This window comes from Mytilus edulis, chromosome 6 (assembly GCF_963676685.1).
Source record: "Mytilus edulis chromosome 6, xbMytEdul2.2, whole genome shotgun sequence".
Taxonomy (NCBI): domain Eukaryota; kingdom Metazoa; phylum Mollusca; class Bivalvia; order Mytilida; family Mytilidae; genus Mytilus; species Mytilus edulis.
In genome coordinates, this window is record NC_092349.1 from 4971795 (window position 1) to 5043883 (window position 72089).

Genomic DNA, 72089 nt, shown 5'->3' on the forward strand with positions numbered 1-72089 from the left:
TGAATATTCTATATAAGTTTTGTCAAAAATTGTTCGATTATGTTTATCAAATCTTGTTGTAAAAAGAAACAAAATATTGTTCTATTACATGAAAACTTCAGACAGTGATTTGGCAAAAAGTATTATTAACGTACGAAATTTCTCATCAGAAAAATATGTATACGTAAATTCTATGGTTTATGTATTGTAATTCAATTTAAACCATTATTATTATTAAACAATGACAAATTCTTATAATTTTCCTAGATTCCTCAAGTTTTCCGTGAAATTTTGGTAAAATATTTGCGTAAATCGTTTTTAAACAATCATGTGCACTTTAAAATGTTAAAAACTTTACAAAAAGTAAAGTAAATCTATTATTCTTACTTTCAAAGAGAATATCTCCTTATTATTTTAGTAACGTCTTAGCCAGAATGATGTCAGACTCGCGTTTTGGGGTTTTATACTTGTACTTAAAATAGTGCAAGTTTTGTGCAGTTTTCGTGCAGTTTCTGTGCGATTTTCTACCGCGCAACTGCAAGATTAACAGTAAACCAATGGAAATCATTGGCGGCATTTCTCACTTCGGCCGTTGTGAAATGTTTAAATTTATTAAATAGATATACAAAAATCATTCTCAAGCGACTTTATATTTGCTAAAAATGTTTGTTCCGTAAATAAAATATAATAATAAAATTTCTTTCGATAAGCTAAAAATACTCGTGACCTTCCGTAATCGTTCGACCAATGAAAACGCTTCATTACCGTTAACTGAAGATGGCGCTGAAAGGAAGCCAGGTGCTTGTCTGTCAACGAATTTTGACAAGTTATATAGTTAAACAAAATGTTCTGACATAAAACTTTTAATTCCCTATACCGAAATGACTTGAGGAAACTGTACAGATAAGTAAGTTCACATGACACAATCAAAAAATGTACATACGAGTTAAAACAACACTCGGTTCAATGAAAGTAAATAAATACGGGGATCGTCTCATAACAGTAAATAACAGATTCAATAGTAAACAGTAGATACAATATTCTATAATAAAATGACTGCATTATAACCTATTCTGCCAGTTATTAGTTATTTGAATCTGAATAAAAATTATAGAAATAATCCTGAAAAGGGAATGCACTGATTCTATCTTTGTCTCTGAATAAGTAGAGTGAAATTTAGAATTGAACAGCATACAATTATACACATTTGAAGTTTTAAGAAAAGTAGTTATTATAAGTACAATTGATAAATGGTACCCGTCACATTACCCCCCTTTTAGAATTTGTGTCCCTACAAATTGGTTATGATAATCAATAAATAAAAGAATTTGAAAACCACAAGAACAATATGATATAATGGTACTAAATGAACAAGTAAAGTTTTCTCCAATTGAATTTCATAAATTTCCAACAAAAAAATCAATTACTACCAGACTTTTTGAGTTTAAAAAAAAAACAATTTTTCTATTTTTACTCTATCCTAAATATATTCAATTAAATACATAATTATATCAATAATCATTATTCATGTACAAACAAAATCACAAGAAAGAAAAATATATAACACAAATACAGTTCAGGTTCTTCTGGTATATCTTGGCATGGGTGTAATACTCCTTCTTTGGGCTGGTCGGTAAGGAGAATATCTGTTCCTGTTGTAGTGACGGGCTGGAGAGGCATTCCTTCGTCCGTTCTCTGTGTTTTGACCTCGAACTACAGACCGTAGTCCGGTCACCTGACTAGTCAGTCGTACAATTTCCTTCTGCATGTTTTCCATGTTAGTTGTCATAGTACTGGTAAAGTTTGTGAATTTTTTTGATAGTTCCTCCAACAAAACCTTATGGGAGCATGTGCTTGAAGATGATGATGAGGATGAAGAGGATGAAGATTTTATTTCGGAATTATTTGTTGGAACCATGTTCCATTCTTCAGCTGGATGTGTGTTTGTAGAGATGGCAGTAGTTGTCTGGTCGAAAACAAACTCGTCTGGTTGTGGCTGTTGCTCTTCTTCCAGCTCTTCCAGTTCTCTTTCACGGGCTATAATTCTCCTTATAGGGGAGGAGAGTGGTGTACCCACTAGTTCGGGTATTTCCTCCACCACTTCTGCTTCCTGCACTACATCTACCACTATTTCCTCCACCACTTCTGCTTCCTGCACTACATCTACCACCTCTGCTTGCTGAACAACGTCTACCGCTTCTGCTTCCTGCACTACTTCAACCCGACATACTGCCTCAGCTGGCTGTACCACAGGAGTTGGACCAAATGTTGGAGTATATCATCTGGTCCTTATCAACGATTCACCACGGGTCATCTTCTGGAGATCCAAACCTATTACGGATCTGTACGGTAAGGGACTTCTTTTGATATATGCTCGGTCTCCCTGGTACTGACCCCTATTGATCATCTCTTCCTTCTGTATCTGGTGGGGTCGGAAGTGCTGGCCATGCTTTATCATCTCGCTTTCCTTGCCACATCGGAAAAGGCATAATGTGCAATAATATGGCACTACTTCTAATGGCACATGCAACTTCCAGATGTGGCCTTCAACACGGTGTTTTTGACCAATGTAACCATCTTGGTCAATACATTTGAGGCAGCGATATAACCTTCTGATTTGCTTGTTGTATAAATTGTCTGACATTCTGCAATAAAAATAAAAATATAAAGCATGTTGCCAGTGGCATTGCACTTTATAAAAAGCTAGACCAAAACATATAAGGTTCCAACTTTGGTTCCTTCTGTTAAGGTTGAAGTTTTGCCTACATTGATAATTTATTTATTTTATAAATGTAATTTTTTTTTTTATATTGTATGTTAAAATTCAGCATAGCACAGCATTATTTTTATTTGGTACCACACGACTTTACAAAATAAAACAAATTGTACTAAATCTTGCCACTTATTGTCATTTTTACTTAAATTCTTAATACACCCTATTTATGTTGAGGCCTGAGAGATAACGCATTTTCCGTTTTGTGACGGCAACTTAAAGACAGAAAACAAATTATTAAATGACAATTGATGGAGTATCCTAGCGTTTATTTTATTTGTTTACAAAGGCTAGTATTAACACACTAATTCAAACAGTGTGAACATAACTATATTCAAAGAAAAACTAAGTACCTAATGTTCCCAAATTATATTATTGGGAGACTATCCTTAACAAAAAAAAAACATCATTTAATCCTACATTCATTTAAAACTAAAAGATTAACTTGAGTACAATCTTGAGCTTGACTATTCCTTATCACATTTAAATTTTATGTACAACTTTATCAGTTTATTTACATTTGGAAAGAAACATTTTGAATACATACAAAATGTACACACATAAAAAGAAACAATCATGTAAAATACTTGATCAATACAAGTATAAACATATAACTTATGTCGTACATGTACATGTATAGCATTTAATATCATTTATTCTGAGTTTCAACTTGTTTAATCCATTTTTGGGTGCTATTCCCTTTATATGGCTTTAGTTTGTTATGGTTGACCACTTTTTTGGTTCCTTTTGCATCTATCTGTATTTGATAATTTAGGTCATTGTACCTGTTTACTATCAGACATGGACCCAAAAATAAAGGTTGTAACTTGAAACAACTTCCTTCTCTCCTTGTTTCGTTTAGGTACCACACTTTGTCAAACTTTTGGTATTGGACAAGGTTGGCTTTGACATCATAGGGATCTTTTCTTTTTCTAAGGTTAACTTCCAAATGTTTTCTGGCTACATGATGAGCTTTCTGTAATCTCTCTCGTACTTTAAGCGCATGGTTTCCCCATGTTCCCTGTTCAGTTTCTGAAACAAATTCTGTTCCTTCTCTAGTTAGCTCATAGGGAAAACGAATTTCTCTGCCTAACATCATTACATTGGGAGTTAAACTAGTATCATGTGGACAAGCTCTATATGCACTCGCAAGGTATCCAAGATTAAGATCCCAGTTCGTCTGCTCTCCTCTCAAATAAGATTTTATCATAGAAACCAAAGTTCTGTTAAAACGTTCAACTTGACCATTGCACTTTGGATTACGGGGGCTTGTCCTTGTCTTGCGTATATCTAATATACTACACAATTCTTGGAAAATGTCGCTTTCGTAATTCCGACCTTGATCAGAATGTATGGCCAAAGGAAAACCAAAACGACAAATTACATCATTCAAGATAATATTAGCGCATGTTGTAGCTGTTTGGTCAGGAACTGGAAATACTTCAACCCATTTAGTAAAGTAATCCGTAACTGTTAAGATGTACCGATTATTCCTGGGAGTAAGCGGCAATGGCCCAAGGAGATCAGTTGCAAGTCTGTCGAGGGGCCCTCCAACTGGCATTTTTCCCAACGGAGCCCTCAATAATTTTTGAGGAGGTTTGTTGGCCCCACAGATGTCACATTGGCTTATCCAAATTTGTATGTCTTCTTTCATCTCGTACCAGTAATACCGTTGAGCTAATTTTTCCTTTGTTTTGTTTTTGCCTAGATGTCCTGACAAAATTGAGTTGTGCATGTTATTTAGTACTTCCTTTTTCATCTTGTCTGGAACTAAAAATTGTCTGTAATCTCCTGAATCATCTCTTCGGCTGTACTGCTTAAACAGCAGACCATCTTTCTTAACAACTGATTCCCATAGGTGCCAGTAGTGTCTGGTAGCAGCACTGTATTTTTCTAATTCTTTTGAATTAGGTCGAGTGTCACCTTCCTTCCACTGTAAGAGAGGTCCGATATCTGAGTCATCTTCCTGTAGTTATAATAATTCTTCTTTTGAGTGTCCATTACTCCATGTTGTCCATATATTATCATCTGAAGTCTGTTGTCTTGTTTTTACTGCACAAATCTGTATAGGTTCTCCACCATCTTTGTTTTTAGTTGGATCTTCAATATTTTCCTCATGGATTTCTGGCGATAGCAATCTTGTACTCTGCATTTCTATGGCACGATTTCGACACTTCTTTTTTATTTTTAGCCATGGCGTTGTCAGTTTGTTTTAGATTTATGAGTTTGACTGTCCCTTTGGTATCTTTCGTCCCTCTTTTCTTACAGGGACCACATTTTAGGTACTCCATATTGTCTACATCCGCACACTCACAATCTTTTGGATTATAACATCTAGACAAAGCATCAGCATTCCCATGTTTACTACCGGGGCGATATTCAATGGAGAAATCGAAATTGGATAGAATTTCTAACCATCTAGCTATTCGACCTTTAGGCTCTTTCATGCTAAAAAGCCATATCAATGCCTGGTGATCAGTACGTACACAGAATTTACGTCCTAGCAGATACTGCATGTAGTATTCAATAAAGTAGCGTACTGCTAAAAGCTCTTTGTCCGTTATACAGTAGTTGCGCTCTGCCTTATTAAGGGTACGACTACCATAGGCTATAACTTTCAATGTACCATCCTGTATCTGACTTAACACTGCTCCAATAGCTGTGTCACAGGCATCTGTGTCCAAATAGTATTCACCTTCATCTCTGGGAAAAGCCATAATATCTGTACTAGTGAAAGCTTGTTTTAGTTTCTCAAAAGCAATTTGGCATTCCTTTGTCCACTCAAATGACTTAGATTTCTTGGTCAGGTCAGTTAAGGGTTTTACCATGGCTGACAAGTCCTTAATAAAACGTCTGTAGTAGCTACCCATGCCTAAAAATTGTCGTACTTCAGTGACGGTTTTTGGTACAGGCCAAGATACAATTTTTGCTGTATTGTCCGGATCTGGACGAATTCCTTCATCCGAAACCACATGACCTAGAAAAGTGACCTCTGACTTCAGGAGTTCACATTTCTCTGGTTTTAATTTCAACCCAGATTCCAAAATTCTGTTTAAAACTGTATCTAGCCTTGACATGTGTTCTTCGAAACCGTTACTAAATACAATGATATCGTCTAGATAAATTAGACAAATTTGCCATTGAAGCCCATGGAGTACAAGTTCCATCAATCGTTGACAGGTAGCTGGACCATTGCAGACTCCAAATGGCATCGTCTTGAACTCATACAGACCATATTTGGTTACGAATGCTGTCTTGGAAATATCATCTTTCTTCATGGGAATTTGGTGATATCCACTGGTCAAATCGAAGGTCGACATCAAGGTGGCGCCACCTACGGCATCCAGACAGTCTTGTATTCTCGGAATAGGAAATGAGTCCAGCCGAGTAAGGGCGTTCAAAAATCTGTAGTCACAGCACGGGCGAATCTTCCCGTTTTTCTTGACCACTAGCTGTAATGGACTTCCCCAAGGTGAATTTGACTTTTGTATGATCCCTTGATCTAACATTTGTGTTATGGCTTTCCTCTCGTCATTGGCAAAAGCAAGTGGAACACTTCGTGGTGGTTGTTTAACTGGCTTGGCTTCACCGGTGTCAATTGTATGTTCCACTAGGTGTGTCAGCCCTAGGTCTGTATCATTTACTGAAAATGCTGCCGAATATTTTTGCAAAAGACTAACTATAGCCTCCTGTTCATCTTCTCGACGGTTGTTCGCTGCATCATCATATAAAGAACGTAAATGTGTTGGTACGACGCCACTTTTCCCTCCGTCAGTTGTTCCTTTATTTGCTAGACTTCTTATTATTCCCTCATTTGTCTGCCATGTGACAGGTTTGGAACCTGTTAATTTTATTCGTCGGACAGAGTTAAAGTTCTGTGACTCCTCACTGTCTTCCTGTGAAAATAGCGTAATTGGATCAGTATCTAATTTTTCTGCAATTCCAATAACTGCATCTTGATTCAGCTTTACCTCTTGATCAAAAGGATTCATGAGTCTGACCTTATTAGTCACTTCTTCTCCAATTTCAACAAGACTGGCGGCCATTACTAATGGATAGGTATCTTCAAATTGTGGGCAAGGTTCTATTAAGTAGTCTTGTGGACAGTTGTGTAAATCTTTGTCGAAACGGTCAACAAAAACATCAATAAGTATCTCACTTCTTGGCTGTATGACATAATGATCAGCTGATCTAACTTTTCTTATTGGTTCCGTCTGTCCAACTTGGATACATGGGATAGTGGTACTATTAAGCAAGATAACTCCTTCTGTTAATTTTATATCAGCTGGGCCTTGATCTCCTTTCATTAGGATATCTAAACCTAAAAGGGCTTCATCTTCTATTTCAGCAACTATGAGTTCCTTCTCTAAGGCCAACTCACCCAGTGTCAAGTTAAAAACAGCTTTTCCCAACTCTTTCAATGGTTGTCCATCAGCACTAGCCAAAGAACTAGATTTTTGAAGTTTTGGTCTTTTTGATGAAAGTATTTTTCTGAATGTTTTAGTCGAAATAACAGTTCGTGTAGCTCCAGTATCAGCAGTAAATGTAACATCAATTCCTTCAATACTTCCTTGGATATATACTCCTTCACATCTCAAAACTTGTCTTCCAATAATATGAGTTTCAACTGGTGGAAATCTTTGAACATCATCTAGGCCTTCAGACGATTTCATCGATACTTCCGCAGTACAAGTGCCAGCAGGACTATCACCTCTATGCAAGGGTGAATACTCAACCTCCTGTTCACTCTTGTGACTCAGTGGAGGACTATCACTTCTAATCAAGGGTGAATACTCAACCTCCTGTTCACTCTTGTGACTCAGTGGAGGACTATCACCTCTAATCAAGGGTGAATGCTCAACCTCCTCATTTATTCTTACTGGTTTCAAAACATGACAACTATCAGTATCAATTTTATCTAGACCCCCCTTTTTTGTACTTAAACTTTTATTCTCAGAAATTAAACTACTATTTTGACCTTTAACATCATTCAAATTTTGACCTTTAACATCTAAAACTGTATGGGTCACCTCCCGGTCATCAGAGATGCCCACCCTTAGTTTAATGGAAAGCCTGGTGGTGGTACCCCCATATTAGGGTTGGGACCAAGGTTACCGTTATTTTGTCCCCATTGTGGTTTAAAGTTATTGTTTTTTGAAGGAAATCTGTCTGCAACTCTATCTGGATTTGCGAAACAATTTCTCGCAAAATGTCCCGGTTGTCCACAGTAATAGCATAATCCATTCTGTCTTGGACCCTTATGTTGGCCATCATTGGATTGAAATGGTGTCTGACTGGTTCCTGGTCTACCATATGTCTTATGCTGTAATTCTTGCTTTTTGTCTTCAAACATCTTGTTAATTAAAGATTGCAAATCCCCTTCTTTAATAGTTAGACTTTTATTTTTGTCTTCAATCTGGCTTTCAACAGACGTTTTCTCCCCTCCCTAGTAATTGTCGGACTTTTTGTCATTATCCTTTCTAGTAATGTTTTCATTCTTTTGTCCTCCTTTCACTTGTCGTACTGCCTTCTTATTATTTTCTTCTCCTTGATTCGGATTTTTCATGGTCTCTACGTATGTAATGACTTCTTGCACTGCTTCTTCTATTGTTTCAGGATCTTTGTTTAATTCTATATGAATACGGGTCTTATAATCTATGAGTCCCAAGAGAAATCTCTGTAGTAGATCTTCTTGGCGTGTACTTGCATATCTGTTTTTGTAGGCTTTGTCATATAACCTTTTTAACTCTGCTGCAAATTTTTCTGGTGTCTCTCCGTTTAACTGTTTCCTTCTACTAAATTGAAGCCGGTATGTTCTGGTGGTCTCTATGACTCCAAATCTATTTTTCAGTTCTTGTACCAACTTTTTGTAGTTCCTGATAGTCTTCTTTGGCAATTGATCAAACGTGAAGTCTCCAGCGTCTCCTTGTAACCTGGGTAACAACTCTTGAAGTCTATCTTCCTCATTCCAAGATTTGAGTTTTGCAACTGCTTCGATTCGATTGAACCAAACCTCCCACTTCTCTTGACCAGTAAAAGATGGAAGCTTGACGTTATGTGAACTTGACTTCTGTTTTGACTGTGTTATTTTATCGGTAGATACACTGCAATCAGAATCTACAGGTTCATGGCAATCTTCCTCTGAGCTGGAATCACTGGAGTAACTACTCTGTATACTTGACTTTCTAGTTGCCTTACATGTTGAGGGACTTTTTACATGTCTTGGTTTTCTCCTATGTTGTGGTTCTTCATTTGATTTGATAGTATTTGTACTGGATGGTTGAGCAATAACATTGCTACTAAAAGCAGCTTGTATCGCAAAAATAACCTGGGTAGTCATATCTTGTATGGCATTCTTAAGTGTACCATAAATGCCGGTATGTTCATTAGGTGACAAAGGACGTGTCTCCTCCACCAAATTTTCTTTCTGTAATTTATTACTCTTTTGTCTCTTGTTGTATAACCTCGAACTTCGTCGTAAATCTAAAGTCTGAAAATTCTTTTGTATCCCACTAGTACTTGGTGTACTCTGTGGTAAATTCCTGGTGTAACCATAGTCTGTTCAGCTTGCTCGATTTCTGAGTCGGACAGATCTGTATAGCCAGTAGCCTCTGTCTCTGTAGTATCATTCTGTCCGGTCTGATAATCATCAGTGTCGTCTGTAATGATTTCTCTTCCACTTTCATCTCCACTACCTACTGGTGGTATATGTGTTCTTTTTTTCACCATTACTGCTACTGCTCGTATTACCACTTAAAGGGTACGTATCACTAGATCCACTCAATAAATGAATGAATCCCACCGAGGATGCCAGAAAATATGTAGCGGGTCAATGGCGAAAAGGGTAGAAACACATACACCAAAAACTTTGTATATAAAATCCCGACGTATTAAACCAAAAACCTCTGACAAAACCCTTAAAACGAACTGAAAGAAGGGGTTCTCGATACTGACAGCAAACAATTCATATTTATAGTTGCAAATACTTTATTTCTGACAAAAGTATATATATATAGCATAACAATAACATAACAGTGGCATATATTTGAGATCACAATTTTAGTCAAGCTCAAGACCAATAACAAAAACAACTTGCAAATTTATTAATAATAAGTACACCTTTAAGTGAATTTCTAGACAACTATTGCCTAGGGTATCTTTTAAAAGGTTGATCAAAATACTAAAACTACTCATAAAGAGTATATCTACTGTAACACTAACTGCTATAATGTTCTCTCGTTTGATGAGAATAAGAGCAGATATGGACAAAAATGTTATATGTACTCATGTATCAAAGTACATCTGACCTCTTAGAAAATAATGGGTATTTATGTATTAAAAGTACATTTGACCTTACACTAATTATAGTGGGACGTAATTTAAGAAAATAAGTATTATAATAAGAACTAGAATTTTGCTTAAACAGTGTAATTGCTTCCACAGGCTAGTTACTTTAGTCTAGATTTCCAAACTTGGTTTTTACAAAGTTTACTTATAGGCAATTATGTGACTTATTGAAAGTTTTTTAATGATAGAGTTTAGTAGAGACTTTGTATTAGCTTCCTTTCACTAAAAACGTAAGTCTCATGTTTTTCTGACCTTTATTCTTAACAGTGAATTTTAGTGAAGTTAAAATCAAGAACTATAATTTTATTACCATAATGTTTGTTGAGACATTGTTTTAGTATCCTTTGGCTAAAAACGATTGTCTCAAAAGTGACCAGAAGAAAATGACAAAATTTGGCAAGAAGTACAATTATCTATTATACTAACAATGTTCCTGTAAAGTTTTGACTGACTATACATGTATAGATATTTGATTACAAAAATGATGTCTTGTATTATTACACAAAATGATTGACTAAATGTTTTGGTCTTTTAACCAAAAATATGGAAGATTTGTACTAGTTTCCTTCACTAGTAATGTGCATTTTTATGTTTATCTCATTGTCTGAAAACCCTATTAGAACCCTTAACTAGTGCAAAAGACTTTGCGTTAGATTTACTGAATCCCTGTTACCAGAGACATGAATTTTCTACATAAGTTTTGTCAAAAATTGTTCGATTATGTTTATCAAATCTTGTTGTAAAAAGAAACAAAATATTGTTCTATTACATGAAAACTTCAGACAGTGATTTGGCAAAAAGTATTATTAACGTACGAAATTTCTCATCAGAAAAATATGTATACGTAAATTCTATGGTTTATGTATTGTAATTCAATTTAAACCATTATTATTAAACAATGACAAATTCTTATAATTTTCCTAGATTCCTCAAGTTTTCCGTGAAATTTTGGTAAAATATTTGCGTAAATCGTTTTTAAACAATTATGTGCACTTTAAAATGTTAAAAACTTTACAAAAAGTAAAGTAAATCTATTATTCTTACTTTCAAAAAGAATATCTCCATATTATTTTAGTAACGTCTTAGCCAGAATGACGTCAGACTCGCGTTTTGGGGTTTTATACTTGTACTTAAAATAGTGCAAGTTTTCGTGCAGTTTCTGTGCGATTTTCTACCGCGCAACTGCAAGATTAACAGTAAACCAATGGAAATCATTTGCGGCATTTCTCACTTCGGCCGTTGTGAAATGTTTAAATTTATTAAATAGATATACAAAAATCATTCTCAAGCGACTTTATATTTGCTAAAATGTTTGTTCCGTAAATAGAATATAATAATAAAATTTCTTTCGATAAGCTAAAAATACTCGTGACCTTCCGTAATCGTTCGACCAATGAAAACGCTTCATTACCGTTAACTGAAGATGGCGCTGAAAGGAAGCCAGGTGCTTGTCTGTCAACGAATTTTGACAAGTTATGTAGTTAAACAAAATGTTCTGACATAAAACTTGTAATTCCCTATACCGAAATGACTTGAGGAAACTGTACAGATAAGTAAGTTCACATGACACCATCAAAAAATGTACAAACGAGTAAAAACAACACTCGGTTCAATGAAAGTAAATAAATACGGGGATCGTCTCATAACAGTAAATAACAGATTCCATAGTAAACAGTAGATACAATATTCTATAATAAAATGACTGCATTATAACCTATTCTGCCAGTTATTAGTTATTTGAATCTGAATAAAAATTATAGAAATATATCTTTGTCTCTGAATAAGTAGAGTGAAATTTAGAATTGAACAGCATACAATTATACACATTTGAAGTTTTAAGAAAAGTAGTTATTATAAGTACAATTGATAAATGGTACCCGTCACAATAGTGTTACAGTACAACATAAGAACAGAATATAAAATCAATTGAAAAAGTCTAAACTTGTCAGATGGGTACAAATAAAAATACATCTAACAAGAACACAAAGTGGACGAGGGAGGGTACTTGTACATCCCAACAAAATGAAAACTAAGAACAGATATAAAAACTATCACAGTTAAAGACAGCTTGTTCAAAGACAGGCACACACATAATATGGCGAGGTTAAACATGTTAGCGGAATCCCAGTATTCCCTGTAAGCTAGGACAATGGTTTAACTGTACAACATAAGAACGAACTATGAAAATAAGTTGAAAAGGGCTAGAAAAAGGCTTAACTCATCAGATGGATACACATATTGTTGTTTATGTTGCGCCAAAAAAGAGTGTATCGACAAAGAAAGCTCGTTGTCAGCTGATGTGGCATTCGTACCTATACTTTTTGGATTACCTGTTTGGCTCATGCGCAGCAAAGGCTCGAATGGCCAAGAATGATGAACAAAATGTTTATTATTATTACGACTTTAACCACTTCTTCCTTTTTAAACATTTTATATTTATTTAGTCGATATAAGATTGATGAAACAAAATTGTCAATAATATGAAAACATTTAAAAGGAAAAATTATATGCAGGCGTTATGCTTTTGCTAGAAATTAAAAAGGGCAACCTCTCAATTGTATGACAGTCGCGTATAATTAAGGATTGATTGATTTATGGTTAGTTAAAGTCATATGGTCCAGTGGGGAATATTTCATGTATGATCAGGGCGAATGAATTCATAATGTAAAGTGATTGAGGCATTTAACAAAATTCAGGATGCATTTTTTACTATAGGACCTCAACAATGAGCAAAGTCCATACCGCAGGGTCAGCTATATATAAAAGGACAACGTAAAACAATTCACACGAGAAAACTAACAATCAAATTTATAAAGATAAAAAATGAACAAAACATATCAACAAACGACAACCACTGAATTACAGGCTCCTGACTTTAAACAAGCACAAACAGAATGTTGCGGGATTAAAGGTATTAACGGGTGGCAAACCCCTTCCCTTAACATGGGACAATGGTGTTACAGTACAACATAAGAACAGCATATCAAATCAATTGAACAAGGCTAAACTCGTCAGATGTGTACAAATAAAAATACATCTTACAAAAACACAAAGTGGACGTGGGAGGGTACTTGTACATCCCAACAACAAAATGAAAACTAAGAACAGATGTAAGAATAATCGCAGTTACCGACAACTTGTTCAAAGACAGGCACAAACATAATGTGGTGGGGTTAAACATGTTAGCGGAATCACAGCCTTCCTCGTAAGCTAGGACAGTGGTGTAACAGTACAACATAAGAACGAACTATAAAAATCAGTTGAAAAAGGCTAGAAAAAGGCTTAACTCATCAGATGGATACAAATATTGTTGTTTTTGTTCGTACGTGTAAATTTATATATTGTTATTTATTTTTCAGAAAGCAAGAAGAAAGAGCAAGATAATGAAATGAAAATCCCCTTTTCGTTTTCTTTTAAAATGCGTCAAATTGAGTGTATGGACAAAGAAAGCTCGCCGTCAGCTGATGTGGCAATCGTACCTATACTTGTGGGATTAACTGTTTGGCTCATGCGCATCAAAGGCTCGAATGGCCAGGAATGATGAACAAAATGTTTATTATTATTACGACTTTAACCACTTCTTCCTTTTTAAACATTTTATATTTATTTAGTCGATATAAGATTGATGATAAAAAATTCTCAAATAGTTATAAAAAGTACCAGGATTATAATTTTATACGCCAGACGCGCGTTTCGTCTACATAAGACTCATCAGTGACGCTCACATCAAAATAGTTAAAAATCCAAACAAATACAAAGTTGAAGAGCATTGAGGACCCAAAATTCCCAAAAGTTGTGCCAAATACCGCTAAGGTAATCTTTCAAAAGTTTTGAAAACAGAAAATTTATAAAAATGACCATATAATTGATATTCGTTTCAACACCGAAGTGCTGACTACTGGGCTGGTGATACCCTCGGGGACGAAACGTCCACCAGCAGTGGCATCGACCCAGTGGTTTAAATAGTTGTCAAAAGTACCAGGATTATAATTTTATACGCCAGATGCGCGTTTCGTCTACATAAGACTCATCAGTGACGCTCAGATCAAAATAGTTAAAAAAAAACCAAACAAATACAAAGTTGAAGAGCATTGAGGACCCAAAATTCCCAAAAGTTGGGCCAAATACGGCTAAGTTAATCTACTCCTGGGGTAAGAAAATCCGTAGTTTTTCGAAAAATTCAAAAGTTTTGAAAACAGAAAATTTATAAAAATGACCATATAATTGATATTCGTTTCAACACCGAAGTGCTGACTACTGGGCTGGTGGGTGATACCCTCTGGGACGAAACGTCCACCAGCAGTGGCATCGACCCAGTGGTGTAAATAGTTATCAAAAATATGAAAACATTTAAAGAAAAAATTATGTGCAGGCGTTATGCTTTTGCTACAAATTAAAAAGGGCAACCTCTCAATTGTATGACAGTCGCATATAATTAAGGATTGATTAATTTATGGTTAGTTAAAGTCATGTGGTCCGGTGGGGAAAATTTCATGTATGATCAGGGCGAATGAATTCATAATGTAAAGTGATTGAGGCATTTAACAAAAATCAGGATGCATTTTTTACTATAGGCCTTCAACAATGAGCAAAGTCCATACCGCAGGGTCAGCTATATATAAAAGGACAACGTAAAACAATTCACACGAGAAAACTAACAGTCAAATTTAAAAATATAAAAAATGAACAAAACATATCAACAAACGACAACCACTAACTTACAGGCTCCTGACTTTAAACAAGCACAAACAGAATGATGCGGGATTAAAGGTATTAACGGGTGGCAAACCCCTTCCCTTAACATGGGACAATGGTGTTACAGTACAACATAAGAACAGCATATCAAATCAATTGAACAAGGCTAAACTCGTCAGATGTGTACAAATAAAAATACATCTTACAAAAACACAAAGTGGACGTGGGAGGGTACTTGTACATCCCAACAACAAAATGAAAACTAAGAACAGATGTAAGAATAATCGCAGTTACCGACAACTTGTTCAAAGACAGGCACAAACATAATGTGGTGGGGTTAAACATGTTAGCGGAATCACAGCCTTCCTCGTAAGCTAGGACAGTGGTGTAACAGTACAACATAAGAACGAACTATAAAAATCAGTTGAAAAAGGCTAGAAAAAGGCTTAACTCATCAGATGGATACAAAAATTGTTGTTTTTATTCGTACGTGTAAATTTATATACTGTTATTAATTTTTCAGAAAGCAAGAAGAAAGAGCAAGATAATGAAATGAAAATCCCTTTTCCGTTTTTTTTTAAATGCGTCAAAAAGACTATGGACAAAGAAAGATCACCGTCAGCTGATGTGGCAATCGTACCTATACTTTTGGGATTACCTGTTTGGCTCATGCGCAGCAAAGGCTCGAATGGCCAAGAATGATGAACAAAATGTTTATTATTATTACGACTTTAACCACTTCTTCCTTTTTAAACATTTTATATTTATTTAGTCGATATAAGATTGATGAAACAAAATTCTCAAGAATATGAAAACATTTAAAGGAAAAATTATGTGTAGGCGTTATGCTTTTGCTAGAAATTAAAAAGGGCAGCCTCTCAATTGTATGACAGTCGCGTATAGTTAAGGATTGATTGATTTATGGTTAGTTAAAGTCATGTGGTCCAGTGGGGAATATTTCATGTATGATCAGGGCGAATGAATTCATAATGTAAAGTGATTGAGGCATTTTACAAAATTCAGGATGCATTTTTTACTATAGGCCTTCAACAATGAGTAAAGTCCATACTGCACGGTCAGCTATATATAAAAGGACAACGTAAAACAATTCACACTAGAAAACTAACAGTCAAATTTAAAAATATAAAAAATGAACTAAACATATCAACAAACGACAACCACTGAATTACAGGCTCCTGACTTAAAACAAGCACAAACAGAATGTTTCGGGATTAAAGGTATTAATGGGTGCCAAACCCTTCCCCTAACCTGGGACAATGGTGTTACAGTACAACATAAGAACAGAATATAAATCAATTGAAAAAGGCTAAACTCGTCAGATGGGTACAAATAAAAATACATTTAACAAAAACACAAAGTGGACGTGGGAGGGTACTTGTAGATCCCAACAACAAAATGAAAAATAAGAATAATGTCAGTTACCGACAGTTTGTTCAAAGACAGGCACACACATTATGTGGTGGGGTTAAACATGTTAGCGGAATCACAGCCTTCCCCGTGAGCTAGGACAGTGGTGTAACAGTACAAAATAAGAACGAACTATAAAAATCAGTTGAAAAAGGCTTAACTGATCAGATGGATACAAATATTGTTGTTTTTGTTCGTACGTGTAAATTTATATACTGTTATTAATTTTTCAGAAAGCAAGAAGAAAGAGCAAGATAATGAAATGAAAATCCCCTTTTCGTATTTTTTAAAATGCGTTAAAAAGAGTGTATGGACAAAGAAAGCTCGCCGTCAGCTGATGTGGCAATCGTACCTATACTTTTGGGATAACCTGTTTGGCTCATGCGCCGCAAAGGCTCGAATGGCCAAGAATGATGAACAAAATGTTTATTATTATTACGACTTTAACCACTTCTTCCTTTTTAAACATTTTATATTTATTTAGTCGATATAAGATTGATGAAACAAAATTGTCAATAATATGAAAACATTTAAAAGGAAAAATTATATGCAGGCGTTATGCTTTTACTAGAAATTAAAAAGGGCAGCCTCTCAATTGTATGACAGTCGCATATAATTAAGGATTGATTGATTTATGGTTAGTTAAAGTCATTTTTTTTATTATAGGCCTTCAACAATGAGCAAAGTCCATACCGCAGGGTCAGCTATATATAAAAGGACAATATAAAACAATTTACACGAGAAAACTAACAGTCACATTTAAAAATTAAAAAAATTAACAAAACATCAAATTTGTAATGGACTCGGAAGGAGAACCTCTTGTGTGTATGCTACTCTTTTGTATAGCGGGGAGGAGTGAAACTGAGTTACAGGACTGGATCCCTGAACACTGTTTTACCTTCGAGCAGTGCTCAACGGACTCAGTTCCGATGTCATACACATTTTGGCTAAAATTAGCAATACCAATTGAAGTTAATTATTTAATTTATGAAACAAATATTTTATGATGTTATAACATATAATGTTATTAACTTCAACAAATGTAACTGATTACTTAATATTTTAATAGTCGCCAAGATTAAGCAAGCAAATCGTAGGGATGTTCCTGGTCAAACAATACAAATAAAATCAATACTGAGCAATATAATAAAAATGAGTAGCTTTGAGCTATTATATCCTAACTTAGAAAATCGGCGGAATTACAATAACGTATGATGTGTTCCTAAACTAATGATGTGTTCCTAAACTATGTAATAATCGAACGCGTATAGAGAAACAATAAAGACCTTTTCAATAGATCTGTATAGCTATTTGCTATTGGATACCTAAATTACACGTTTCTCTGAATACCCTTTCGTATAGAATTCGGATTAGAAAGTATAAACTTTTATACCTAAAATATGTATGGAATTATTGTGTGAATATGCCGGGAGGTCACGTAGAACGTTAATAGTTCTTTAAAACTTAATAGTGTCTTTTATTGTATAATTAAATTAAAGACTCTGGTAACGAGTCGTTAAGTATATTACGTCAACAGAAATTGAGTCAGAATAATGACTTTAATGACTTGAAAAAGATTTTTAAATAAGCTAACCTTGTCACATTGTTTATATAATGGAAAAGGTCAGAAAGACTCCTAAAGTTGCTTTATTATAGCAGTTTGGAAGTTGGCTTTTGGCTAGATGTTGCCTTATGCCCAGTTGAACCACAACTGAAACAATGCAATACGCACGCTCTTTTATACCTAAATTTCGACTAGAAAATGACGTTTCGACTCTAAAAGACTCGAAACGTTACGTCTTTGACACGTTTAACGACAATCGATACTTGCTTTACGGCAATTGTACTGGAATAACAAAGTTGACCTTTCAATGTAAACAATCGTACAAAATTGATTGACCAGGTATCCCTACGAAGCAATGATAAATGTGCATGATATGGAAATAATGTTACACGTAAAATCATCAATGAAGTTTCAAATCACGGAAATAATCAGAAAGATACAAAACAGGTAAGTGCATGCTTTAACTTTTACGTTGCATTTGACGTCCAGAATTATTTGAAGGTTATTTGTTTTAAACAGTTTGTATGCATATGATTATATATATATGAATATTATTAAAAAGAAAACTTGGTGACTAAAACTGAACATGACCTGTTAAAGAACGGTAGAGTTAAGAAAAGGGGGGAACAGAGCAAACGCTAAAACGTTACATTGCGTTCTTCTCTAAAATGATCGAACATGATAAATTTAAACACAATAAAAACATGATATAAGTACATATGTCAAATATAAAATACAACTAACAATAATAATTTTCACAAATGTTCATTCTATAATCTGAAATCCTGAATGTCTCTACTTCATCTCTGGTTAAAATGCACCCCAACCCCCAATGTCTATCTTCCAGTTACATTAACTCAAACATAATCTTCATCTCCCAACTCTGTGTTGCCATGTCCTTTGTAGTAGTTTCTGTTTGGGTCTCTTTCTCAGATGTTTCGGGCACCTGGATGACATCTTCTTCACTTGTCTCCTCTTCTGTGTCGCTTCCCTCTATCACTACCACTGTTGTCTCCGTATACTCTCTATTCTCTACCGACTCTGTCACATCTTTTACCGGCTCTGCCACATATATTGGCAATGGTTTTTCTTCAATAGGTGGTGAAGGCGGCCTAAAGCTTTTTGAACAAGTAGGATCGGGCATCCAATAGGCACTCAGTTCATATATTGTTCCATCAGGCAGAATTGCCTTTTCTACTTTCTTAACACCCCCATTTGCCATCAGGGATGACGGCGCCTGAATACAATTGGCTGCTTCTTCTTGCCTTTTCTCGAATACATAAAACCCTGGCAGCATCTTCAGAGGTTTGGTATAAAGAGGGCGGTGCAATGAATCTTTTCTTTTCGTCCTTCAATTCATCCTTTTTTGGGAGGATGAGATGTCTGTTTCTTTCCTCCGACAGCTTTTTTTCTTCTTTCTTGCTTTTGGCTTTTTCGGTGATTTTTGGTGTTTCTACTTTCCTTTTCTTAGTAGTAGGTAGAGGGGAAATTGGTCTGACCGGCGATTCAAAAAGTGCCATCAAATTCTCTGGTAACTGTGGTAAGCTTTCATCGTCATATCCCAAAGTGATAGAGACAGGGGGCTTTATTGGTCAAAAGTTCATCATACTAGTACATTTCTCTGGGGACTTTTCAAATTTCTGGATCAATGGCGCCCTCTTCATTGGTGATACCGGGATGACCAATGTTGGATTCGACCTCGGTTTTTCATTGTTATGTTTAGTTTTCTTTTCTGCTGCTTTTACTTGTTCTGCATGTCTTGCCTTTTCGTGTTCCTTTATCCTGAAGGCCAGGCTGCTAGAAACCTTATAGGAACAATATCTACATTCAACTATAGTTTTGGAATGCTTATTCCTCACATGTCTCATCATTTTCTCCCTTGACAAATATTCACCACCACAGTGCCTGCACGTAAACATCATCTAAATAAAGAACATTTTATTTTTAGAATAGGAAATGAAAATACAATGTAAAAACCTTTGACCAGGAGGATCCCATCTTGCTTGCTTGTGTTATTAATTATTTAAGTTGAATTTTATTTTATCTTTGTTTCAGGTACATCTGAGTTAGTTTATGAAATATCCAACGGTATGCAGTAATCGTCAGACCTGTTGTATATTAAGACACATAGGACATTTATTACTCATTCCCCTGTGCACTCCGGTGAGGCAAAACTAGGACACAGACGCAATTCATTGCCTCTAGAGCTTTTCTATACCATTTAATGATTACTTCATAAGTTATCTTCATATTGTCAAATAAATAGATTCTGGGTACAAAGTATATGCTGCAGTTCACATCTAAGTACCAGTTTTTATTATACCAAGTGTGCTATGTACACTAATATTGTTATTCTTTATAAATATCAATATAATATGATATTATGATAAGAACATTTTTATTGAAAATAGAACTCAAAAGGGCATTATTAGTTGTTATTGGGTAAATGATATGAAATTAGTTTGAGCTTTTCATGTCTTTCAGGCAACAGTATGCTCAGTGCTTTGATTATTTATATTTTTGTCTTCGTTTTGTTTTAAATAACCCAGTTATTAACTTCTCCGTAATATGGTTTTAAACGGTCGTGATGAACAACCTGTGACCTTGAAGATGGATTCTTCTGAATTTTGTAGGTTACATCAGACAGAACAGTTACTGTAAAGTATGGGCCATCCCATTTTCTTTGAAGTTTAGGACTAATGTTTTTGACCCGAGTAGGGGTATACAACCACACTACATTCCCCTTCTGGTATGAATGTTGATAGCTCTTAATATCATATTGTTTTTTCTGATTTTCACTGGCATTCACCATATTTTGTCTTGCTTTCTCATGTACTTTCCACATGTTTTGCGTTATCTGAATCATATGTTCATTTACTACTTGGGTTTCATCGATAAAATCTTCGTGTTGGGATTTGGGGGCCATAAATTAAATCAATGGGGAGTTCAATCTCTCGACCAAGCATCAGTTTACAGGGTGAAAATTTTGTTGACTCGTGTACTGATGACTGATAGGCCATGAAAGCCCATGGTAACTGTTCATCCCAGTCCTTTTGATTGGAACAGACATATTTACTAAGTATTTCTTCCAAACTGCGATTGAGTCGCTCCACCAACCCATCACTTTGAGGGCGGTAAGGAGTGGTTCTAGTTTTATCGATAGAGAGTCGGGTACATAATTCATTAAATAATGCCGACTCAAATTGTCGTCCCTGATCTGTGTGGATTTGTCTGGGAACACCAAATCTACACACAAAGTTATTTGCAAAGTTATCTATAATAGTTTTGGTCTCCATATCAGGTATGGGATACCCTTCAGCCCATCTGGTGAAGTAGTCTGATACTATCAAGGCATATTTATTGCCCTTCTTCGATAATGGAAATGGCCCTATTATATCTAGAGCCACGCGTTCCATTGGTGCTCCAACATGATATTGCTTCATTTTACTCTTGGCCTTTCTCGGAGGATGTTTTCTAGAAGTACACATGGTACATTGCTGTATCCACTTTAAAATGTCTGTTTTGAAATCCACCCAATAAAATCTTGTCCGGACACGAGCAACCGTTTTATGTATGCCTAAATGTCCTGACGTTGGATTATTGTGTAATAATTGTAAGATATCATTTGTCCAACAACTGGGAACCAGACCATACTCAAAAACAATACGGTCCCATTGAGACCAATACCGTTTGATTATTGGGTTTTGTATTGCTATGTCCCCCCATTTCGGTTTATCTTTCGACTCGGTTTTCATCTGATATAATTTACCTATGATTTCGTCAGATTTTTGTGCCTGTATTATTTCTTCAGTTGTCTTTTGTTGAATCCATTGCGTCTCATCTTCAGTATTTTGGTCTTCCATATCGTCATTTGTCTTTGCCATTCTAATGCACCCTTCCAATTCAGCATTAGTAAATTCTTTTTGGTCTTGTTTATTGCACTTGCTACACGGGTATCATGGTCTGCGCAATAGCCCATCAGTATTCCCATGAAGTCGCCCAGGTCTATGTCGAACCTCAAAGTTATACGTCTTTAGAACTTCTAACCATCGGGCCATTTGACCTTCTGGATTTTTGAACCTTAATAACCAATTTAAAGCACCATGGTCTGTGCGAACTAAAAATGGACTGCCATATAAATAATGGTGAAAATTTCTTATCGCAGAAACAATTGCAAGGAGTTCTCTCCTTGTCACACAGTATTGTCTCTCAGGCTTACTCAGCGATCGACTATAATAAGCTATTACACTTTCTTTTCCATTAACTGTTTGGGACAATACAGCACCAAGACCATACCCTCTAGCGTCCGTGTCTAAAATGAAAAGTCTTTTCATGTCGGGATAACCCAGAAGTAGTGAAGTTGTAAGCGCGTTTTTTAGTTCCTGAAAAGCATTTTCACAAGTTTCAGTCCAATCATACTGAACGTTTTTCTCTGTCAGTTTGTGCAATGGGTTTGCTATAGTGGCGAAGTCTTTAATGAACCGTCTGTAATAAGAACATGTACCTAAGAAACTTCTTACTTCTTTAATGTTTTTGGGAGATGGCCAAGATTTAACTGTTTCGATCTTTTCAGTGTCTGTTGAAATGCCTTCTTCCGAAACTATATGACCCAGAAAAGAAACCCTTTTTTGAAATAAGTGGCATTTTTTGGGAGCCAATTTTAAACCATTAGTGGCTATTCTGCATAAAACTTCATCAAGTCTCTTTAAATGCGATTCGAAGGAATCAGCAAATATAATTATGTCATCTATGTAAATCAAACAAGTCTCCCAGTTTAACCCTGCTAGTACGTACTCCATTAGTCTCTGGAATGTGGCTACACCAATACATAGACCCATGGCCATGACATTGAAATGGAAAAGACCTTTAGAAGTTGAGAAAGCAGTTTTCTCTTTGTCCTGGGGGTCCATTTCGACTTGGAAATATCCACTCGATAAGTCCAGCACAGAAAACCATTTAGAGCCTCTCAATACATCTAGGGAATCGTCTATTCTTGGAAGTGGGTATGAATCCTTGATTGTCTTACTATTTAAGATTCTGAAATCTGTGCATATTCTCGTAGAAGAGTCTTTCTTTTTCACAAGAACGAGACTTGTTGAACAAGGACTTTTAGATGGTTCTAGTATGCCACAATCAAGGAGTCGTTGTACCTCCTTGTCGGCTTCCTCTCTTTTATGAAAAGGTAATCTTCGGGGTTGTAATTTAACTGGAGTAGCCGTTCCTGTGTTTATCTTATGTCTAATGGCTGTTGCTCTACCCAAGTCATCTTTTGTTTTTGAAAATGTAACGTTATGTCGTACAAGTACTTGTTTCAACTTATCAACCTGAGACTCTGAAAGATTTGAACTACTTCTCTCAAACATATCTTGTAAATACAAAGGAATATCTTCTGAGTTTTCTTAAGTTATCATCTGTGATACTTTACAAGTATCTTCATATCTTTGAGTCATGTCAACTGACTCACAAATAGCAGTACAAGTTGACTTAAATACTGTTTGTACTTCATCTGTCAAGTTTGCTATCCTCAAAGGGACATGACCTTGACTTTGGTCAACTAAAGCCTTACCAATCAGGAGATTACTAGTATGATTTGACATTACAGGTTCGACAATTGCGTCCATGATGTGTGATGAGTCACCTTGAACAGTTGCATTGACAATCATTTCAGTATGGGCAGGAATGGTCATTGTTTCATTTATGGAAACCTTAAGTACAGCTCTTTATAAGAACCAGGCAGAGTGCCATATACATGTGATACATGGGGGGTTTCAGATTTTATCTATAATTGGCCTAGTAGAAGCAATAAATGAATCCTGCTCAAAAAATAATTTTGAGTGGGAAAATATGAGTGGTTGCCATGGTAACGGACACACAATTTTTTGGTTGTTAAGCGTATTAAAATCTTTTAAAAATCAGCTAAATCACCACATTTCAGAGCTTTATTATTAATAGAACCATGCATGTTTCATTAATTTTCATATGTAACATTGATAGAACATGGTTTAAGCTTCATTTTAGTGAAGATTGCATGTCAACCAAATTTGTAAATTTTTTGAAAAATTTTGTGAAAAAATGCATATTTTCAACTTTTCTGAAATTGGGATTTTTGCGAAATTATCAAATATTCTCTGGTGTTTTTCAGAAAAGTGCAAATGTGTACAGAATAGTTATTACTGTAGTTATGAAGTTTGGATACTACTTTACCAAATTTAATAGAAAAATGCGTGGGATTTTTTTTAGTTTTGTCACCATAGCAACCGATTTTTTCCTTGGAAACGGAGTTTTCATTTGCAGAATATTGCAGTTTAAGAGCTTAAATGTCCTGAATTGTTTCATAACCGATAAGAAAATACATAAAGCTAACGCAAACTTTAAATTACTATCGTCAAGTGTTGCTGACTTCAATTGTTACCACGGAAAGACATATTATCCATAGCAACATCCATTAAAAAACTGCATAAATAGAAATTTATGTAAAAAAATACATAAATAAAAGGTGTTAATTTTCAAATTGGAATATGACTTCCTTCTTTGCTTCACTCACAGTCTTTTTTCTTCAGATGGTTCAATAAATTTAATATGTAATGAAACATTGGGGTTGGGGGGCTTGGAAAAAGGGGGAGGGGTATGTTGATTTTTTAAAATGTTGCATACAAGTAGATACTTGAGAAAAAGAGAATTGCGTTACGTCGTCCGGAAGACACATTGGTTTTTGCACTTTAACTTTAGTTTAAGTAAATAGAAATCTATTAAATTTGAACACAAGGTTAATTACCACAAAAGGAAGGTTGGGATTGATTTTGAGAGTTTTGGTCCCAACAGGTTAGGAATTAGGGTCCAAAAAAGGGCTTATTTAGGCATTTTTCTTGGTTTTCACACAATAATTTTAGTACAAGTTAATAGAAATCTATGAAATTAAAACGCAAGGTTTATGAGCACAAAAGAAAGTTGGGATTGATTTTGGGAGTTTTGGTCCCAACAGTTTAGAAATTAGGGGCCAAAAAGGGGCCCAATTAAGCATTTTTCTTGGTTTTCGCACCATAAATTTAGTATAAGTAAATAGAAATCTATGAAATTGAAATACAAGGTTTATTACCATAAAAGGAAGGTTGGGATTGGTTTTGGGAGTTTTGGTCCCAACAGTTTAGTAATTAGGGACCCAAAGGGTTAAAATTAAACTTTCTTTGATTTCATCAAAAATTGAATAATTGGGGTTCTTTGATATGCCGAATCTTACTGTAAATGTAAATTTTTGGTCCAGTTTTTGATTTGCTTTACATTAAGGTCCAAAGGGTCCAAAATTAAACTTTTTAGTTTGATTTTTTACAAAAAAAGAATTCTTGGGGTTCTTTGATATGCTGAATTTAACCATGTATTTATATTTTGGATATTGGACCATAATTATAGGTAAATCTCCAATGTTTAAGTCTTAGACTACATTCATTCTGTGTCAGAAAACTATGTTGTGTCAACTATTTAATCGCAATCCAAATTCAGAGCTGTATCAAGCTTGAATGTTGTGTCCATACTTGCCCCAACTGTTCAGGGTTCGAACTCTGTGGTCGTATAAAGCTGCGCCCTGTGGAGCATCTGGTTTAAGGTTAACAGATGATGAACTTCATGGGATTGCAATAGCCGTGCCAACCTGGTTTAAGGAAAGGCAAGATAGATATGGCACTAACAATTGTAAGACAATTCTTAATTTCTTATGGCACACATCCGTCTGAGATGTTATTCCACCAGCATAAATCACAAAATTCACCCGTAACATAATATTAACAAACCAATAATTTGGTCAAAGCATTTCTAAACTGAAGCTGAAGTGTGATGGACGGGCGGATAGACGGACAGGCAAATTGAACATATTTTAAGTTGGTGGTGATTAAAAAATAATAATAGTCAATGGGTGATAGCTAATATCGGAAGTCCAGTATAATGGAATCCTCTTAATATATACATGTAGCTATTAACATATCATTAATAACTGCTTTGTTGTACTACTATCCCGCGATTGGAATTCAGGATCTCCGAGATAGACAAATATAATACATCTGCTAAGTTAGAACTGTGCTAATCCCAGTAAAATAATTATGCTATTACCGGCAAAACTATGAAATGAAAATTATCAAGCAATATAATTGTATCAATAATGAATTATTTCTTACTATGCGTCGTTCTACATATATCTCACATTTTTTAAATAAGTTCATGATTCCAATATCCTAATATCTTGTTTTGTGTGTGTGGGTGTGTGTGTTGGGGAGGGGGATTCAGCTGAAGCACACTTCTAATCCTTCTGAAATCCCCCTCCTCTCCTTTAAGAGACCTGTAAATTGAGGTATCATATTTTAGGATAAATCTTCGAAAAAATTGTTTTGCTATTCTCAACGCTTTTTTTTAACCTTTACATGAACTACGCCCTTATTTTCTGTATCTGTCTCTGTAACCTTTACAAAAGACTGCATTAATCCCGAGCCCAAATATTTCGTTGTTAAGTTGTGAATCTGAATAATCATCACGCAGTATAGCTGACTAATATAAACCCTGAAACCAAATTTCAGAAATCATTGTATTGTAGTCCCTCAGAAAAATATTTTTTTAACTTGGCAGTCATGTGAAAAGTTTTCGGTAAACAGGAAGTGATTGAATAATGAATCTGAAAACTTATCACAAGATATAGCCGACTTCAATAAACCTTTTAAAAATCCTTATAATAAAGTTCATGAAAAAAATGCAACGAAAATATTCATGGGCCGGAGGGATGAACTGACGGACAGACTGACGGATGAACGGTTGGAAGGACGAACAAACAGAGGTAAACCAGTATACCCCACTTTTTTAAGCGGCGGTATAATGATTGGATCAACATAAAGACTTTACAACAATAATAATATGATATAATATAAACCTTCATAGCACCATAAGCCTCAGTCACAATTGGAGCCAAAACAAAATAGAAAAAAACAACTATATATATATCAAATAACAGTCAGTATCAAGACATCCACTACATTATTCTAAAGAACTATTGTTTAACAATACAATCGTCAGTATCCCCCATAATAGTAAAGTTTTTTTGCGTTAACATCGAGATGTGCTAGAAATGTGCTGAAAGAGTTCCTCCCTCAAATCATTATGAAGTAAGCATTCGATTGAAAAATGACGCTCATCCTCAACTCTATCAGCTGTACATTACGAGTGTCTGGCATACCTGTCAACTGACCCGGATTCTGCGGGTGTGACCCGAGATTTTCACAATTCTGAGGAATCACCCGGATCACCCGCCGGGTCATTGAAATAACCCGGAAATTCCGAAAATGACCCGATTTCACCCGTATTTCTTAGCCTTGAGATTGATTTTCATAAGTAATATTCCTTTGAAATATCGGCAAATTCGTAATTCTTCCATGAACATGCAGTTCATCTAGCTATGTAAACTGTCAAATTAAGTGACCCATTAAGTGCATGGCTTCACTTGACAGCTTTGGTGTCAAACACACTGTTGATTAACACCAATAACCTTTAGATTTAGGTCGTAAATAAATTGCCCTGTTGTTTTACATGACCTGCATTTTCATAGTCACAGGTTGACAGGTATGGTGTCTGGCATTTTTCAATTCTTAATGTAATGGGTGAGCACCGATTCTTAAGTAATATATGCACTACCTTTCTTAAAATCTATGGAAGTGTATTAGCGCCAAACATTTTTAAAAAATTTTCTTCCAATGTTTGCGAAATAACGCAAACCTTTGTTTTAGCTTATTTCTTATTCAAGATTCAAAGGAAACAGTAGTTATTAATAGATTGCAAAGTAAAATCCTTGAATAATTAGATCATATATCATTGACTTCAATAATGAGCAGAATTATATAAGAACATGTGGTATGAATGCCAATAAGAAAACTCTCTATCTAAGTCACTATTCCTAAAAGTAAACCATCATAGGCCAAAGTACGGTCTTCAACACGGAGCATTAGCTTACACGGAACAAGAAACTATAAAGGCCCCCAGAAACGATATCCTTGTTACTACTAGTATATATACTATAAAGAAAATTAAGTAAATTGAGGTTATACGGAAGAACAAAAATCAACCCTGCTAATATAACTATAACCGAATATAAATATACTTCCAAAGTAAGCTCTCGTTTGAGAACTGTGTAAAGTAGTTTTTCAATAAATATATAGAATGAAGATGTTTTATTAATAAAATCATGTTCTATCTATTCAAATTGCTACCCAAGCATCTTAAAAAGAATACTTTATTATATTGAAATGAAAATTCAATGACTTTCTATCAAAGAATCTTGATCATATTCTGAGATTTCAAAAAATTGTTTCCTTATTAAAAATTCATTTTAAAGCAGAGAGATAATTTGACTTGGAGTTTCACAATTGTATGACATTATTTTGGATCTTTCAATTTAAATATAAGTGAATATCGATAGCTGATTAATAAAGGAAACAAAAGAGTAAACAAATATACAGATCAATGTGCTTGTTTTCGAGATATTAGCCATTGAAATTTTGGCGGGAAAACATTCTCTCTTGACTTTTCATAGCTTTATCGGTGATAAGTTTACATTCTCAAAAACTATCAAGGAATAATTTAAATTTTACAAGACTTTTACAGATGGCTTATCATTATACATGTAAAAGATTTATAAAAAGATAAATGGGGGTCAATGCCATTTATTTTTAAGGCATTCAAATGAATAAAACCTGAGGTTTCTGAAAAATCTGACAAAAATCCCCCAAAATGACAAGCGAACTACAAAGTACCTTAACTAAGATTTGAAGCTAAAACCAAGTAATAGATTATCAATCTTATATATGAAATTTCTGGAAAAAAAAACGATTCTATTTCTAATTAGGCTCTCCGACCAAACATAATCTTTTCAAGAATCTACATGTATGATATTTAAAAAAAAAAAAAACATACCCTCCCTTTTTACTAACCTTCCAACCCCAATATTACATTATATATTACATTTTTTTAGCCTTATGAAAAGAACAGAAAGGACTGTAAGTGAAGCAAAGCATGCAGTCATATTCAATTTGAAAATAAGCACCCTCTATTTATGTATTTTTTTACATAAATTTCTATTTATCCAATTTCAGAGTAGATGTTGCTATGAGTAATATGTGTTTCCGTGGTAACAATTGAAGTCAACAACACTTGACGATTGTAATTTAAAGTTTGCGTTAGCTTTTATGTATTTTTCTTATCGGTTATAAAACAATTCAGGACATTTAAGCCCTTAAACTACAATATTCTGCAAATAAAAACTCCGTTTCCAAGGAAAAAAATCGGTTGCTATGGTGATAAAACTAAAAAAAAATCCCACGCATTTCACTATTTGATAAAGAAGTATCCAAACTTCATAACTACAGTGCTAACTATTCTGTACACATTTGCACTTTTCTGAAAAACACCAGAGAAAATTTGATAATTCAGCAAAAATCCCAATTTCAGAAAAGTTGAAAATATGCATTTTTTCACAAAATTTTTCAAAAAATTTACAAATTTGGTTGACATGCAATCTTCACTAAAATGAAGCTTAAACGATGTTCTATCAATGTTACATATGAAAAATGCATGATTCTATTCATAATCAGGCTCTGAATTGTGGTGATTTAGCTGTTTTTTGACAGATTTTACCACGCTTAACAACCAAAAAATAGAGTGGCCGTTACCATGGCAACCACTCATATTTTCCCACTCAAAATTATTTTTTGAGCAGGATTCATTTATTGCTACTACTAGGCCAATTATAGAAAAAATCTGAAACCATCATGTATCGCACTCTGCCTGGTTCTTACAAAGAGCTGTATTTAAAAACTGAAGGCATTTGACTCAACTTCATGCAATTTATTTTGATTCCATTTATGGTTAATATTCCAAAGCCTAAATCAAGGTTACATTTATTTTTATGTAAAAAGTCATACCCAAGTACAGCTGGTGCATCAATTTCTGCTACAGTAAATTTTTGTGTTATCGAACTTCCCCCAATCTTCACAGGTAAGTCAATTGTTCCTAAGGTTGGGATACTGTCACCATTTGCCATGCAAAGTTTTCTTTTGTTTATCTTTAATAATGATTTTACTTCAGGAGGAAAAGCATTAAATTTTCTAGGATGTATAATACAGAGTGTTGCTCCTGTATCAACCAAACAGTTTATGTTAATATTTGAAATAAAACATTTTATAAAAAGACTGTCTTGTTTATTTTCATTAAATTGGTAAATATTAGACCTAACATCCAAATGTAATGCTGGTGACTGGTCCGCTTCACCAGCATTATCTAGTTTCCCTGTCTATCAGTCTGGGTACCCTGTGTATATTGTGACCCATAATTAAACCTTTGCTGTGTGTTGGGTGATGAGCGGTACTGTACAGTATTATTTTGTCTATCATTTTGGTATTTACGACAAGTTTTTTTCATATGACCTTTAATGCCACAATAGAAGCAGGTAACACCAGAGTAGTTATTAGACTTTTGAAATTTAGCCATGTCATCTAATTGATGACTCATTTTTGCAATCTGTCATAAAATGTTATCTTCGTCATCTATTTGTTCAAATGGGGTATCATGTTGCATTCGAACAGCCGGTTTTGTGTTAGTAAGCCTCTTTTGATCAAGAACAAATGCTTCGTACTCTACACCAACCCTTACACAATCGCCAATTGTTTTAGGTTCCCTATTAAAAAGTGTAAGTTGAATTTTAGTGTCATTTACCGCTCGTATGAAACAGTCTTTAGCTAACTGGTCCCTTATGTCAATATGAGCTGTTGGGTAGGCTAAGCGTGTAATACGTTTTATTTCTTGGGCTAGTTCCGGAAGTGCTTGTCCTTGTTTCCTAAACAAGGAATTCATTTGGGCTTTATACATGTTAGCTTGATTGGCTGGCTCAAATCTTGACGTAAGCTCTGCCACCAAATATTTGTAATTGAGTCTCATTTCTGGCTCTAAGTCAGTTACTATTCCCCGAGTGTCACCTTTTAAACTTGTTGTAAGCTCATAAGCTTTTGTTGATTCAGACCAATTGTTTTTTAAAGCTACCATCTCAAACTGGACAAGATGGTCTTGCCAACTTGATATTCCATCGTACAAAGGGGGTATCTTAGCTTTAACATTGTCTTGGTCATTTACTTGCGACTTTGTAACTGGGTTTATTGTGTTTAACCTAACGTCAAAATTGTTTCTATTTAAGTTTCTACTTGAGTCATATCCTTGGTCAGCTGAGTCAACAACCCTATTCATATACGTATTTGCTATAGGAGTATTATTAGTTACATAGTCCATCGATTCACATGTTTGAAACGACAAAAACCTAATGAGATCAAATGCCAAATGATGCACATATTTGAGACAACTTGCCAAGTAATGCACATGTTTGAGACAACAAAGGACTAGAATTAGACAACAAACAACAAATGATGCACATGTTTGTGACAACAAATGCCAAGTGATGGACATGTTTGAGACGACATTAAATGATGTACATGTACGTATGAGACGACAAATGCATACTGATAGAAATCATACATGAATATAAATAGACATGTTTAAGACGACAAACAACAAATGATGCGCATGTTTTTGACAACAAATGCTAAGTGATGGATATGTTTGAGACGACAAACACCAAATGTTGCGTATGTAAGAATCGACTGGCTTTTTCTTTGTTAAATACTACAAATATAAGTGTAAACAAAAATTTAATTCAACAATAACAACACCATGGCATAATATCACAGTCTCAGTAAATTTTGACAAATTGTGTCATTGAATGTTAAGAAAAGATCATCAATGTCATTTTGAAACATTAAAATTGAAGTTAATTGTTCCAATTGTACATCCTGAAAATGCAGGCAAGATTGGTTTATTTTGAACATTTGAGATATTTGCAATTGTCTCAGTTTGCAATGAACTTGATTGAAAGTCAGCAAAGAGATCAGAAATATTTAAACCCTGCAACTCTGAAATGGCGACTGAACGACAAGCTGAAGGTCCATCCCCACATTTTTCAATCATCGGCACAATACTTGTACTTTCATTCACTGTTTCAGGTGGCGTCAAGGCAAGTAAAGTTGAATTTTCAGGTGCTGGCAATGCTAGAACAGCAGAATTTTGGGTGGCTAGACTTTTTCCCATTGCATGGCCCATTGCAATTTTCTCTTCAGTGTCAGTTCTCTGATAAACAGTGAGAGACTGAACTGATTTATGTCCGGTCACTGCCATTATTTGAGATGGATTAAACATACTTTTTGTCAATATTGTTGCTCTAGTTGCACGAATGGAATGATTTGTGTAAATTTGTGAAAGTTTAGCCCCCTCACTCAACTTTGTCATGAATTTTGCCAATGTTTTTTCTCCTAATCGTGAGTTACAATACCAAATTGTATCGTCATCATTGAATGATTCCTTCGGCCTCTGCCATAAACTAGTGCATAAAGGATGAAGTTTGCTGATATATGTTTCATAAGATTTTACAGGACAATAGGGTGATCCAGGGAACTCGGGCATAACGCCTGAGGTTGATTCTCTGTCATTACCTCTATGATTTTTTGTGAGTTCATCTTCACACTTTGCCACATATTTAAGTCCAGTCTTTGGATCATTTAAAACTTTAAATGTAGATTTTGTCATTCCATGCATATTTTCCTGTGATCTTCTACAAAAATATAGCCTGATATCAAATTGCACTTTGTTCAGTAGAGCTTCTGGTGCGTCAGGGATCATTATAATAGATTCATATAATTTCATACGGTCTGTTTAATTGATGACTGGGTGGTGGTCAACACTGCCTTTACCTAACCTTTTTAACTCTGCAAGCGCTGCCTTAAAACACTCATTTGCATCACAAAACTCAGGGTCCTTTATTATATCAATCTTCCGGCTGTAAGGAACCCCATGTAGATGTCTGTTTAGAGCATGTCTTGTGTTTTCGAACGATGTAGCTTTGTAGTGTTCACCGTCTTGTTTACGTGCGTTCATGTAAAAGTGCCCCAACACTTCGTTTAGTTTTCCTGAGTTATATTCCTCAAACTGTTCGTCCTCGTCTGTTGCTTTTAAATATGCTTTAAGAAGTCTTACTGCTTTTTGGTTACTTTTGATTGTTTCTTTAGAATTAATCAGCATTTTCTTTTTTTCAATCTCGTCTGCTGTCAGGGACGCAAACCGTTTCGTCGCCATTTTGAAATTTTCTGTTGAGAGCAAAGAACGATAACTCTATCGTTGACAGGGTATTGCTAAAACAGTGACCGGGTATAAAAAATACATGGTCTTTGTCAGGGTATTGCTAAAACATAAACCGGGTAAAGCAATACATGGTATTCACGTGGTGCTAATTAAGGACAGGGATTGGTTGATTTCTTAAGAAGTGGGGTACTGGTGTCTACACACCTGTTTCTGTTTTCAACAGATATCCTGCAATCCTCCCCTGGGCAGAAGGGAGCTACATTTGCCTCTAGTGTAGTCTCGTCTCCAGTACAATCATTACCAGGAAAGGATGCCTTCCATGGAAAGTTATCAATGCACGGCCGTTGCACGGGTCTCTCAGACCTCCGGGGATCATCCTGTTGCAACCTTCCCCTTTCAGTGTTAGGGAATCGCAGCCCAGGGTATTCCTCATTTGAGCTATCCCCCCTTCCATGGGAAAACCTTTTTTCGTCTTTAGTTTTAAAACCACTTAGCTTTTCCAAAATTTCTCGCTCAGCTTCCTTGTGTTTTTCTAAGTCTTGTAATAGTCGTTCCTTGTCAGTTATTTTTGCGTCATTCGAGTCTTTTTCTTTCTGAGTTCTACATCTCGCCGTTTCTATGGGTTGGTCTCCATTTAATGTCTTGTCTGTAAATTCCTCTTGTTATCCGCATCTGGACTTCTCCTGAAGGTGTTACGTCTACCATATTATCCATTGTCAGGTCCATTGTTGATGCGGGGAGCTGTGGTCCCTGGGCATCTGGTGTTATTCTACTGCTTGGTTCCTCCTTTTCCATAAAATCGAGTCGTCTTGGTATTCCTCCAGTTGCCATCTCACAGTTCTTGACTTGTTTTTCTCCACCAATTAAAAGTGAAAAAACCCACCGCTGCCACCAATTGTAACGTGTCCGCCTCGTGTAAAACTCTGCAACTATCAAAATGTAATGGACTCGGAAGGAGAACCTCTTGTGTGTATGCTACTCTTTTGTATAGCGGGGAGGAGTGTAACTGAGTTACAGGACTGGATCCCTGAACACTGTTTTACCTTCGGGCAGTGCTCAACGGACTCAGTTCCGATGTCATACACATTTTGGCTAAAATTAGCAATACCAATTGAAGTTAATTATTTAATTTATGAAACAAATATTTTATGATGTTATAAGATATAATGTTATTAACTTCAACAAATGTAACTGATTACTTAATATTTTAACAGTCGCCAAGATTAAGCAAGCAAATCGTAGGGATGTTCCTGGTCAAACAATACAAATAAAATTAATACTTAGCAATATAATAAAAATGAGTAGCTTTGAGCTATTATATCCTAACTTAGAAAATCGGCGGAATTACAATAACGTATGATGTGTTCCTTAACTAATGATGTGTTCCTAAACTATGTAATAATCGAACGCGTATAGAGAAACAATAGAGATCTTTTCAATAGATCTGTATAGCTATTTGCTATTGGATACCTAAATTACACGTTTCTCTGAATACCTTTTCGTATAGAATTCGGATTAGAAAGTATAAACTTTTATACCTAAAATATGTATGGAATTATTGTATAGTTCTTTAAAACTTAAAAGTGTCTTTTATTGTATAATTAAATTAAAGACTCTGGTAACGAGTCGTTAAATATATTACGTCAACAGAAATTGAGCCAGAATAATGACTTTAATGACTTGAAAAAGCTTTTTAAATAAGCTAACCTTGTCACGCTGTTTATATAATGGAAAAGGTCAGAAAGACTCCTAAAGTTGCTTTATTATATCAGTTTGGAAGTTGGCTTTTGGCTAGATGTTGCCTTATGCCCAGTTGAACCACAACTGAAACAATGCAATACGCACGCTCTTTTATACCTAAATTTCGACTAGAAAATGACGTTTCGACTCTAAAAGACTCGAAACGTTACGTCTTTGACACGTTTAACGACAATCGATACTTGCTTTACGGCAATTGTACTGGAATAACAAAGTTGACCTTTCAATGTAAACAATCGTACAAAATTGATTGACCAGGTATCCCTACGAAGCAATGATAAATGTGTATGATATGGGAATAATGTTACAGGTAAAATCATCTTAACAATGAAGTTTCAAATCACGGAAATAATCAGAAAGATACAAAACAGGTAAGTGCATGCTTTAACTTTTACGTTGCATTTGACGTCCAGAATTATTTGAAGGTTATTTGTTTTAAACAGTTTGTATGCATATGATTATATATATATGAATATTATTAAAAAGAAAACTTGGTGACTAAAACTGAACATGACCTGTTAAAGAACGGTAGAGTTAAGAAAAGGGGGGAACAGCGCAAACTCAAAAACGTTACAATATCAACAAACGACAACCCCTGAATTACAGGCTCCTGACGTAAAACAAGCACAAATTCATGTATTTGGTTTTATGTTATATTTGTTATTCTCATCGGATTTTGTCTAATGCTTAGTCCGTTTCTTTGTTTGTTACATTTTGGTGTTGTGTCGTTGTTCTCCTCTTATTTTTTTTTTAATTTATATATTTAATGCATTTCCCTCAGTTTTAGTTTAATACCCCGATTTTGATTTTTGTCCATAGATTTACGAGTTTTGAACAGCGGTATACTACTGTTGCCTTAATGTAACCGTACAACATAAGAACGAACTGTAAAAATCAGTTGAAAAAGGCTAGAAAAAGCCTTAACTCATCAGATGGATACAAATATTGTTGTTTATGTTCGTACGTGTAAATTTATATATATTGTTATTTATTTTTTAGAAAGCAAGAAGAGCAAGATAATGAAATGAAAATCCTCTTTTCGTTTTTTTTAAAATGCGTCTAAAAGAGTGTATCGACAAAGAAAGCTCATCGTCAGCTGATGTGGCAATCGTACCTATACTTTTGGGATTACCTGTTTGGCTCATGCGCAGCAAAGGCTCGAATGGCCGAGAATGATGAACAAAATGTTTATTATTATTACGACTTTAACCACTTCTTCCTTTTTAAACATTTTATATTTATTTAGTCGATATAAGATTGATGAAACAAAATTCTCAAAAATATGAAAACATTTAAAGAAAAAATTATGTGCAAGCGTTATGCTTTTGCTAGAAATTAAAAGGGACAACCTCTCAATTGTATGACAGTCGCGTATAATTAAAGATTGATTGATTTATGGTTAGTTTAAGTCATGTGGTCCAGTGGGAAAAATTTCATGTATGATCAGGGCGAATGAATTCATAATGTAAAGTGATTGAGGCATTTAACAAAATTCAGGATGCATTTTTTTACTATAGGCCTTCAACAATGAGCAAAGTCCATATCGCAGGGTCAGCTATATATAAAAGGACAACGTAAAACAATTCACACGAGAAAACTAACAGTTACATTTAAAAATTAAAACAAAATGAACAAAACATATCAAATTTGTAACATATCAACAAACGACAACCCCTAAATTACAAGCTCCTGACTTAAAACAAGCACAAACAGAATGTGGCGGGATTAAAGGTATTAACGGGTGCCAAACCCTTCCCCTAACCTGGGACAATGGTGTTACAGTACAACATAAGAACAGAATATAAAATCAATGAAATAGGCTAAACTTGTCAGATGGGTACAAATAAAAATACATCTAATAAGAACACAAAGTGGACGTGGGAGGGTACTTGTACATCCCAACAACAAAATGAAAACTAAGAACAGATATAAAAATTATCGCAGTTAAAGACAGCTTGTTCAAAGACAGACACACACATAATATGGTGGGGTTAAACATGTTAGCGGAATCCCAGTTTTCCCTGTAAGCTAGGACAATGGTGTAACAGTACAACATAAGAACGAACTAAGAAAATCAGTTAAAAAAGGCTAGAAAAAAGCTTAACTCATCAGATGGATACACATATTGTTGTTTATGTTGCGCCAAAAAGAGTGTATCGACAAAGAAAGCTCGTTGTCAGCTGATGTGGCAATCGTACCTATACTTTTTGGATTACCTGTTTGGCTCATGCGCAGCAAAGGCTCAAATGGCCAAGAATGATGAACAAAATGTTTATTATTATTACGACTTTAACCACTTCTTCCTTTTTAAACATTTTGTATGTATTTAGTCGATATAAGATTGATGAAACAAAATTCTCAAGAATATGAAAACATATAAAGGAAAAATTATATGTAGGCGTTATGCTTTTGCTAGAAATTAAAAAGGGCAACCTCTCAACTGTATGACAGTCGCGTATAATTAAGGATTGATTGATTTATGGTTAGTTAAAGTCATGTGGTCCAGTGGGGAAAATTTCATGTGTGATCAGGGCGAATGAATTCATAATGTAAAGTGATTGAGGCATTTAACAAAATTCAGGATGCATTTTTTACTATAGGCCTTCAACAATGAGCAAAGTCCATACCGCAGGGTCAGCTATATACAAAAGGACAACGTAAAACAATTCACACTAAGAACAGATATAAGAATAATCGCAGTTACCGACAGCTTAAAAGACAGGCACACAAATAATGTGGTGGGGTTAAACATGATAGCGAAATCCCAGCCTTCCCCGTAACCTAGGACAGTGGTGTAAATACAGAACAACATAAGAACGAACTATAAAAATCAGTTGAAAAAGGCTAGAAAAAGGCTTAACTCATCAGATGGATACACATATTGTTGTTAATGTTCGTACGTGTAACTTTAGATATTGATATTTATTTTTCAAAAAGCAAGAAGAAAAAGCAAGATAATGAAATGAAAATCCCCTTTTCGGTATTTTTAAAATGCGCCAAAAAGAGTGTATGGAGAAAGAAAGCTCGTCGTCAGCTGATGTGGCTCGAATGGCTGAGAACGAGGAACAAGATGATTATTTATATTACGACTTTGACAGTGATTTTGATGAGGAATTTTCTAGCTTGTTGTTGTGGTTGTGTGACTATATGTGTAAATGTGCATTTCCTTATCTTATCTTTTTCTTTATTTTTAGCTCACCTGGTCCGAAGGGTCAAGTGAGCTTTTCCTGCGTCCGGCGTCCGTCGTCGTCCGTCGTCGTTAACTTTTACAAAATTCTTCTCTGAAACTACTGGAGCTAAATTAATCCAAACTTGGCCACAATCATCATTTGGGTATCTAGTTTAAAATATGTGTCCGGTGACCCCGCCAACCAACCAAGATGGCCACCATGGCTAAAAATAGAACATAGGGGTCAAATGCAGTTTTTGGCTTATAACTCAAAAACCATTTAGAGCAAATCTGACGCGGTAAAATTGTTTATCAGGGGAAGATCTATCTGCCCTCAAATGTTCACATGAATCGGACAACCCGTTGTTGGGTTGCTGCCCATTAATTGGTAATTTTAAGGAAATGTTGCTGTTTTTGGTTATTATCTTAAATATTAATATAGATAGAGATAAACTGTAAACAACACTAATGTTCAGCAAAGTAAGATTTACAAATAAGTCAACATGACCGAAATGGTCAGTTGACCCCTTTAGAAGTTATTGCCCTTTATAGTCAATTTTTAACCATTTTTCGTAAATCTTAGTAATCTTTTACAAAAATCTTCTCTTCTGAAACTACTGGGCCAAATTAATCCACACTTGGCCTCAATCATCATTGGGGTATCTATTTTAAAAAATGTGTCCGGTGACCCGGCCAACCAACCAAGATGGCCGCCACGGCTAAAAATAGAACATAGGGGTAAAATGCAGTTTTTGGCTTATAACTCAAAAACCAAAGCATTTAGAGTCAATTTTTTGAAAATTTCGTAAAATTTGTAAAATTTTACTAATATTTTCCACTGAAACTACTGGGCCAAGTTCATTATAGATAGAGATAATTGTAAGCAGCAAGAATGTTCAGCAAAGTAAGATGTACAAACACATCACATCACCAAACACAATTTTGTCATGAATCCATCTGCTTCCTTTGTTTAATATTCACATAGATCAAGGTGAGGGACACAGGCTCTTTAGAGGCTCTTGTTTAAATTTCGAGGCGTGTTTTTGATAGAAAGCATTTTTAGGTTACCAAAATGAGTAAAATCCAAATTTTTGTTTCTGATGCAACTGACAATCACTTAAAACTTAAGTAAACCCCTGTAGTAGTGTAAAAGAAGTTTATGACATCATTAATTTTATATAAGTATGCTCACTTCTAAACCATACAGCAAATCATGATATCTAATACAGTTGCCCAAAATACCGCCATCTGCCGAAACACAGCTTTTAACCACTTCTTCCTTTTCAAACAATGTATATTTCATGTATTTATTTAGTCGATATAAGATTGATGAAACAAAACTCTCAAGAATATAAAAACATTTAAAGGAAAAAAAAATATGTGCACGCGTGATGCTTTTGCTGGAAATAAAAGGGGCAACATCGACATTTCAACATGTTCAATTTGCAAAAAGTTAACTGCCAGACAGAAATAAAATCAAATCTTTCGACTTTTTTATTGTTTGGTTTACTATCTCATTTTAAACATTGATTTAGTGAAAAAAAAAAACTATATATAATATAAAACATAAAAAAAGAAATTAAAAAAATAGAATTCACTTATATAAATTAAAAAATTGTCTTTTTGGCTGCTTACACAAAAATAATAATTTGGTTTATTAATTCTAATAACTGGCAGTAACTCTTGTCACAACTACACTTCCGGATTAGCTTGAATGCCTTGCTCCATCTATATTCACAGTGGGTTAACTTCTTACAAGAGAAGTTCTTATGACGAATGAAAAAAATTCACCATTATCGTTCAAATTCACTTTCCGCTACAAGATTATGTCCTCTCACTGTATAATTAAAAGTTTGTGACTTTCTTGTACGCATATATCACGTCCAAATTGGAAAAAAAAACACACTAGTTACATTTAATTTTACCACATATATTGACTTACATCTATAAAAAAAAAAAAAACACACACTAGTTACATTTAATTTTACCACATATATTGACTTACATCTATAAATTGACGATGATGGTCGATTGAGAACAACCAAAGAGAAGATTTAAGCTTCTCAATTGTAAAGTTTCAATTTCTATGTATCAAAATTCCAACAGGGCCTGCATATGAAGTACATATCTCACAGTTGATACGATAGTCCAAAGGTTGAAATTGCTTTTTATGCAATTTAATTAGAATATAGACATCTGATGTCGTTATACTACAGTACTTCATATGTAGTATAACGAAATCAGATATCTATATTTTAATTAGATTGACCTAAGCATGTACAAATGTACTTAGGTGACCTAATTCAAAATTGATACTTTAAGCTCGAAGAGGATTAGTTCAGGTTCAAAATAAGCTAAAAATATTGATAGGTCATGGAGCTCCTTTTCGAGATGTTTGATTTATAAAATATGGCGGGTAAAGGCTGACTTGGACTTTTACCTTATATTTGCATTGGTATTATTTGGGTCTCAAATCAAGAATCTGCTACCACTACACGTGCTACCTTTAAGAAGGCTAACTGTTCACTCGCAAGCTAGAGGTTTAACTGAAATGGATTGTGCAAATACAAAAAAAAGCCATAGTACCATGTGGAAGTAAATGCTATCTTTAGCCTACACGCAGGAATGCAATTACCGATGTATTAACTATGGCATCAATATAAAGTTTTTATATTTAACCTTTGCATCATAAAATTATTACATTTTCATGTAACTTTCATCGTTTTTTTTTTAGATAAAGTATTTTATTCTTCAAACGTTTGTAATATATTTGAAAAAATACCTATATGGTCCAAATACTCAAGACATATGGTCCGGCCCGTTAATTACCAAACGAGTATATACTCATATAGTCGGACCATATGAGTATACGCATATGGTCCAAATACTCATATGGTCCGGAACATAGACGAAACGCACGTCTGGCGTATTAAATCATAATCCTGGTACCTTTGATAACTATTTACGAATGCCATTACAAGTTAGCTTACCGTAATGGAATATCTTTAAGTATAGGAGACGACGGATATTATTAGTTACATAGTGTGCTAGTGACCTAATACGGTATATATGGGGTCAGTAAATTCCATATGGGGTGAGAGCGAAGCTCGAATCCCCATATGGAATTTACTGACCCCATATATACCGTATTACGTCACTAGCACACTATGTAACGAATTTATCTTACCGAATATCTTAACGTGTGAAACTAAGGCTAGTGATTCTCAAAATGAGCAAGTCTTCAATACTGTTAGCATTAAGAAAATACTTCCATTGATCCTACAAGAAAAGATGCCAACAATAACGACTTGTAAGGTTTAAATGTGTTTTATGAATTTATTTTAATCTTAATCATCAATTTCTTCGTCTGTTGGAACTTTTAAGTTTTTTTTTCTCAGTACCGTTTTGTTTTTATACAGGGACATAACACCATTACTAACCGTGTATGAAATAAGCACCGCCGCCTTCTTACCTAATATGGAATATAAAGGGACGTAACTCCACTACTAACCGTGTATGAGATAAGCCCCGCCTCCCTACTAACCTAATATCAAATATACACGGTTTGCACGCGGACGCTTTTAACCAATCATATTCCTGGAAATGTATAGGAGGTAAGATAAGTTCTTATCGTCGTGATCATCATCCCGTTCTCTCTGTCTCGAATGTGATTACCGAATCAGTGTTATCGGCGGGTTAGTACTTACATGAGCCACAAGACGAGGGTCACGTGTGGAGCAGCATCTGCTTACCCTTCCAGTGCACTTGAATTCGCCACAAGTTTTTGGTGGGGTCTGCATTGCTCAGTCTTTAAGTTATGAGTTTGTATGCCCCTTTGATATCTTTCGTCTCTCTTTAAGTAGTTAAGTTTTAAAAATTGGGGTTGAATGTTACATGATTACGAATTGATCAAATTAACTTATTTTCGCAGATATTTGTCTTATTAAGTTTAGTCCTCTTACTGTAATAAAACTTTTTTGAGCGAATTGAATTACTGCGACAAGTGTCTTTAAAGTTAAATAGTACCAATGGGACAATCTCATACCATGAAACCAAACTTACATAAAACCATAAACAAAATAAATTAAAAGCCGCAAAACAAAGCATCGAAATATAAAAACGACCACTACCTTATACCGGCGTCGCACATCAGCGTATAGCTCCGACGTACGCCGGGCGTGGTAAAAAATCATGTACGATGCTCATACGCTAGTAATTTTGGATGCATTCAACCTGTCAATAATATCTGTATCGTGTGCATAAAGAGCTATACGCGTGTATTGGGCGTACGAGAAGCGTACCTAAGCGTTTATCGGGCGTTCAAGTAACGAATGTTGGCGTATGCCTCTCGTTTGTCTAACGTAGATGCTACGAAGGAAAAAAGTCTCTTGAACGTATTTGAGACGCGTCCCGGTCGTATCTGGGACGATGATCCGTGCTTTCAGCGTGTCTGGAACGTTTTATTATTAGGTGTGTGTTACGAACATACCCGCATACGTTTTAATTAAAGTCGAATGCTCTTGGAGCGTATACAACGTGCTCTAAACGTGTCTCAAACTTATCTGTAGCGTTTCCAACGTGCGTGTAGCGTACAGGTATACACGCTTGACAAATGCTTGAGCTGGACGAAAATTTTTAAGCTGCATAAAAATTTCCTGGAGTTATAACGTTCATCAAGCGTATATCTTTGCATTTCGACGTACTTCAAACTAATGCAACGCGCGTTTAACGATTGTTGAGCGTTACTATGGCGTACAACTAACGTATACCGACTTTGTCAATGTTCTCTGTACGTCTGGTGCACGCCGGTCTATACGCCAATGTGTAACACCGGCATAATGTTAAATAGCGTATGAACTAATGAGATCAGAAAGTTTTTTTTAAACCTTTCATACATTTAATGACAAAACACAAAACTTCTAATAGATTAAAGGTCGTTACATACACAATCACCTATATTGGTGTTAAAAGTTGATGATGAAACACTATCATTCGAATATTTAACGATATTAAACTTCTTCACACATTTAAAATCATGTCGAACATGTTTAAAACGGAAAAAAAACCAGCACTATATCTAAAGATAAAATAAAATGTGTTATGATTGCCAATAAGACAACTCTCCACAAGGGATCACAAGGGCCAAATGACACAGAAATTAACAACTATAGGTCACCGTGCGGCCTTCAACAATGAGCAAAGCCAAAACCGCATAATCAGCTATAAAAGGCCCGGAAATGACAATATAAAACAATTTAAACGAGAAAACTAACGGCCGAATGTATGTACAAAAAATTAACGAAAAACAGATATATACACACGGAAAAAAGTATTGCAATACCTTGATTTTTTAAACCTTGAAAAATTAGCCTCTTATTTTGGATAGAATATGATAAAGTATTTGTAAAATAATATTGAAACATAGTTAATGATAATATTGGCATTACAACGAATAAAAAAAATGTATGATTTTTTTTTAACTAATCACAATTTTAATAACAAAATGAAGTATTTTTTGTACCTAAAAATGCATTTTGCAACTTTTACTGTAGTCGAACTTTACAATGTCAGATATTTCAAAATTAATCTTAAGATGATTGTTGACATCATGGTTGATCGTACATGTATACGCCAAAGACTTAGTACTTGGAGCAGCCTCCATTCAACGGATAACCGCCTCTTGACGTATTCTGATTCCTACAACCAGTCGACTAATTTGTTGCTGAGGTAACCGCAACCATTCCTGATAGGGGCATTGTTTATTTCATGGCATGTTTGAACTGGGGTGTCCTTTCGCGCACTTTACGTCCAATAGTGTCCCATATATATGCTCGATAAGGTTCAAATCCGGGCTACGATCGGACCAAGGAAGATAAGGTAGCAATACACAGTTAAAAGTTTAGTTTCGCATTATGGCCATGGTGATTTTTTTAAATATGAAAGTTTTTGTACAATAAAATTGATTTTTAGATAATTAAAGAATAATGTAGCCTTCTTAGTGGGTTTATATGAACATTTAGATTGTTTTTAGCATGTTTTATAGGCCATTTATCTGTTTGACAGTCTGTATTTTCCTATCCGTACCGCCCAGAGGTCCATAAATTATTGTAGTGTTTATTATCAACACAGATTTTACGCTCGATCTTTTCAATTCAATTTTATGGAAAAACGAGCAGAAATGCATATGATTTGTTTTTGAACCACTTGATAGATATAAATAAACCTGTGGTTTCAGGAAAGGTATCCCTGTAATTGATTGAAATTTTCCTTTGAACCAAATTTTGAAAAATTGAAGACTTTTGTGACATGTTCACCCCCTTTTTTGCTATATTTTGTATCAAAGAAATGCAGATTGTTGCCATGGTTACACCCAAAAGGGATTATATTTCACCATTATGACCATTAGAAATCAAATCTATGGATGATTCTCTTTCTATAAGTATATACATGCATAACACAAATATTGAGCCTTATTTGTTAGAAAGAAGCGGAAAGAGAGTGTTTAAAAATTATGAGTGTCAATTTTAAGTTTTTTTCCTAACTGTGTATTGCTGTACCTAAACCGAATACCATTGGAACATTGGATCTTCCTCCACGATGCTAATTTCAGACTTTGGCTAGCTCTGCATTATTTTTGATACGAGCCACTGTATGTCTGTTCGTAAGCAAAGGTCCCCGAAATGGTCGATCTGATCGTACGATAACCAGTATCATAACTTTTTAAACTTCGTTATTTAAAGTGTTGAAAACATTGAGGATAACACATGTGTTATTGTTTACGCGTACAGTAACTAGTTCTATATCCACAAATTATATCACTAAACAATAAAGACTGTTTTTTTAATTTGAATTTCAATTCGGTGTTGCAATACTTTTTTTCCATGTGTATATATGTAACACATAAACAAACGACAACCACTAAATAACATGTACAGGCTCCGGACTTAGGACAGGCACATACATACAGAATGTGGCGGGGTTAAACAACAACACATGGTTATTTGGAATAGTAGTTTATTAAGCCGGTCTGGACCAGTGTCCATAACGGACGGTCTCCTCTATACAATAAAATACATAAGTATATATACAGAATATAAACAGTGTCAAGGTCTCTATTAATTTGACCATTATAGTCTTAAATAAAAAGATACAGGGACGAATATCTATTAATTTGACATGTTTTGACCAACCTGGAAAAAGATGTTTGAAGAATACATGTATGTCCAGTTTTAACTAATTGTTATTGCTACATGTCACCACCTGGTCTGCATGTAAATATGTTATATGCAACATAGCGGTCAATTGAACAACCTTTTACAAGGTCATGATTTTCTTAATAGATATTCCCCTGTATTTATTTTTAACCTCATTGGCCAATTAACTTAGGCGGAAGTCCATGTGATTCTGTCTCATTTGTTTAACATCCACTGAAGAGAGCGGACCGTGTCCTGACTGCTCAGGCCAAGTTGGCAACATACTTCATAGGAAAGGTATATATTTTTTATTTTAAATGGCAAGAGGCCATATGATATAAGAATGACAAGAGGTCATGTAATTTGAGAATAGCAATAGACATAATACATTTTTAAATGGGCAAGAGGCCATGAGATATGATACTGGAAAAATGGCGAGGGCCAAGGAGATGGTTTGATTTTTTTGGAGATGGTAATATTTATTTTTTGATAAAGCAAGAGGTTTTGAGATATAATTGAAGAATAATGACAAGGGTTATAAGGTATAATTTGAAAAAATAACCAGGGCCAAGGAGATATAATAAATTTTAGATTGGCCGGAAAGTCCGACACCACGAGGTCGAGTGCGAAATAAATTATATCTATAGGACCAATGTTTTTTTTTTTTTTTAACATTTGTATTGTATTTATATTCTAAACTGGTTGATAAGATATGTTCATTTCATAGTTTCTCACGAAATTTAATGAGGTATAAAGATTTTCAACAATCCCGTCGTGGCGAAAGGTGCGCTCGACACGTGTTATCATAGATTTTATAAGATTTGATTTATATAATCAAATGATAGACACTTTTAAAAATGTTGTTTGTTTCTTTAAGATTATAATGATAAATAACATTTGCCTATGTTCGTTTATTATGTGTGGTACTTCAGATAGTTTTTAAATCAAAGCACCAAAGGCGCTGTAGGCAGTTAAGTAAAAAAAGCAGAGGCAAACTTGGCAGAAGTTAAGACGAATATTGTTGAAAAATTGGTGAAAATATTATCTCAGCTATTTCTCAAGTATTGAATAATGTTTGTAGCCTAAAATTTTCACTATCCAATCCCGCCACTTTCAAAAGTTATGTCCAATTATTTATTTTAATATTTTTATAAGTTTTTATTGTTTTACATTTGTAATTCCTGGTCTTTTAAACTATGCAGTATACATGTAGGTTTTGCTAATAGTTACAAGCTGCATGGAGGAATATACAACTGCTTACCAAATACCATTGACTTTTCATAAGTTGTCCTTTTTGAACAAACCTTTGGTTTTCTAGTTTGAATGGTTTTACACTAGTAATTTCTGGGCCCTTTATAGCTTGTTGTTCGGTGTGAGCCAAGAAATTAAAAGTGACAAAGTGTATCCAACTGCACACCAAATATCATTGACCATTCACTTGTGGTTCCTCAATAACTGACCTAATCAAAAACTAATACATATTAGTCAATAGACCATGACAAAGGGGGTGGGCTAAATATTCTGGTAATCAGTGGCGGATCCAGGATTTTTCATAAGGGGCCCACTGACTGACCTAAGAGGGGGGCCGCTCCAGTCACGCTTCAGTGATTCCCTATATAAGCAACCAAATTTTTTTCCAAAAAGGGGGGGGGGGGCAGCCCCCCCCCCCCTAAATCCAACTCTGGTAATGAGATATACCTACATTATTTATGTATGTTCCTATCCCAAGTCAGGAGCCTGTAATTCAGTAGCTGTCGTTTGTTTATGTGTTACAAACAGTTGAAAGGGGTGTATAGTCCGCGGTTTTTTACCCTGGGAATGAAATTGATGGAAGGGGTGCGGACTATGCAGTACTATAGAATTTCATGAATATTTTTTTTCCAGAGTTGGGATACGATGTTGATCGAGGTTTGGCCAAGTAAACAGAAACATCATGTGTTGTCAATGTTATAATGTATTCTTGACAACTCTTTGTATTATTTAGAAATAAAAGTATTCTTGACTACTCTTTGTTATTATTTTTAAATAAAATAAACAATCTAACAGTGTTGACTTAGTAATTTGCATAAAAATCAGCCTTTGATCGAATGTCCGCTTTGTTTCGGATTTGGTAAAATTTGTGTCATTGCATCTTTAACAGTGTACATGAATCCTGAATATCAATAAAAGATGAACTTTTGAATGGTAAAACCATTATAGTCAAGATAAAACCTAGTGAAATCTTCCCAAGATCGATTTCGTTTAATGTTATTCACGTGTGTACAGTACAAGTAAACCACGATGCGCCATTTTGAATATGTGTGATTAAAGTATCAAAATTTTCGTATTCCGACTTTTTGTGTTTAACTCTTAACTTATCGACTTAAATAAATCAAGACCTAACATTTTTTAATTGTAAATTGTAACCATTAAAACCTGAAACAAGTGGAATTTTGTATACGAAACTATATTTCCAGGTGAAAGGTCACATTGTACAGGTGTATCGTCTTACATGAATAGGTTTACAGGTTTGTGAGTAAAGCAATTAATTAACCATGTCAACTTTAGATTTTCGTCTAAGTTCAGTAATTTTTAACTAAAACACGATAAAGGAAACCATCTTGAAATGACCTTAATTGACATCGACAAAATCTATAAATACGTATTCAAATGAGGTCCCGATTGATATTGCAATGGCCCTGATCGAGTATAATGTTTGGGGGTTTACACGATGCATAGCAAGTACGGAGAGACACGATGACAAATAATAACATCAGCTTTCAGCTTGCATTAAATAGTTAAATAAAATTCATACAATGTAGAAATAAAATAATCAAGTATTCTTACAAATTCAAGACTTACACAGAGAGGAAGTAGGACAATGCTTTTAAATATTTACCTTTAGTAGGATGGAATCCACCAAATTCAACGGCGTAATAGCCGCAAAATAATATCCATGCGCCATTCATGCCATTTGGCAAATTTTAATGCCTTCATTACAAACATTTTCGGCGATGAAATTATTCTTACAATAGTTCACTTACATCTTCATCAAAAGCACAGACGATAAAAAGCTATGCTTAACTTTTTAATTAGCACTTTTTCAAATGGGGAACATCAATTGTTTTGGGAAAATCGACGATCATTTAAGGTAATCTTCCTTATATTTATTGTTTTTTATAACAAAAAGTGTGAAAAAAATGTGTAATTAGTTATAAAGAATCTACCAGACCTGCCAGATCAGAGCAATGGCACTTTTTCAAAAATTCCCAGAGGGGAACCCAAATCCAGGGTGCTCGCATAAGGCAGCTTAACTGCCTAAAAATGCCAAAAGGGGATTTCCCTCAACAGGTGCGCAAGGTCATTTGATGTCTAGACTAGTGTGTAGAGTTGTGTATTTATTTTCAGATGGTTTTACCCACGTGTTTGAAACGGAGGCACTCATTAAAAGGGGTACGGTTAGTGACAGCTATTAAGAGAATAAGAGGAGGACAACCACAGGGCTTAAAGGAGTTTGCCCGTTTTCAAAAGGACAACAAATTGGATAATTTATCCATGGATGATCTGAGGCAACAGGTTTGTAGTACTATTAATCATTTCATTGTTTGACTTGATTTATCTTGCTACTATTTTAAAACCATTTATAGACAATCATATGCAAGTCAAGTGTTTTGTAATACATTATAAATAATCCAGTTTTATTTAAATTTAGCAAGGTTACTAGTACAAGAAGTAAAACAAAAGCTCTGTTGAGTTTTATTTGTCATTTTTGTTTTGTTTTAAATTATTGATCAGGTTCTGGATTTAACTGGTGCAGAACTACAAGATTTACTTCAATTTGCCAATAGAGATAATACAGTTGAAGAAGCCAGGTGGGCCACACATTGTTTGATACTGTATGCAAATGAATATGGGCAACCTAGTGAACAAGATTTAACCCAGTCACAAGATCAAGTAAGTAATTTCTAGTCCTGCACTTTGAATGTAATGTCTTGGCTGGCAGATAAAATTAAATCTATTGAATTTTACATATACAATTCTGCACATTGACTAGGATGATAAGCTTAGAAGACAAATCAATGATCGCACTAGAGAATTTCTAAAATTGTATGCCAATGAGATAATAACCTAAGAAGTAATTGGACAATGCCATCATTTATGGTCTTTGTGTGGCCTTCACTTATGAGCAACAAATTGTACCACATAACGAGCATATAAAAATATAAAATTGTCTTGTTGGTTAATACATAATTACTTGTCTTACTGTGACGTAATCCATACTGGTTGAATCCAAGTATATGTTTATTCATATTTATAAATGAAAATATTGACAACACTGTGGTAATTTACATAGAATTTTGATATTAATAGTGATTCACTGGCATTGACTGGTGTTATGTAATGTGTGTTAATAATGATACCGGTTTTGTTTCTGTTTTTAAGACCGATTTTGTTTTCTGTTTTTAAGACTCCCACTACTAGTGCTAATCCTGTCAATGTGCAGATGAGTGGTGACATTGTGCAGAGTAGTGGTGACAACAACAACAATGGGACAAATAAAAGGAAGAGGGACGATTTGGAAGACAGGATTGCTAACTTAGAGAATACTACAAAAGAAGAAGTTGTTAAGAACTTAAAGGAGAAGGTGAGGACACTTTGTCTGCAAGATAATCCTAGTGATTCACTCATATTACTTACTCTGGAGGAACTTGCTAAAGCTGCAAGACGGGTTAATCATGATGATGCCGATACCTTTGAAGAGTTAACACGTCAGGCAAACCGACATCAATTAAAATTAGATATCTCTTCTTTGTGTTTGTCCGTACTGCGTGGTAAGGTTGCGGATGCAATCACAAAAGCTGTGTCGAAGTGTTTAAAGGAAAAGCAACCTGAAAAGGATACTACTCCAAAACCTGAAGATTCGCCATTGCATAATTTATACCCGCTATACCAGGCTCCTTGTATGTATCCATACAATGCTATGCCTTACTTGCAACCGCCATATCCAGGTGGCTTTAATAATAATTATAGGGGTAGACCCCGAAATTCTGGAAATTTTGGAAATTCTGGAAAACGTCAGAGAGGTGCTTGTCTGTTTTGCGAGAGTACAAGTCATCAGATAAGAGACTGTGACAAAATGAAGGCTGCAAAGGGAAAATAATGTTTTTCGTATATTTGTATGTTCAATTAATTGGGGAATTTTAATTTATTGTGAAATATTTTGTTTTTATTTTATTTTATTTTTTCTCTATTTGAAATGTCTTCATTTACAATTCAAGGGTCACTGATACCCTAGTGGTTCTACATGTTCCACGTGGATTGTAGGTGAAGGGGTTTCTCCTTAAAGTGCTCTTATGTTGGTTCTTGGATATAGAGAGAGTTTTATTTTCTCTTCAGAATAGTAATACATTGGGAAGTTTAAATTCATTCAACATTCATGTTCCAGAATGGGAAATGGAAAGTGGTTTTAATCCCGAAAAGGTACAAGTACGCCAAGAACCAGCATGGGTAACACTTGGAGGTGAAACTCCTTCACTTACAACACACGTTCCTTCGGCTGAAGAAGTTCTGAATGGTGCATGTGGTGTTCATTTTGATACTGGGACTTTTCCTTTGCGTGATCCTGATCTTTTTCTAAGCGGTCAGATTCATCACCATTTGTCTAACTGGAAAGATATTCTAGTAGGGACAGATGATAAGGATATACTAAAATGGCTTATAAATGGGGTTGATGCTACAGATTTTTTCAGATACTTTAAAGGAAATTTTAAGGGTCGTTTCTATGATTCGGATATCCCTCCAAATCAATATTTTCAAAATTCAAAAATTTGTAAGCAACATGTTGATTTTATTTCAAAAGAATTATGCGAGAAAATTGCTATGGGTTCAGTTAAGCTGTTGGGGGCAGTTGGTGAATGTGAACCCCCTAGAATAGTAATGCCACTTACAGTCGAACCCAGCAAGCCACGTTTATGCCATGATGAACGTTTTTTAAATTTGTGGGTGAAAGATTTACCATTTCATCTTGAAACTTTGAAAGATATTCCTAGATTAGTACAGAAAGATGCATTAATGGTAACATATGATGAAAAGTCAGGTTATGACCATGTTAAACTTAGTCAACATTCATTTACATATTTTGGTATTCAGTTTGGGGGATTTTACATGACTTACACAACATTGCCCTTTGGTTGAAAGCAAGCCCATTCATATACCAGTCAATAGGGATGTGTGTAACATCATATTTAAGAAAATTAAATGTACTGAATACATTATATATTGATGATAGGTTTTCAGTAACTCGAGGGGGCCCATTGCAGTCTAGTGAGGAGAAAGAGTTCGAAGGTAGGAGGTTGGTTTATGTTATGCTGGAGGTTTTGACAAGGTTATGGTATACTCTTTCGCTTAAGAAGTGTTCATTGGTTCCAGAATTTTGTAAGAAATTTCTTGTTTTTTTCGTTGATTCGGAAAAGCAAGCATTTATTTTACCAGAGGATAAGCGGAAAAAATTTATTGAGTTGCGTGAATTTATTTTGTCTTCTAAGGAGGTAGACTTGAGAACTTTACAAAGGTTTTCTGGAAAGTGTATTAGTATGCAATTAGCTGTACCTGGCTGTAAATTTTTTTGCAGGGAGGTGAATGCTGCTATTTCTGTTTGTACTAAATGTAGTAGGCCTGTTAGGGTATTTGGACCTCTTAAAGAGGAGATTGAATATTGGAAATTTTTGGACAAATGGGAAGGCTTCTCAAAATGGAGACCAGAATTTCATAATAAGATTGACATGGTTACAGACTCTTCAGGTTATAGATATGGGGCACTTGTGAATTTAGGTGACAACCATTTGACTATGGGTGATTATTGGTTGGATGATGATACTAGACCTATTCATGAAAAGGAGGCTGAAGCCATTTTGAAGGCATTGCAATCTTTGGGAAAATCTTTATTAGACTCTCGGGTTGATGTATTAACTGATAGCATGGCGGTAATAGGAGCCTGGAATAGTCGAGGGAGCAAATGTCCGGCCTTGAATTGTATTATGAAGGATATATTTCAGTTGGTCGCTGGGCAAAATGTTGATTTGCATCTAAGTTTTGTTCCATCTGAACTGAATAAGGCTGATGGCCCTTCTAGAATTTTGAACACGGCTGATACTATGTTGAGTAATGCTTCATGGGTTTTAGTTGATTCTCGATTTGGTCCACATACTGTTGATCTTATGTCTTTAGACTCGAATGTAATGCAATCAGTAGACAGTAGGCCACTTAGACATTTTACCCCATGGTTAACACCAGAAACCTCTGGTGTTAATGTGTTTTCCCAAGATTTAAAGGCAGAATCTAATATGTATGTATATCCACCCTATGTATTGATTTTTCCTTTGCTATGTTTTTTGAAGGAACAGTCAGTTTCTTGCACAGTTGTGGTACCTGAACTTTATCCAGTTCCTATGTGGTGGCCAATGTTGACTAGTTGTTCATCAACCTCCATTCTTCTAGGAGCTAGGGGTCAAAAAGGGGTTGTCAAAGCACCTTCAAGGAAAGGCTTTGTTGTTGATGAATTTGGTTTAAGATGGCCATTGTGGGCATTCAGAGTTTCTTTTTCTTGATCTTATTTTTGTTTATATTTCATGTGAAGTAATACATCTGTAATACGGATATTTCAAGTGAACTTAAAATGAATTGAATGTTTTTGTATAATTTTAATGTACCAGTGTTGCTAATCTTTTCATTTATGAAAAATATGTATATTGTTATTGGGTAATGCATGTGCATTGTATTTCTTTTGAGGTTATAAGTCCTATTAAGATATTTTCAATTTTTAATTGTTAAATTTTTTGTCATTGACCTAAAAATGGACCTATGGTCAGGTGGTTGTCGCTTTGACATATTCACCATTTCCTTTCTCAATTTTACTTATATTTGTCATTGCAGATAAATAGTGACATTGATTTGGAAAAAATTGAGGGAAGAATGGACGAGTTAGATAAACGAATAACTTGTTCATCAGGTCACAAGAGGAAGAAAAGTTTTCAAGGTTCTTTTCTCCAATTTCTCCAAGATTTAGATTGCAAACATTTGTCAGTTTGTACACCTGATGATATTCGAAGATTTTTAATTTGGAAGGATTTTTCTGGAAAAACTACTATTCACGGTGTTCATTGCAAACATTTAGGCCAAAAGGGGGAGTTTGACTGTTTTTGTCCAAAACGACTGGCTTCCGGTACAGTTGAAGGGGTGATTAATCAATTGGTTAATATATTTGATGATAATGGCTTTGGGAGATATTGGGACATTTTTTCTAAGTCTGGTAACCCTGCTTGTGCCCCCATAGTAAAAGAATATCTTAAACTAATCAGGGAAGAACAAGCCAGTGCACATGTATTGCCAAAACAAGCTAAGCCTATATTTTTATCAAAAATTAAGGCAATGTGTTCATACATTGATAGGGAAATTAAAAGTCCTGGTCTGTCATTACGTGAGAGGTATATTCTGTATAGAGATAGAGCTTGGATGAACCTACAATTTTTTGCAGGTGATAGGGCTAGTGACCTTTCTTTAGTTGTTGCTCAGGAGGTAAAAGTATTAAGTGATAATAGTGGCTTGGTTTTTCAACATACGTTTGGAAAGACACTCCGAGGTGATAAGGGAAAGAGTAATACATTTGTTATTAAAAAGTGTGATGACTTGTCTATTTGTCCTGTACAAGGTCTGCTTGATTATGTTAATTTTTGCCAAGTCAGTACAGTTGATATGTCAGACAGCCAATAAAAGAAAGCATAATTAATTACACACAAAATGCTTATTGCAATACATTTATGATGTCAGGTTTTTAAAATCATGGTGTTTCCCAACCATTGTTTATGTATGTTTTGTTTACTTAAACCGTGCATTTGACTCTGTATAGCACCTAGGGAGTCGGTTCAAAATGTTATAATATAATTAGGTCAATGTATAAAAACACTAAATTATGTGTCAAAATAGATTTTTATAGAAAAGAGTTTTTCAAGTCCAATATTGGTGTCCGACAATCAGAAAGCTTGAGTCCAAATTTATTTCATTTATACTTAAATGATTTACCAAATTATGTTGATTCTACATGTGAACCAGTTACTTTTTAACCTCAAAGTCCATTAATTGCCTCATATATGCTGACGATTTCGCGCTATAAATTTATATAACAATTTTTTCAGGAGGAATTCTGTTAGGGAATGCTTGTCCGTATATGAAAGGATACATGTCAACTCGTACTTTCGGCAACTCGTACTCAGCCAACTCGTACTTTCGACAACTCGTACTTCTACCAACTCGTACTTCTACTAAGTCGTACCCAATATTTTTTTTAGCATTATAATATAAGTTTTCTACGTTTATATCCGTAGATATGGATATTTTAACTCCCTGAAGTATCCCAGTGCACCCTGAGGTAGATCCATAGAATATGAAAAGGATATTTTTTACTGAACATTGCGTTGAACATGTACGTCTTAGTTTTTTCGTGTTAGTAGAAAATATTTTTAACATTATAATGCTTCATATTTTATTATTTACCTACTGATTTATCTACTGATAGGATTTGTATCTGAAAAAAAAATCCTCAAGTGTCAAGGTGTGCTCGATCCTTAGAATATTTGAAGAGATTTTTTACTGAATATAACGTATATCATATGTCATTGTTTTCTAGAAAGAGAGGCGCAGACAGAAGGTCCGAGACCACCATTGTCGTCCCTTAGTCCCTAGTGTTGACAGTGGGTTACTTGCCATTAATTTTTATACCCCTTCCAAATTTATTTCTCCATGTTTTATGCCTCAAATTGCAAGTAGGGGGGTGAAATTACACTGTAAAAAAGTTTGGGCCCAGAATTTTAAAGGAAAGTAGTGATTTGGTCCAGGTAAAAAAGGTTGAAAAATAGCACTTCGGAAGCTGTCAAAAGATTTCAAGACGCCCTAAAGATAAAATTGTCCATATTTTGAGTTTGAGGCGATGAAGTTTTCTATAATTTTGATATAATTTGTCCCAAAAGTAGTACAACACACTGTAAAAGTTTCTTTGAGAAAGCGCAGGTGGGATTTTTTTTTATTTTCATTTATGTTCTAAAAGAAATGCACTACGAAATAATTGTGTTCTCGGACCTAAGAAGATACCAATAAAAACTCTCAAGTCTAAAATAAACAGACATTACCATGGCCCCCAAAAAAGACAAAAATACAAATAACTGTTACAGTCTACAAAACACCAAATAGAAACAGTACTAAACAATCCCACCAAATCTGAAGTTTATCCAAATGAAATCACTTTTCGTCTGAGTTAATAGTTATCAAAGGTACCAGGACTATAATTTAACACGCCAGACACGCGTTTTGTCGACAAAAGACTCATCAGTAACGCTCAGATCAAAATAGCCATAATGCCAAAAAAGAACAAAGTTGAAGAGCATCAAGGACCTGAAATTATAAAAAAAAAAGTGCCAAATACGGCCAAGGCAATCTTTTCATGGGATATGAAAATCCTTGGTTTTTCGAAAAAACTAAAGTTTGTTAACAGGAAATTTATTAGAATAACCATATAATTGATATTCTTGTCAACACCGAAATGCTGACTACTTGGCTTGTGATACCCTCGGGGACGAAACTTCCTCCAGTAGTGGCATTGCATGCGCAACGCATACATATTGTACGTAGACGTTCATGATCGTACGACGTCACTATGTACTCTATAGTAACGTTATAGTTATATTGAGTTATAGACAGACACAGATTCACGTACACTCAAAGCTCGCATTGAAGTTCTTCTGCTTTAGTTTAGTTTAACTACAAGCCGTTTAAAGTAGACTTATAGTAAGTAAGTATAACTTTTGTTACTAATATATAAGTTATTGTATGACCGAGAATTTTATGAAAGCAGGATTAAGAATCCAAATTTTCTTCTTTATAGTTCAGCATTTCACCAACATACAATTGATAACTATGGTCTTTACGGCCGATTAATGGTAGTAATACACGTTAGAAAAGAAAGAGAAAAAACTTGAAATAGTAAAAAAAATGACTGCTCGGCTATTTTTTTTTAATGTTGTAAATGAAATAAAACAGTGTAATACTATAATTATAAACTTTCAAGCAGCCTTACACAGGGAAGCGCTGAAAGATTCTCGTCAAATATTTGATGGACTTTCGTATTTTAAGAAACGAAAGGAATTATATAATTATATGTAAAGACGATCTTGTACTCTTATTAGATCGTTGTCAGAATATTTTATTTTACTTAGTTATATTTTAAGCAATATATAAAAATACTTTATCTTTTTTTATCTAATTTCAGACGTATAAACATGACAAAAGACAGAAAGACTGGGATCAATGTTGTTCGACGTATCCGATCATTCGTGTTTGGAAAGGTAAAATACACACAAAGTGTGCTTTTAGTTTAAATCCACAACATACAATATGTTTATCTTGGCTTAATCTCGTACCCCTTCTAGTATTTAACAAATCATTATCTGTGTACTCTGAAGGTATACTAAATATTGTGGAGGTGTATTGAAATGTTCTAAGCACATAGACAACAGAAAAAGTATCAGTTTATTATTTACAGCATATTAATAAAAAAAAAAAAAAGTGATTGTATTGAAAGTGTGCATATCACGTACAAACCTACATCTTTTATCAATTCATTGATGTGGATTTTTATATCTTGACTTTTTAAAAACCTTTTGTTGGTACTTTTTTGTATGTTTTTTTCTGTACCGTAATTAACATTTTCCATGATCATATTGAACTAATTTAAAGCTATAGAATACAGGACAGGATCGCAGATGCAACAATGTTATTCCTCCTTTTTCTTCTACTGTACTTGCCCTATTGAATACATTTTAACGTTCCAATCATCCAAATTCTTTGTTTTTCCAGAGAAAAGGAACGGATATAAACAACAATTGTAATATCCCTAGCATAGCTGACACTACAACCAATATACATCAGGAAAACAACAGACAACAAAAGCATACAGATGATGTACAACAACAAATACAACAACAGGAGAAAGATGGTGATGACGGACAACAGCAGCAACAACATGAACAAAATGAAAATGGTAGTTATAGGTTATTTGTTCGTTGATTATTGTCCAGCGGCGAATATTTCATGCAAATGAGGGCTTTATAACTCATTGTGTTATGTTGTTGTTACATTGACGATTAGATATAAATATAATGTGATGTATGCGTGCAAATGAGAGACTGTCGATCCAAGTCTAAATTAATATATAGAAAGTAAACAATTATACGGTTTTCAACAAGGAATCTTGGCTTACACCGATCAAGCAAGGAATGAAAGGCCCCAAAATGACTGGTGTTAAATAAATCAAACAATGTCTGATTATATTTACAGATTTTAAGTCTTTGAAAGAAAAAAAAATCACTATATATACCGGGGAAAACATGTCTATGTTCGCGCGACTTTATAATATTTTTTCTTTTTCTTTTATAGAAAACAAGAAGAAAAAAGAGCCTAATGACACAAGCATACCTTTCTCGTTATTTCTGAAGTGTGCAAAAAATGCGTTATCTTCAAAAAATGGACGACAACATCTGTTTTGGGACACGTACTCTTATTTTTGGCACTATTTTTTTGAGGATGCAGCAGCCGAGGCTCGTATGGCCGAGGAGGAAGGATTCGATAACGACTTTTACAGTGATTTTGATGAGGAATTTTACTAATTTATTTTGATTGGGAGTGTGTGTTGAGGATTGGATTGTTCGGAGTTGAAAGTGTGTATGAAAGGTGTGCTCGTTGGTTAATGTGTGTATGGAAGGTGCGCTTGGTGTTGAATATGTGTATGGAATGTGTGCTCGTTGGTGAATGTGTTGAATGTGAGTATGAAAGGTTTGTTTTGGTGTTAAAAATGTTTTGGGAAGTGATTGTGGGAAAAGTGTGTGAGTGTGTGTTTAAATTAGAGTGCATGTTATTTTCTTTTTCGTGTCTTATTTTCTTTTCTTTTTTATGTTTTTTTTCAATTTATTATTATTTTTTTTTCTTGAAAATAAATATTTGTATTTTTGTTATTTATGGATTTATAATTTTCATATGATTTGCAAATCGTCTAGTAATAGAACGTGATTCGTTATTTGGAATGATTTCCCATTAAATATACATGTTGCTGAAACTTTACAGCTTAATGTTCAGTGGTTGTCGTTTGTTTATGTGTTTCATAAGTGTTTCTCGTATCTCGTATCTCGTTTTATATAGCTAGATAAGACCGTTGGTTTTACAAAAGTCATATTTGGGACCTTTTATAGCTTGGTGTTCAGTCTGAGACAATGCTCCGTGTTTTAGGCTCGTTAATTGTTGACCTATAATGATTTACGTTTACAAATTGTGACTTGGATGGAGAGTTATCTCATTGGCACTCAAACTATATCTTCTTATATCGATGATGCGGTGTGGGATCTGTTTTTGAAGGCTATATGGTGACCGATAGATTCCAACTTCTACGTCCTTTGATCTCTGTTGGAAAATTGTCTCATTGGCAATCATACCAGATATTCTCATTTTTATATTTTGTAGCCGATATGAAAATTAAGGAGGATTTCATTTTTGTCGAGCCTGCGACTTTTGTCGCAGAAAGCTCGACATAGGGATAGTGATCCGGATACGTCGTCGGCGGCGTTAGCTTTCTTCTTTAAAGCTTTATATTTTGGAAGTTGGAAGACCTGGATGCTTCATACTTTGTATATAGATGCCTTATGTTACGAAGTTTATGTCAGTCACATGACCAGTGGTGCCCTTGACCTCATTTTCATGGTTCAGTGATTACTTGAACAAAAAATTAAGATTCTTTGTAATAATGTTAATTTCTCTCTTATTACGAGTAATAGGATAACTTTATATTTGGTATGTGCGTACCTTGCAAGGTCCTTATGTCCGTCAGACAGTTTTCACTTGACCTCAGCCTCATTTAATGGATCAGTGATTAAGGTTAATAAGTTTTGATGGTCAAGTCAATATCTCAGATACTTTAAGCAATATGTCTAGTATATTAGGTGTATGAAAGGACTGTAAGGTGTACATGTCCAACTGGTAGGTGTCATCTGACCTTGACCTCATGTTCATGGTTCAGTGGTATTAGTTAAGTTTTTGTGTTTTGGTCTGTTTTTCTTATACTGTATGCAACAGGTGTACTATAGTTCGTGTATGGAATTATTGTAAGGTGTACATGTCTAACTGGCAGGTGTCATCTGACTTTGACCTCATTTTCATGGTCCATGCAGTGGTCAAAGTTAAAGTTATATGAAACCTCAAATTAAAAAAAATGATGCACATGGTTTTTTTTATAACAAAATGGATAGTTTCCATTCTTAAACTTATGTGCATATACTTTTTCTGTAGAAAATTCTTTATTTTGTCCACATTTAGAAGAAGTTTACTTTTCTGTAATTGATTGCTTCCAGGAAGCAATTCGCCGACATATTTTTGGTATGCAGTGACCTTAGCGTGAACCTTCTCGTAAAAATTCGGTGATCGCAATACTCATAGATCTGTCACTGAAATAAACTATTATCTAATTGTACATGCTAAACACGTGCTCAATGTCCATGTTTTTTTGTTGAATGTTTACTATAAGGTGACAATCGGTAAACTTTGGAGTCAAAGCACGGCATTTAATGAGATGCCAAATTTGTTCAATACTATATGCAATAGGTCAACTATATTTGGTGTATGGAAATATTTTATGATGAACATGAACATAATGAACATGTTAATCTCGCAGGTTTTATTTGACCTTGACCTCATTTTTACGGTTCATTGCTCTGTGTTAAGTTTTTGTGTTTTGGTCTGTTTTCTTAATGTATGAGCAACAGGTCAACTATATTTGTTGTATGGAAGAATTGAAAGCTGGACATGTCTGCCTGACATGGTTCATTTGACATTGACCTCATTTTCACATTTCTTTGGTCAATGTTTAGTTTACTTGGTTAAGTCTGTTACTAAGAAACTAAAAGCAATATGTCAACTATATTTAGCGTTTGAACTCTTGTTATTATTCATATGTGATGCACATGAACAAAAGTTCAAGATGAGGTTACAAGAATGTTGAAATCTAACATAAAGCTATGTCATGTCTAGTTTGGTGTAATAATGTGTACAAAAAGATAGCGCATGCTCTATCTAATCAAACTATCGGTATAGTGACCTTGATCTATGACTTTTTCACCTCGTTAAAGTGACATACATGTATAAGTTCCATGTCTAAGTCACTAGTTCTATAATTTTCCAAGCTACGACCACTTACTTTATTATGAAACCTTCGATGGAGATTATCGTGTTATACGCGTTTCCTAAAGTTGGTCTCATTTCAATGTCAAGGTTTGAAAGGTTGTGGCGTTCATGATCATTTATCTCTATGAAGGCCAGATGTCAAGGGTTCAAATGGTATACGAATCTCCAGAGTCTATAAGTTATAGCTCCGAGTTATTGGCACAAACATGATTCCTTTGATCTTCGAGGGAGCTATTCATACACAGCTGGTTACTTTTGCATGTGCATTGTTTAACACTATCATGAAATGATATTGTTTATAAATAAAATGATATTGAGTAGCATGTTTTTCCGACATGATGTAACATTTTATCAAATGAATAAAAGGATATTGAGTAGCATAATATACACACATGTTCGAACATTTTATAAAACGAATAAAATGATATTGATCGAGTAGCATGTAACTGTTATTCCGACAGAATGTAACGTTTTATCAAATGAATAAAAGGATATTGAGTGGCATGTTATACCGTTATGTTGTAATGTTTTAAAAACGAATAAAAGAATATTGTTAACATGTTATTCCGACATGTTGTAACATTTCAAAGCATGTTATTCCGACATGTTGTAACGTTTTATTCAATGAATACAATGATATTGAGTAGCATGTTATTCCGACATGTTGCAACATTTTAAAAAAAATGAATAAAAGGGTATAGAGTGGCATGATATTCCGACATGTTGTAACATTGTATTAAATGAATAAAATGATAGTGAGTAGCATGTTATTCCGCCATGTTATAACATTTCATTAAATGAATAAAAAGATATTGAGTGGCATGTTAAACCGACATGTTGTAACATTTTATTAAATAAATAAAAGGATATTGAGTGGCATGTTATACCGAAATGTTATAATGTTTTATTAAATGAATAAAATGATAATGAGTAGCATGTTATTCCGACATGTTATAACAATTTATCGACTGAATAAAAAGATATTAAGTAGCATGTTATTCCGACATGTTGCAACATTCTGAAAAATGAATAAAAGGATATAGAGTGGCATGATATTCCGACATGTTGTAAGATTTTATTAAATGAATAAAATTATAGTGAGTAGCATGTTATTCCGACATGTTATAACATTTTATTAAATAAATAAAAGGATAGTGAGTGGCATGATATTCCGATAGGTTGTAACATTGTATTAAATGAATAAAATGATAGTGAGTGGCATGTTATACCGACATGTTGTAACGTTTTATTAAATGAATAAAAGGATATTGGGTTGCATTTGATTTGGGCAGCAGTCCAACGACACAAAAATTCAAAAGACATCTGAACATCGGATATTCGACAACATTTTTAATGTCCGAACAACATGTTGAAATAGTTTACATTTTTTAAAGAGGTCATAAATTGCGTTCGTAAAATAAATCGTGCATATGGTGTAATGGCATTGCTTTGTTTTGTACTTTATATGGTATATCAATATTTATTTTCATATACAGTGTATGTAAAGTGCGAATCCTAAAATACCATTTTCACTGTATATGCCATGCATTTCTGATGTAGAATGGTAAATAAACAGACGAAAAAATTGTGATTTTTGAAGAAAACGAAGAAAATTGTTCACATGTATTATGTTTAGTAATAAATAATACAAGTTATACAAAGTAAGAGATGTGAACGGGTTTTTATCGCGCCGAGAGCCATCCATACGTGAAATATATATACTGAAATAGATGACTATTTAGGACGTTTTACGAACAAATCGTGCAGTTGATTAAAAACTAGCAAGAAAGATGTAGTTGCAAAAAAATATTCATTTCAACACAATTATTAATGTTGTATAACGTAGAATAGCTTTTGTTATTCAGTTTGACCATATTGTATTGAATTCCACTATGATGCTATCTTTAGGCGAGTCATGTTTAATGTTGAATAATGATACTTTACTTTCATGTTCACTGTAGAGCGATTCATTACTATTGTATATGCGGTGCATTTTCACTGTATGAATTTTATCAATTTTTATGCATTAAATTCCAAATTCAGCCGACTTGCTCAAACAATAATTAAAGTAAGAAAAGGATTTGATAGTGCTGACTTTAAGATGAAAAGTTTGATTGAACACTCTAATAAATTCAATAGAATCAATATTTATTTCAAATAAAACACATCGTTGTCATAATATAACAATATATAATGGATCATTTCAGAATTGACAGTGTTTTTAGATTAATGCAAAATATTTTCAAATGCATGCCAATTTGATAAAATTCACGTTTCTGCAGTAGTCATTATACGCATGTGCATATAATTTATCAGAATCTTTATTTAAAGTGTAGTTATATTTATCCAATGCATTGAAACTTCATCACTGAATACGTACATCTCTCATGTCTATCGAAATAGAATGGGATACAAAGGGATAAAAACAACAATACTTTCTTATACCAATTTCAATGAGGTTTTGAAGTAAGATTTTTGATTTTGGGTCCGGTTTTAAATTGGCCCACAGGGTCCCAAAATAAAATTTGAGGTTCTTTGGTAGGCTGAATCTATACATGATTGTGTTTATTATTATTTTTTTAATTTTTGGCCCATTTAACAAGTTCGTGAGGTCCAAACTGTCAAGAAATTAATTCTTTTGGATTTCAACAACAGTTGAATATTTGGGGTACTTTGGAATGCTGAATCTTATCGTGTTTTTAAATTTGGTATTTTGGTATTTTGGGCCAAGTTATCGAAATGGTCCACATTGAGGCCCAAAGGGTCCGAAATTCAACATTTTTTTTATTTCATCAAAAATGAAGTCTAGCTTGAATGTTGTGTACATACTTATTCCAAACTGTTCAGGGTTCGACCTCTGCGGTAGTATCAAGGGTGCTCTACAACACGTACATCATGTTCCAATGCAACTTTATCAGTATACGTTTTTGACAGATAAGGTTTGCCCTACACAACTTGACTTGCATTTCACGCTTTAATGACTTTGGATAATTATATGTCACATTGTCGTTTCATTTTATACAGTAAAGAACATGCAAGCAACAATCGAGCTAAAAACTATCTTTCCTTCAAAATATGGATATTGAAGCATTTGGGTGCGCAACAATAGGGGAGGCAAGTGAAGATGAATCACAGAAAAAAGAACTAATTAAAAGTTAAGGAGGGGTCTTCATACCAATGCACGTATTGTTCTTTCAAGACGAAATGGGTAGTTTTCCCAGGCAAAAGAAGATCCACACTAATGGGTTAAACATATGTGACCAGTGTGAATTAAAATCTTAAGACTTTTCAATAAGCATAACAACTGATAGCCTGGTGAAAGTATGATTTGTACTCATTGTTCCAAACACTTCAAAAGCAGAACTAGGCAGTGGTGGATCCAGAACGTTTTGAAAGGCGGGCCCGATGGCTGACCTAACAGGGGGGGGGGGGGGGGCTCAGTTCACGCTTCAGTGATTCCCTATATAATCAACCAAATTTTTCCAAGGCCCCCTGGATACGCCTATGCTGGCATAGCTTACCATATGAAGAAAGCAACAGGAACTTTTAATCACATCTGCTCGTTTTATAGTAAAACATTAAAAATGCTTCGCTGACCGCAGAGATCGAACCCTGAACAGTTGGGGCAAATTTGAACACAATATTAAAGCTTGATACTATCTGAATTTGGATTGTGATCAAAGTTATGACGTTTTATAGATTTCTGACACAAGGTAAATGTGGTCGAAGATCTTAAATCGTATGCGCAATACTGTGCAACTGGAGGTTTCTTCCCGCCCATAACATTTTGTTTTCCTTCTAGGATAAATAACCATCAAACCAAATCCCAGTCTTGGTTACATCTTCTGACATCAGACTCGGACTTCTCTTGAACTGAATTTTAATGTGCGTATTGTTATGCGTTTACTTTTCTACATTGACTAGAGGTATAGGGGGAGGGTTGAGATCTCACAAACATGTTTAACCCCGCCGCATTTTTGCGCCTGTCCCAAGTCAGGAGCCTCTGGCCTTTGTCAGTCTTGTATTCTTTTAATTTTAGTTTCTTGTATACAATTTGGAAATTAGTATGGCGTTCATTATCACTGAACTAGTATATATTTGTTTAGTGCCAAGCTGAAGGACGCCTCCGGGTGCGGGATTTTCTCGCTACATTGAAGACCTGTTGGTGACCTTCTGCTGTTGTTTTTTTTTTTCTATGGGCGGGTTGTTGTCTCTTTGGCACATTCCCCATTTCCATTCTCAGTTTTATTTCCTTTCTGGTAATGAACCTTGTAGTACAATTTTAGAGAGGTCCATACACCTGAACACAAGATATTGTCTGGAAACTAGAAACATGTTTGTTTTGCCATTTCTTTTGTCCCTAATAATGTTTTGGGCAATTACCCCCGAACCAAATCCCAGTCTTCCCTTTGTGATATTGTTCCTTGTCGTACAATGCGAAAAAGATCCAAAAACGTACACACAAGTAATTATCCGGAAACAACAAACATGATTGTTTTTGTCCCTTTTTTGTTCCTTCAGTACTAAACTGTAAGTACCATAACCCCAAAATGAATCTACTTGTGGTATTGAACACTGTGGTACAATTTCAGAACAATCAGAATTCTTATACACAAGTAATTATCCTGAAACTTAAAACATGCTTCTTTTATGCCCCTTTTTCGTAAACGGTTGGAACCATCATCCCCAACATTATCCCAACCTTCCTTTTGTGGTATTGAACCTTCTTTAAAATTTATATAGATCCATTCACTTAAATTATAGTTGTCTCGACACCAAATGAGTCTTCGGACGACGCAGACGATAACGACATCATAGCAATATATGAACCGAAAAAAAAAACATTGCGGGGAAACATGGCAGTACAGTTCACACATGTCAATACTGTGGGAAAACGTCTAAATGGCCAGACAGTTTCTATAGACATACACAAGTTCTAATAGAAATAAATATTAAAGTAATCAAATAAGTTTTTCATTTGTTGCAAGTCTAATTATTACATTAATCTACAATAAAAAATCATCGCATTTTCGAAAATTCTACATCAGAAATGAATGCAATACAGTGATAATTCATCGCATCTATAGTGAAAATGGGTCGCTTTTAATAACTGATATTCTATGTTATGTTGCTTTTATAACACATATTTGAACTTTAATACTGATATTTTACATTAAAAAGACACATCATAATGAAAATATGTTAAAATTTAGTTTCAAATCAATTATTTTGGTATTTTCAAAACGTAAACAAATAAAGTTTTCCCATGATCCTTTATTCTACAATGAACATACTCGCATGCAACAGTGAAAATGAACTGACTGGATTCGTACTTTATATACACTGATATATATATTTATGAAATTTTATCTTAGGTATAATTGTTGGATGCTACCTGTTTGCATTTCAGTTATTGATATTTTATTAACAATAACGCGGAAAGGCAAATCGGCGAAAACTCAAAATGATTAAAAGACGTAAACGTGTTGTCTACCAAGTTTTTATAAGCGATTTCACATTATGAATTTATAAATTGTCGCTGTCTTTATTTTATACCTCCCAACCCCCTTTTGTGTGTATTCATTTTAATTCTTTACATTTTGTTTTCAGAATAACATTTTATGTCCAGATTGTTGAGGTAAAAGACGATGGTTTCGGTAGGTAAAGTTTGTAATTCAAATATTCGACGGAACCTCTAGCCTTTGTTAGTTTTATGAGTGTGTGATTTTATTTTTTTTTAATTTGGTTTATTCGTATGTTGTAGAGTTTAGTGTGGCGTTTATTTCATTTCACTAAACTATACTACACATTTATTATTATTGTTCATGTTTATGAGTCAGCTCAGGCCCATCTCCAGTTGTGGGATTTTCTTAGTGCGCTGAAGACCCATATTAATTTTGTTTATATAGATGAGACCGTTGGTTTTCCGGTTTGAATGGTTTTACACTAGTAATTTTGGGGCCCTTTATAGCTTGTTGTTCGGTGTGAGCCAAGGCTCCGTGTTGAAGGCCGTACTTTAACCTATAATGGTTTACTTTTTAAATTGTTATTTGTATGGAGAGTTGTCTCATTGGCACTCACACCACATCTTCCTATATCTATTATAAGGCTGTTTTCTGTTCTTTAGTCGGGTTATTGTTTATTTTCCATATTCCCAGTTTATGTTCTTTATGTTCTTTATTCTACATTTTTGGTATTGAAAGAGAAGTTCTTCCATAATATAGGGTTAAGAGGAAATATTATAATATCTGTTACTAACAGAATAAAGGGTTAAGAATATTTTTTTCAACAGGAACAAATACATGTACATGTATATCACGGCATTGTTTATAACAAAGCTGCAAGGGGACTTCTGTTATGCGAAACGTGTGGACGATTGCTTGTATGAAAATCGTATATTTGTAAAGTATTCAGGCTCCTTGGATTTACCATTTGTTACAGGGTAAATTATTTTGGCCAACAACACCTATTTTTCATTTTATAAAAACTTTAATAGCTCATAAAAGGTCATTTCAGAAAATTTCAGCAGAATCTTAATATCTTTTCTTTTGATTTAAGACCCAAATAATACCAATGCAAAAATACAAAGTAAAAGTCAGAGTCGGCCTTTTCCCGCAATTCAAATATAAAAAAAAAATATCTCGAAAAGGAGTTCCATAACCTATCAAATATTTTAAGCTTATTTTGTTCTTTTATTTATGCTCTTCTGAATATAATTGTCCATTTAAAATTCTTTTTAATATTTCACCTAAGTACATCCTTAAGTGGTTGTTTTCTAGAGAAAGAGACAGACAGAAAATACTGAGAGGACAATAAAACCTCGCAAGTCTAAGATAAACAGACATTAAGCTGCCCCCCCTTTTTTTCAAAAAAGGAAAGAAAAAAAAGCAATCAACTGTTAAAATCTACAAAACACTTAAAATAGAAAACACGGTACGAACAGTGCCATCAAATCTGAAATTTATCCAATTGAAATCGGAGATAACATGCATGCGCAACGCATATACATGTATAGACGTTCATAATCGTACGACGTCACTATACATATACATGTAATCCATAGTAACGTTATAGTTATCTTAAGTTATAGACAGACAAAGATTCACGTACACTCAAAGCTCTCATTGAAGTTCTTCTGCTTTAGTTTAGTTTAACTACAAGTTGATAAAAGTAAACTTATAGTAACGGTAAGTATAACTATTGTTACTAATATATAAGTTATTGTATGATCGAAAATTTTATGAAAGCAGGATTAAGAATCCAACAAATTTTCTTCTTTATAGTTCAGCATTCCACCAACATACAATGGATAATACTGGTCTTTACAGCCGATTAATGGTAGTAGTATACGTTAAAAAAGAGAAAAACACTTGAAATAGTAAAAAAAATGACTGCTCGGCCATTTTTTTTTTTTAAAGTTGTGAATAAAATAAAAACAGTGTAATACTATAATTATAGACTTTCAAGCAATCTTACACAGGGGAGAGCTGAGAGGTTCTCGTCAAATATTTTATGGACTTTCGTATCTTAAGAAACGAAAGGAATTATATAATTATATATAAAGACGATCGTGTACTCTCTATTAGATCGTTGTCAGAATATTTTATTTTACTTAGTTATATTTAAAGCAATATGTTTAGATATATACTTTATCTTTTTTTTAAATTTAATTACAGAGGTATTACCATGACAAAAGACAGAAAGACTGGGGTCAATGTTGTTCGACGTATCCGATCATTCGTGTTTGGAAAGGTAAAATACGCATAATACTTGCTTTTAGTGGTAATCCACTTATATGTTTCTCTTCGCTTAGTCTCGTATCCCTACTGGTTTTTAACAAATCATTATCTGTGTACTCCAAAGACATATATACTAAATATAATGAAATTGGAATGTTCTAAGCACATATAGACAATAGAAAAGAAGTGTCAGTTAGATAATACCAGCATATTTAAAAAAAAATAAAAAAAACTTAACGTATTTTATATTACTTGTGTGCTTATCACGTATAAACCTAATCTTTTATCAATTCATTAAATTAATGTGGATTTTTATATCTTGACTTTTTAAAAACAGTTTTTTATTTCTGTACCGTAATTACCATTTTGAAATGGTTTAAAGCTAACTAACACAGGACAGGATCGCAGATGCAACAATGTTATTCCTCCTTTTTTCTACTCTACTTGCCTTTCTGAATACATTTTATCGTTTCAATCATCTCCATTACTTGTTGTTTTTTTTTTAGAAGAAAGGAATAAATAGAAACAACAATTGTAATATCCCTAGCTTAGCTGACACTACAATCAAGTATACACCTCAGAAAAATAATAGACAACAACACCAAGATGATATACAACAACAACAGCAGCAGAGGCAAGATGACGGACAACAGCAGCAACAACACGAACAAAATGAAAATGGTAATTATAGGTTATTTGATCGTTGATTATTGTCCAGCGGCGAATATTTCATGCAAATTAGGGCTTTATAACTCATTGTGTTATGTTTTTGTTACATTGACGATTAGATAGAAATAAAACATGTTGTATAGTTAGTTATCAAGGGTACCCGGATTATAATTTAGTACGCCAGACGCGCGTTTCGTCTACATACGACTCATCAGTGACGCTCATATCAAAATAGTTATCAAGCCTAACAAATACAAAGTTGAAGAGCATTGAGGATGTGTGCCAATGGCAATAAGACAACTCTCCATCCAAGTCTCAATTAATATATAGAAAGTAAACAATTATAGGATAAAGTGCGGTTTTCAACAAGGAATCTTGGCTCACACCGATCAAGCAAGCTATAAAAGGCCCCAAAATGATTAAATAAAATCAAACAATGTCTGATTATATTTACAGATTTTAAGTCTTTGAAAAAATAAAATCACTATATATACCGGGGAAAACATGTCTATGTTCGCGAGACTTTATAATATTTTTTATTTTTCTTTTATAGAAAACAAGAAGAAAAAAGAGTCCAATGACACAAGCATACCTTTCTCGTTATTTCTGAAGTGTGCAAAGAAGGCGTTATCTTCAAAAAAGGGACGACAACAGCTGTTTTGGGACACGTACTCTCATTTTTGGCACTATTTTTTTGAGGATGCAGCAGCTGAAGCTCGTATGGCTGAGGAAGAAGAATTTGACTTTGATAGTAAAAGCTACTTTGATGACGAATTTTACTAATTATTTTGTTTGTAAAATTTGTGTATGGAAGATGTGCTCGTTGGTGAACATGTTGAATATGTGTATGGAAGGTGTGCTCGTTGGTGAATGTGTGTATGGAAGTTTTGTTTTGAGGAAATGTTTGTGGGTAAAGTGTGTTTGTGTGAATATGTTTGAATGTGTTAATTTTCATTTCTTTTTCGTGTCTTATTTTCTTATTTTCTGAATTACTTTGTGTTTTTATTTTTTATTTTTTGTACTTGAAATTAAATATTTTGTTCTTTTTAGTTATTTATGGATTTATATTTTTTATATGATTTGTATATCATCCAATAGTCAGTGATTCGTTTGTAATCTTCCTTTGAATATACATGTTGCTGAAACTATACGGCTTAATGTTCAGTAGTTGTCGTTTTTAATGTGTTTCGTGAGTTTTTAGTTTATTGTTCCAAAAAGAGACAAATGGATTAGACACAAATTTTTCAACTTAGTAACGTCTTCTCCAATATATACATAAATATACACATGAATGAACATTACATAAATATGACTTTAACCAATTATTATTTAAGCATGAAGATATAAAAATAAATTACATATAAAGTTTAAGAATCGAATCAATGGATATTTACCACTTAATATAACCAATCGAGTGCGCCTATTTCGTTAGTGTTTCTCGTTTGTCGTCTTTTTATAGATTAGACCGTTCATTTGTTTTACACTAGTCATTTTTGGGACCTTTTACAGCTTGGTGTACAATGTGAGACAAGGCTCCGTGTTATGGGCCGTATTTTGACCTTTTAATTCAATGGTTTACGTTTACAAATTGGGACTTGGATGGAGAGTTCTCTCATTGGTACTCATACCATCTCTTCTGACATCGTGTTATACGCTTTTTATTCTTAGCATTATGTTCCTAAAGTTGGTCGTATGTCAAGGTCAAAGTCTGAAAGGTCGTGGCGATCTTGATTCTTAATCTCTATGAAGGCTAGGCCTTGAAGTCATAAATTTTTTGAGTCAGTTATTTGTACTAGTACTCCAAAATCAACCGATCAAAATGTTGGATTTCAAGCATGGTTTTATTGCTCCGAGCACTGAGCAAAGTTTCATGACTTCAACCCCCGGTTTCATATGGTCAAATCGTATGAGGACCTCCAGAGTCAACAAGTTATAGCCTCCGAATTATTACCACAAACGAGATTCCTTAGATCTTCGAAGGGGCTAGTCATACACAGCTGGGTACTTTTGCATGTGCAGTACTTTTAAGTATTTCGAAATTATTGTACTATTCCATTGCCAATATTTCACTGTACTGCATGTACTTAAAGGTGTAACAGTTTCATTCGTTTGATGTGAGAACATTTTAGGTACATAAAGTATTTTGTACCAATACTTTCAAAGTATTGTACTTTGAGTAAAGTGATTTTGTAAATAATAGTAAACAATAAGTACTTAATACTATATATGTATTGTTACTTCATAATTATATACATGTACAACGTAGTTACAAAGCTTCAAATGTGTAGGACAAATCTATTATACTGTAAAATTATTTGTACCAAATAAGTACAACAGCTTCGATTTCGTCATTTTCAGTACAGAAATGTTAGTTCTAACAAAGTGTAAGAGACGAAAGATCTGAAATCAAAAAGGGTATATTGAAACTCACAAGTCGAAAAGTTATCTCTGCATATGTGTGCCTGTTCCATGTCAGGAGACAGTGGTTTTCGTTTGTTTATATGTTACATATTTGGGCTATGCTCATTGTTGAAGACCGTACGGTGACCTATAGTTTTTAATATCTGTGTACTTTGGTCTCTGTGGAGATTTGTCTCATTAACAATCATACCACATCTTTTTTATATTGACAATGTTATGACAAAGAACGGAAAACAAATAAACATCAAACAACAGTACAAACCTCGCATTTTCCCGTTTCTAAGCCTCATACAAATAAATGTCATATTTCAAGACACTATACGTATATTGTTTTTATACTGAAATCGATAAAAAAATAACAAAAATAACAAAAATATGAAACAAACATTATTAAAAAAAAGTGTTTGGAATTTCCCCCTTGGGGTACCATTTTGGGGTATTTCCCTATGAGCGTAGTCTAGGCGGTAAGCATTGACAATTTAAGGAATAAGAAAGGGAAAATGACTTTAATTAATAACATTTGATAAACATGGTATATAAATTACCAATTTGAAGACATAACAGGTTTAAATTCATAAAAGTTTGACCATTGTTACTACATGTTGTCATGGTTGTGACGTGACATTGTAAGTAGGCGGGGCTTATAGGTGAGTTGAGGTCATTGACGTATAAAGCTAACGTTTATACGTATATTTCAATAGTTTATTTTACAATGTTATATGTAAAATACTGTATGTTGTATCAATCATATATGTTATGTGTATATGCCCCCCTGGGGACCTAATTTGGAAAATAAAATTTATCTTATCTTATCTTATCGTATAGCTTTATCTGTATAGTAAAATAGCTGATTGCAGTATAATACAACTTATTATTAAACCTCTTGTTTGTCGCAACC

General features: G+C 34.3%; 3 protein-coding genes and 1 long non-coding RNA gene across 5 annotated transcripts; 3 read left to right on the top strand and 1 right to left on the bottom strand.

Annotated features, from left to right (window-relative positions):
* Window positions 1–32564: 32564 nt before the first annotated feature.
* On the bottom strand, window positions 32565–32984 carry LOC139529010 (uncharacterized). The gene has a single exon (XM_071325247.1). It carries the CDS (start codon window positions 32982–32984, stop codon window positions 32565–32567), a length of 420 nt encoding a protein of 139 aa, XP_071181348.1.
* A 4755-nt stretch (window positions 32985–37739) lies between these two features.
* On the top strand, window positions 37740–53858 carry LOC139529011 (uncharacterized). Its single transcript, XM_071325248.1, has 5 exons — window positions 37740–37964; window positions 48498–48665; window positions 48885–49043; window positions 49558–49734; window positions 53022–53858. Exons 1-5 carry the CDS (start codon window positions 37740–37742, stop codon window positions 53856–53858), a joined length of 1566 nt encoding a protein of 521 aa, XP_071181349.1.
* Window positions 53859–55817: 1959 nt separating this feature from the next.
* LOC139526989 (uncharacterized) lies at window positions 55818–57169 on the top strand. Its single transcript, XR_011665237.1, has 3 exons — window positions 55818–55929; window positions 56407–56482; window positions 56994–57169. It is a non-coding gene; the product is annotated as an uncharacterized lncRNA (long non-coding RNA).
* Window positions 57170–67433: 10264 nt separating this feature from the next.
* LOC139526990 (phospholipase D A-like) lies at window positions 67434–69559 on the top strand. Of its 2 annotated transcripts, none has more exons than XM_071322190.1 (4): window positions 67434–67549; window positions 68039–68114; window positions 68608–68782; window positions 69324–69559. In XM_071322190.1, the coding sequence occupies exons 2-4, from the start codon at window positions 68049–68051 to the stop codon at window positions 69551–69553; spliced, it is 471 nt and encodes a 156-aa protein (XP_071178291.1). In that variant the 5' UTR covers window positions 67434–67549; window positions 68039–68048; the 3' UTR covers window positions 69554–69559. The 2 variants fall into 2 exon arrangements, with proteins under 2 accessions (XP_071178291.1, XP_071178293.1); XM_071322192.1 differs by having other exon boundaries at window positions 68611–68782.
* Window positions 69560–72089: the final 2530 nt, after the last annotated feature.

Excerpts from the sequence above, each read along its gene's own strand:
- LOC139529010 (XM_071325247.1), bottom strand. The coding sequence starts at position 32,984 with ATGGCGACGAAACGGTTTGCGTCCCTGACAGCAGACGAGATTGAAAAA.
- LOC139529011 (XM_071325248.1), top strand. The coding sequence starts at position 37,740 with ATGCGCCAAAAAGAGTGTATGGAGAAAGAAAGCTCGTCGTCAGCTGAT. Across the intron at positions 49,044-49,557 it reads TAACCCAGTCACAAGATCAA|ACTCCCACTACTAGTGCTAA; the intron begins GTAAGTAATTTC and ends TCTGTTTTTAAG. Across the intron at positions 49,735-53,021 it reads TTAAGAACTTAAAGGAGAAG|ATAAATAGTGACATTGATTT; the intron begins GTGAGGACACTT and ends TTGTCATTGCAG.
- LOC139526990 (XM_071322190.1), top strand. The coding sequence starts at position 68,049 with ATGACAAAAGACAGAAAGACTGGGGTCAATGTTGTTCGACGTATCCGA. Across the intron at positions 68,115-68,607 it reads GATCATTCGTGTTTGGAAAG|AAGAAAGGAATAAATAGAAA; the intron begins GTAAAATACGCA and ends TTTTTTTTTTAG. Across the intron at positions 68,783-69,323 it reads ACACGAACAAAATGAAAATG|AAAACAAGAAGAAAAAAGAG; the intron begins GTAATTATAGGT and ends TTTCTTTTATAG.